General features: G+C 35.1%; 2 protein-coding genes and 1 pseudogene across 2 annotated transcripts; all 3 read right to left on the bottom strand.

The window, feature by feature from the left end:
* Positions 1 to 24,876: 24,876 nt before the first annotated feature.
* LOC117333534 (sodium/glucose cotransporter 4-like) lies at positions 24,877 to 52,006 on the bottom strand. The gene is made up of 14 exons (XM_033892868.1): positions 51,631 to 52,006; positions 37,822 to 37,890; positions 36,199 to 36,303; positions 34,762 to 34,821; positions 34,396 to 34,500; positions 33,716 to 33,824; positions 32,659 to 32,739; positions 32,273 to 32,508; positions 31,948 to 32,083; positions 30,599 to 30,857; positions 29,144 to 29,306; positions 28,652 to 28,873; positions 28,153 to 28,270; positions 24,877 to 27,048 (listed from the first exon to the last, which is right to left on the bottom strand). The coding sequence occupies exons 1-14, from the start codon at positions 51,715 to 51,717 to the stop codon at positions 26,831 to 26,833; spliced, it is 1,968 nt and encodes a 655-aa protein (XP_033748759.1). The 5' UTR covers positions 51,718 to 52,006; the 3' UTR covers positions 24,877 to 26,830.
* Positions 52,007 to 53,965: 1,959 nt separating this feature from the next.
* On the bottom strand, positions 53,966 to 57,896 carry LOC117333535. Its single transcript, XM_033892870.1, has 4 exons — positions 57,603 to 57,896; positions 56,537 to 57,160; positions 56,060 to 56,119; positions 53,966 to 55,658 (listed from the first exon to the last, which is right to left on the bottom strand). Exons 1-4 carry the CDS (start codon positions 57,664 to 57,666, stop codon positions 55,282 to 55,284), a joined length of 1,125 nt encoding a protein of 374 aa, XP_033748761.1. The 5' UTR covers positions 57,667 to 57,896; the 3' UTR covers positions 53,966 to 55,281.
* Positions 57,897 to 62,368: 4,472 nt separating this feature from the next.
* LOC117332330 overlaps positions 62,369 to 72,089 on the bottom strand; it is a 12,553-nt pseudogene continuing 2,832 nt past the window's right edge.

Here is a 72,089-nt window from a genome sequence, read left to right on the forward strand (position 1 = left end):
CTAGACAGCATGGTTTCTCCTGTTACCCGATGATCTCTGTGAGAAAAGCTAACGTCAAGTAAGTTTTTGTCAAACACTAGAATGAATACTGCGGAAATACACGAGTACAGCTCCTAGAACATTCGATCAAGTCACTACTAAATCTGTACCAAAGCATGCTGTGCTTGACAGCCATAGTTAATCCAAGACGGAAATTATGGATTGTGAATATATCAATTGAAAAAACAAGAATAAGATATTGACTTGTTTCATTTAATTTTGTAAGCTTTACTTGTTCATTGTTGTAGATTCGCTGGAACTATGTTATCTTAGCAACCTCAGCTGCCGTAGTTACCAACGTCGCAGCACGCCTTGACATTTTTTTGTTTTATGCAAATATATTTTGACTGCGTGTACAGTAGTATGGCGGCAGTTGGCAACGAACATATTTGTAACGCATTAACGCACTAACGACAGGTAATGTTCCTTGCCAACTGCGCCATACTACTGTCTAAATTAGGTACAGTACTGAATTATTTGCAGTTATTTCATTTTGACATACAATTTATGATAAAAAGGAAAATTGCGATTTGCTGCATCCGTTTACCTTATTAAAAGTCTTTTATTTATTATACTCTTGTTATACATTGATTCCCAGATAGTATCCATCCATTCAATATATCCATTTGCTCCGATTGCACAAGATCACATACAAACATCGAGCATGAAACCGTCATGCTCTATGTCTGAATCTGATCGTTTGTAATATACTTGACTCTTCGATTCGACGTCAATTTGCTTGTCTGTACAGTCGTTATTAAATGCATGACGAATTGTATAATATATGTATCAACTATGATAGCCGTGTTGTCATATTTACATATAAAGTAGATACCCAAAGCCATGTAGTTTAAAATATCAAAACATATTGAAATCTTCGTGGTAGATTAACAGTCGACGCAAAGTGTTTCTACTTACTGTATGAATTGAACAATGCAGTGTCGGCATAGCCGGTATGTTTGTTTACTTTTCCCGACAACGTTTTGTTTTTCTGTGTCATGTGTCTGTAATGGAATGACGACTTCAAGGCGTACAATGGGTTCCGTATCAAAATCACCGCTTTAGAGAAGAATTTCATTTCAGCAATAGCAGAATGGTGACTTTTGTATACAATACAGGCTTTTGTATGAAAACTATTGACGGCGATAAATTCTCGCTGAACCACTGTCTTTTCAAGCCCACAGGTAAGTAATCCTGCAAAAGATATTGTCTGTTAGAATTACGTATTAGAAAAAAATACATTAAAAAGAAATAGGGTAGCTGATATTGACAATTAAAGATGTAGTAAATCACCCGAAAGCTGCTGTATAAGATGTCTTGTCCACGTGTTCCCTGATGCTGGAAAACTCACCAGTCCGGTATTTTGGCCCGATGTATAGTTGATCAGAGTCAATGTTCTAATCGGGCAAGACTCATTCTTGTATTTTGCTTGTAAACGTTCCACGTCGAATGTGTTTGCCAGCTGTGGTTTTTGGTGTTTCAGCCGTATGGTATGGAGATATCCGTATTGAGTTGACATTTCATTTACATATCGGGGAGGTTTGAAATTGTTTGTCATAACATACAAATATATGTAGGTTAGCACACAACATAAACAAGCTGTAGCTCCGATAACGTAAATTAGCTTTGGGTAAAATCGCATTGGAAATAACCAGTTACAAAAGCACGCAATGTTCAATACATGTTTTTGAGCCATTGTTTCTTCAAATATGTAAGTATGCACCAGTTTGAATGCAAGTATGTGACTGCTCTCTGTACAAGTTAGCCATAACGTCACATACAAATACTAGCTGGCTCCGTCTCGCACCTTGTCTTCACCGTATACCTACGGGATGTCCTATGTGAGTGACGTAAGTGTTTGTAGTTGATCGTTTATATCAATTGTTATGCCATTAGTGTACCTTACTCTCGTTCTCAGTGGTACGAGTTTGCCTTGAGGAGGCAAACTCAACAGATACTTTCCACAGGGCTTATTTGTTTTAACTTTTTTTATCGAATAGTCAGCGGTTATCTTACAGTATGGACTTTGAGGATATATAACTGTTGATCAAATTGACCATCCAGAACACAGGCGCTAACACAATGGCCAGCAATGTCTCGAGCGTTTTACATGTTCTGTCCATGATTTCATATGGATGTTCCGCAAATAAATTAAACATATTTCCCCCTACCAAATTATTTCAAAAGAGTTCAACGATCTATTTCGGATTCCTAAATTAATCAATGGGATGTCAAATTCATTCATTTGGATTAGAAGCATACGGAACGTACACGGATATCAGCAACGTCGTCAATAAGAGGAGGGGGGTGTCTACCTGGTGGCTACCTCACTGAGCAAAATATTTGAGTCCAGTTTCATTCTGTACAGAAAGATAACTTGTCTTGCAAATGGACAAAACAAAAACAACGCAGCCGAGCCTTTTCTTAGCTTCCCGAGAAACACGAAGCGCATATGTTATATATTTTTTTTAAATGATATCGTTTCGTGTCATTCGTATTTTTCGTAGCTGAGTAGCCAATCATGGATGATACACGTTAATACACTCTCGTGATAGTAATTTATAATTCAACAAGTTAAAACTATACATTTTATAGATATGATGAAAACATTTAACTTACAAAAAGATCTGCTTCGGCCAATGTTCCTTGTTCACTCGTCTATAGACATCTTGTACAATGCACGTGTCTAAAGTTTCGTGTATGCATGAGTGAATGTAGCTATGTATATACCGGGGTACACATTTCTGATTTCAATTCTAATACTTGTACTATCAAAAGTTCTTAACATTTGTATTTTATGTAAAGGTCTTCTGGAGAAAAAACAGAAAGCTGCAATTGATTTTGACAACCAGGAAATTCTCTTACTGTTACGAGCCTATCAGGTTCACCTCTGTTCCTGGGTCGAAATTGCTAGCGAGATACATTAAACTGATAACCGACTACCACAACATATCGGGGAAATTTTCGAGAGTTGCCGAAAAGTTTCCCGAGATATTGCGATTGTCGCCCCGATATGACGGAAAGGGCCGATTGTATTTTCCGATTGGATCTGTGATAGTTCAATACTTCTCGTGCTCCGAACAATCTTTGATATGAAATTGAAACATAAATACATTTTGGAGATATTGTTTGAAAAATAAATTGGTGGAAAAACAATGCCTTACATTGTAACCAATATCGAGATAATTTAATCATGAGCTGATGTTTCTGTCGCGGTAACAAATGACAATGTAATAGTATGTGTTTCCTGTTTCTGTAACAGTAGTTTTTTCAGGGCTCTGATTGGTACAAAGGTTCGATGTCACTCCATAAAGGAAAGTTTGAAATACACACAACAGGGAAATACATAATGACGACGCCTCCATTAGCTTTTTTATCATTATGGAGAAAGTAAAAATAAAACCGATATATAAAGCTGACTGCCTGGAATTAGCTCGTCAAAATACTTCTGATTATCAAAATCTATAGTCTTACTATCAAGTTCACAACTTGTTCCTAATACTTCTAATGTTTAAGTGAAGTGCGTTTAGATGAAAACTATTGGGACCAGAATTCTAATTACTCGGCTTCCTCACTATGGATGTACAGACAAACAGTTACTTGATTTCCCTCTAAAACAAGTGGTAGATATGACCTAACAGTCTTAATAGAGTGTGGAGGCTGGACATCCAATAGGTCGTTCTTGAAAATAAGGCCTTTACATTGTCTACAATATTTTATTACATACTTTGTTTGCTTCCATTAGGCTTTTTGAAAGTAGCAGTTTCATTGTGACTGAACATGTAACGTAGAATAACTTTCTTAACTCATGCTTTCCTGAAAAAGTGATTAAAAGAGGTTTATTTACACGATATGCACTGTTTCACAGGGCAGAGCACAATTTAATTTAATATGAATCCATTCAATGTCTTCAAACGTCGTCAAACGCATATATATGCGACAAGGAAAGCAACATCAATTAAATTAAAATGCGTTAAAATGAGCTACGGAACCGGGTGCTTATGTATTTATAGTAATCTTAGAGTCAACCTATGAAGTATATATACGTAACAAAATTAAAAGAGCACAGGACCCTTTACTACGGTCTTCTTAGTGGGGATTCCCGCGGCTCGCAATATATTCTGAGTTTGAGCACTGATGGGTCAACCGTGTGTGTCTATGGTATGCGGTCAGTCTCTGCAGCAGATTTGGATATCTCGCGTTGGTGTTACAATCGAATTATCCTGTCCAGTCTTGCAGTTTGACTGTAACTATTAACATAGCAATTGATCTACCAACTTTTAAGTGCATTAAGTGTGGTTTCTTAGTCAACAGCGAAATAAGAATGTCCAGATGGGAAATCGATCTAGCGAAACCAAACGTATCCATCGAAATGATTGGTAGAAAATAATATGTCCGAATTTGATCAGGTCACGTGATTAAATCTAAAAAAGCTTACAAAGCCAGACAGTAACGTCGTCACGCTTGGCTGATTTTAGAGTAGTAGGCTGTTGGGAAAGGAGATCATCCATGCTCTGTTACTTGAGCTTATATTTCATTTTCATCACTGGCTAAAGTGTTCTGCAGGGGTAAGCTTTATTCGCTTCTTTGTTGATGTCCATTACGGCCCCATGTGCTTCTTGTAACATGCAGCTATAAAACATAGATACGTTGCAGGATTGTATACCTTAGGCAACAACACAAAGTCATACAAGGTAAATAAAATCAGGGAAGACATACACAAGCCTATATTTTCTGTACCAACTTCACCAATCATCTACATACAAACATTCTTCACAAGAGTAGTGATACGTTCTGAAGTCATTGATCCATTTTAAATACAGGGACGTAAACACAAACCGATGTTCTGACACAACATTAGAGAGAGAGAGATTATACATGTTATACTGACAATGTCTTTTCCACCTTCACTCAAATATGAATATGTGAATTAATCTCGCATAATAAGATACAGTAAAGAACGCAAGGAAGAAATTTCTTATATGATTAATCTTATCACCAGAAACGTGATATTGATCCTTTAAAAGAATACCCTTAGAATAGTATCTTAATAAGCAATGGTGTTACGAATAGATTTGTATTGGGGATGCATACATACCTAGCGATGTCGAATTTTATATCATGATTCGGATTAGTCAAGATTTTGTTACGAAACCCGTTAAATCTGATACAAACATAAAACATGATGAAGACTACATTGTAATAATTTAGTTTGATGATAATTCCTAAATTCTCCAAAGTTAAATGTTTCGAGATATAGACTATATTCAATGAGGAAAAGGAGCCCTATAATAGGCGAGTCAAATCGTTATAATACAGCATAGCCAGAAACTCCTTTATCTACGAGTGTTAATATGTTCTCTTACTATACATGGAGTGTTAGATAAGGCTATCCCTTGAAGCTATCGTCAACGCTGACTGGCTAGAAAAGCACGGATTCACGTGAACATAGAGAAATAACACTTATAACCGGTCATGTGTAACAAAAGATTTATTAGATACCAGTGTTAAAAGCATTTGTTTTTTTAAATGGTGTGGTTTCATGCATGGCCTAGTTTATATATGGCCAACCCAAAACAGAAATGTTTACTGTGCTTATGCTTATGCATTCTTATTATAACTGGCAAAAACTGAAGCGACTTTTAAAGCTGTGCAAACGATAGTTCATGATCGTTTGAAATGTTTATATATATCGATATATTTACATTTTTGTGACAAAGCCACGATATAAACTAAAGTAAAAAGATTTGCAGTCTATGTGACCATAATTGACACCCAAAACGTGACATCAATTTATGCCGCGCATGAATATATTCACCCTCCGGAACTACTTTTAACTAACGTAAATAGTTTTTTATGTTAATAAAAAGTATCAAAAAGACATTTTATACAATATTGTTACACAAATAATAATAAAAAAATTGAACAGACTGTGTTTTATTCGTATTATTTCAATGCACCTTTTTGTTTGCCAATCTCCACGTGACAAATGAATTTGGAAAAAATAGGCTGTTCTATTTGTCGAACCCCATTGACGAAATCGCTGAATATTGGCATTCTCTATACTAACTCAATTTTAATTTTCAAATATTATACAAAACGAATATGTCGAGAATGTAAATATAAGCATTACATTGTCTTTTTTGGTGTCTTTGGCCGATACAGATGCCAGAGCTTTGCAAACAAACATGGCATATTGTGCTCGCACAATATGACGTTTGTTTGCAAAGCTCTGGCATCTATATCGATTATAGACACCAAAAAGACAGTTTAATCCTTAAGTAATCGGACAACTCCTTACTACATTATCAAAGAAAAGTCTCTGTGATGTCTCTTATATTGTCAGTAGTCCCTTTTAGTGGCATAAAAATGACGCTTGAATAACTGGTGTGGGTACCTTCTTCACTTCTTTTGTCAGTGCCACAATCATCTGGCAGCAGTTGGAGAGTTTAAGACGTCTTCTGTTACACCTATCGAACTCATCTCAACGCTGTTCAGTTGAAGACATGTCGAGTCGTCATTATAGATACTTGAGTTGTTTGCTTTGACTATGCCAACATACTAAAAACACATTGCTTTACGGGAAAGTGAGGCCGTGGCGCTAAACAATCTTCTGTCTTTAAATCTAACGGCATTGATGTTTTGTTTCAGTATCACAAAGGGTAACATTTTACGCCACTAGAGATGCCTCCTAAAGTCACAAGCAGAGTCCTATTTTCTCCAATATACCCCCTTTGTTCCCGTCTGAGCGATATCTAGAAATCTGGACCGGTTAACATCAAATGCCTCCAAACATATTCGATGCGTATCTGCGAATCCAATCAAGACGCACTTGCAGCCTACGTTGTAAAACGGCTCACAATGAATGCGATGCAGGAGCTGACCTAGAAACACGAAACAATTAATTGGACACTGGACAACAGTACAAATATCTTCACACTCATATCTGTTTCATAAGTATTGCTTTTGTGTAATCGGATGCTCTACAATGATTAAAAGAGCAAGTGATGATGTTCCTGCACCGGTTTTGGAACCCTCATTGTTTTAGTATCAAACTTGGCATATATAAATGAACAAAGGTTGATATCATAGATTCAATTGGTCATTTACAGATGATTTCCAAAGACATTAGTTATCGTTTAGAGGTTTTCGGTTGTTCATGCAAGTTTGTAGATTCAACAATGTTTAAACCGCCGTCCTTGTCGTTGTCATGACATCCAATCCAAGCAGCGATCACAAATACCCAAACAAAGTGGAAGTTGAAACTTTTAGGCCCAACATGCCGTTTTTTCGTATTACTACATTCATGCCTTGTTTTGACTGAGGTCCGTAATTCTTGTAATTTGCTTCTTCTGGTGTAATTAATAAATAAACTAATAGTCCGTATAATTTGGTGAGGTAGACTCCTGAATAAATGGTTGAACAAGAAGAGTTATTTATGTATGATCAATTAGAAGAGCTGTCGGGAAGCTTTTACATCCCGTCTACAAAACCAAACATCCATCTAGTATCTTGTATCCATCTGGAATCCCTCCATGCGATTAACACCCTACTGGTTTTTCTCATGACATTTACAGTTATATTAGGAGTTTAGAGACAATTGGAGAAACGTGAGTAATTACTCTTGTCCTTACATTGTTCGGTCAAGTTTTCTTTATGAGACAAGATTAATTCCATTTGAAGCAGCAATTGATTTTGCATTGATTTACTAGTCCTTTAAACAGCTATGGTCATTAAAAGAGTTATGCAGCAAAGAAGAAAACGTATGAGAAATATTTTGTGCAAATTGTTTACCTGAGCTATATATCAAGGTAGGACGACTCGAGTATGATGCAACGAATTAAAGAAGAAGAATGTACTTTGGGTTTAGATAAGCTGGGCAGGAGCATGCTTATCTGTTTTCTTGTAAAAACGCGTCGTTGCAACTTTGCGAAGAAAGTATATTCCAAAATATTACCTCTCAAATCCAAATGAAAATTAAAGGAAAGGTCTATTGTTAATATACAATAGACAAGTCCTTAATAGACTTTCATTTTTCTTTAAAAAACTTTCTTTTATTTTGATACTATATGAAACGCAATATCAGGAAATAGTGTGCTGCTGTACTTAAACTGATTATACAATTATCAATACATTAATGTACTATAGTTATAATTTGACAACATTATTGTATTGCTATTTGTAATGTACCTGACTTATTGTTTATTTTCATTTAATTTAGAATACCATAGACGTACTGGTTTGTTTTCTGTCCTTCATGTATTGCTGTAATATGAATCGTTATATTCCTCATTGTAATGTATCTGATTGTTCAAATAAAATCTAGCCCGCTGTAACGATATGCGAATTTTCGGAATCTAATACAAACGCAACGCTTTTTGGTTTCAATGTTGCATAATATGTATTCGTCAGTACACTGTTGATTTACTTCACAATAATACCAATAGTTTTATATACTGCTATATCACAGAAATATGGCCTTCTCAATCAAAGTGATTTATAAGTTAGTATAAGTGGCTGAAACTTATTGGAGACATAGATTGCCGCCAGATGACTATCTGGGATTTGACGTTGTTTTTTATTTTATCATTTTGTGCGAGAAGTACTCGAATGATATTTCATTTCTCATTACCTAATTGGTTTTTCCTACAACCTTAGTTATGTCTGTTTAATTTTGAAACGGAAAAGATAAATAATTTAACCAACATACTACTGACTTGAATTTTAACAGTTTAATATTAATCATTCCTCATCTATATTGTAGTAGGAGGGAGAAATATTGTCAAAGTAGCGAATTAGACTTACTTGAATACAATTTCGAACCGTATTTCTTAGTTTAACAAGAGGGTGATCTGAATCCTAACGATAAACATTCATTGATGGAACTCGGGCTACGGTACGCTTTATACCGGTATGGAATATGATATATCTATACATATATTGTATTTGTATACCAGGATTTGTTTTGATATATTGAATTTGAAGTATATGTAATTAACTCCTTTTTTCATTTACGTTGTTCATTTCAGGTATTTATCAAATCATATCTTGTTACGAATTTTCTCATCTATACTATTTTCAGGGTTTTATTTGATCTTTTTTATTGTGATGTGATGAGGACCATAGACTAAAACAGGAAATTTATATTTGGTATGATGTTTGACTTGTTACGTTAATGTATGGTTGTCAACCATCCCCATGACGTTAGTTGGTATGTTGTTTGACATGTCTGGGTGTCAACCATCCCCATGACGTTAGTTGGTATGATGTTTGACATGTCTGGGTGTCAACCATCCCCATGACGTTAGTTGGTATGTTGTTTGACATGTCTGGGTGTCAACCATCCCCATGACCTTAGTTGGTATGTTGTTTGACATGTTACATTAATATGTCTTGCCGTCCACCATCCTTGTGACGTTAAATTGGTATGTTATTCGGTATACCTGGCTGTCCACCATCACCGTGACGTTAGATGGTATGTTGTTTGACATGTTACGTTAATATGTCTATTTGTTCACTCTCTTCGTGACAATATTTTGATTTGATTTAGATATACTGTGCCTGTGCGGGACTTTGGGTCGAAAAAAACATGAAATACCCGTCTCTGCCATTTGTACGTTGGTTTATTGTTAGTAAAGAACTGTAACAGACAAATACAAGTTTGATTTACAATCTTGCATAATACATTATATATTTACTATGTATCCATCAGGTAAATACAAATACAATTGTCTAGAAATGATAGCAGACTAGATTCAGTTAACCAATTACATTGTGCTATAATGGACATACCTTTTTCAGATCTAACAACTACATAATAAATATACTGTAAAGCTACAGCCTAACACAAATGCATACTTCTTGTGATGTACTCTGATGAATGAAGGGTTTACATTAAATACAGATGATTCTTATACCTGATAATGGATAATTATGCATAATAGATAACCAACCAGATATATGAACATCACGACCCGGTGTCTCAAAAATCCTGAAAGGTAGAAAATAGCTCGAGTTAACAATGAAACATCTCCACAAAACAGATATTCCTCTTCAAAAATACCCCACTTCTCCAAAGATCTAGTTACTTCCTCTTCTTGAAAGGGAAATTCCTCTTCAAAATACTCCGCCCCAAAATCTATAAAAAAAAATACATATAAATTTAACAAGACATTCAATAGACAACATCACAGAAATAAACAAAACACAAACTAAGTCCGACAGTACACAGATACGTGACCTCTGAACCTATACCTAGTACAGAGGGGCCCTCAAGGGGAGCCGTATCATATTGGAGGAACATTCCTCACAATATTTTACAAGTAATAGCAATAAACAAAGCTAAAATAATAAGTGTAATTGTGTATATACAATATAACCAAATATATACATTGATATATTTCTTTAAACGAAAGCATACATGTAATTAGGTCGATAAATGAAACACGTGTTCTGGTCCGTGGTTGAACAGACGAAACCACTACGGTACAGTAAAGGTAACGAAGTTTAACTTCTTGTTTAAAAAAAAATATATGGCATATTTATCGCAATAACAAATAAAAAACAAAATAAAACAGTAATACATACCTATTCTAGCCTCCGCCATACGGTTGAGTCCCGCATCCTCCAGAAACACACATGTGCATGGCCACGATCACGCTGAGCAGTCGGAACACCTCGGATGTCATTCTATGACAACACATTCAAGGAGTTCCGAGCGCACGCCGAGGTAGTGACTAATAATCTACGCAATCCCTTTCTTTACGGAAATAAATAAATCCGAATTATTATTGTTATCTATATAAATTTCTATATCATTAATTTTATAAAAAAAAAAAATTATAAATAAATAAAATGAAAATATCCATAAAACGATGAGAAAGAAGGTATGAATGACTAGCGAAATATTGGAAAAAATCATGAGAAAAAGTAAAAATATGCTGATTGTAAGGATGACGAGTGAAAGATTGAACAAACTAAGTAGAAAAATATGAATGAATGAGTGAAAGCCCTCCTGCGAGAGGACACCTATTGTATTGTATATATTATGTGTAATATGAATAAAATGTGTTTTTATCAAAAAAAACCCGAAAAAAAACAATGAAACATCTCAATGCAGGGGGTCCGATAACCACTGACAGCCACAAAGGCTGGAAGGAAACTCAACAGTGAGAAATCACTATAACGATACAGCTCGAAGTTTGAAACAACAGACCATGACTGTACATATGGTCAATACACATGATAATCTCATAAAGTAAATATGACGTACATAAGGCACCTCGACCTCAAAATAACGACCTAAACAGCATAAAGAATAGTGGACGAGATGACTAAACTACGAGTATACAGTTTATAACTCAACATAATGCAAATATCCACTATATGATGCATGCGGTCTGCAACGTTATATGTACGAATGAAGTATAAATTTACCGAGAAACACAAAAGAGTTCCAAGAGGAACGATAACCCCTGTATAAAGTTAGAAATACGCCAATAAGAAATTAACCGGTATATGGTTCCGGGACATATACATTTCGAAGATCGTTGTTTCAATCTATCATTTATGTATATTTTGTTTACGATTTATATTGATATATATATAATATGCCTCATCGATATGCCTTTGTTTTAATGTATTTACAATTCAATACATCATCAAATATTCTGTAAGAAAAAACTGTTATATACTGCCGATCTAAAATTTGATAACGACTTAGGTCAGTAAATAACTGCGAAATAGGAAAGCTGATGAAATGACTTTATAAACACTTGGTGCCGGGCGTTTCTGAAATGCTCGCGATATATTGAGAAATGTCTAACTCAATATCCAAATTCCTGGCAACGTTCATAACGTCACAGACAGCTTTGAGCGCCCTTTTCTTTTGTCTTGCGGTGAACAAATTTGATAAACTAGTCTCCGATTTGTTCCGTGAGATGCGATGGCAGTCTCCTTCTTTGTTCACTAAGGTGCACCAGAAGTCCTTCGGACTAAATTGTATCTCCAGAAATCGAGCGATTCTTAACAGTTCTGATGCAACGTTTTCCTTCAAATGTTCGTAAACAACGATCAAACAATTATGTTTGAACGTTTCCATCCAGGCTATATATCTGTCTCTCCACACCTGAAGTCTCGCTACGTGTTCGGTCCATTCTAAAAACAAGAAACATAAAAATAACTAATTCTTTTCGTTACACCATAATATACAGTTATCGTATTGCCTCGGAAAATAGTTCATGTCTTAGGGGACAATAAAAGTGTTATTTCCAGAGATTCCCATACAATAACTGTTTTATTATACCAGCATTTAAACCATTTCCTTTTTCTCTCGAACCAGTATTAATATCCTCAACTATTCCAAATTCTTTTGTTTTACTTCAGCATGCTAACTAGCGTGTTTATTACTTGTGTGTTAGCGCTTTTTTTTTTTTAGAAAAAAAAACCCCTCTCCAGCACTTCTTCATCAATATTATCGAAACTTCCGGGTAAATAGCACTTTTGACTATCAACCTGGTTTATAGCATTTTTAGAAGATGTGGTTCAAATAGCATTTCTATTGTCTTCTTTCAGATAGTGTTAAATAAGGAAAGGTATAATAATCATGTATATTTTGCAAATATAAAATATTTTGTCTGATCATTCTACTATTTGTAGGTCTATTAAATCTATCACAACATTCTTTTCTAAACATCAAATATCTTCTAAATTCTTTCCTAATGGTAGAATAGTCCTAATCTAAGTAGCGTATGATGCATTTTCTAGTACCTATCTATGTGTTCAAGCGTTCCAAACACATTATGGAGGCATCAACGTATGGAGAGGCAACAGCAGCAGCAGCAGCAGCAGCAGCACCCCACCCACCCCACCCCCACCGCTTATTATAAGGTAGACACAGACGCTTGGGTTTAAAATTAGCTTAGCTTATTATGAATAATTCTGTTTGCAAATAATTAGGCTAAGCATATACCCACAATTCTTGACATCTGCCTAATTATTTGCAAACAGATGAGACAACAACATCAATAACATTAACATATTATTCACCTGAACATATTTACAAAATCATAGGAAACAATATTTACACCATACAAAACATCCTTTTACACTCCCACTCATTCTTTACAATTAATTAATAATGTGCAACACAAAACAAAACCCGTCTCTGAAACCCATTGTCTCTCCGGACCCCAAATATATATAGTTCATCACTGTGGTCGGTTCCCAAAGTTCTCTTCACTCCGATGTTGTTTAACTACTTCATAATAGGTATATTTATGTATACCCTCCTTAGGCACTGTACTAGTCCGCACAAATATCTCCCTTCTGGTTTCACATAAGTAAACAGGGATTCTGCGGCTCCCACTATTGTCTGGCACATAGACCTTTCTATGGCTAATGGCTCCCTGTCCCAAGGTCACCTACAAGGTTACAGAGTCAATGTTCTAAGTTCATGGGTTTATAGCACTTGCACATTTGTATTATACTTGTATTTTACTTACAATGACATTTATTAATTATCTTTCTCACTATCTCCTATAATTTTCTCTATATTTCCTATTTCTTTACATTACATTATATTAGGAAATTATTCTACAACAATGACCTATAATATTACACCCTATATTTTGCATGAAAGTTATTTATGTTCTGTACAGATACAACGTACATAACACTTAATTGTCATAACTCTATGTAAACTCAGTCACACTCTCTAGATCTATGTCAACTGTAGATAACAAAAAACAAAACAAAACAAAACAAAAATAACATTGCAATGATCGGTATACAGAGTAGTCATTCCCTCTCATATTGATTCAAACAAATTTTGTAGACAAAGACGTCAAAAGGAATGGCTAGAAGTATCCCGCCTAACATTACAGTACACCGATGATTACATTTGATGACATGATTTTAAAATTACTCTCTGTGAAGAAAGAGAAGGAAGGTGACAGAAGAGGAGAACACTAAGAAGGGAAGAGATAAAAGGAGGAATTCTGGTTGCCTAGATTGCTCAATAAGAAGTTTCAAACCTTTTCCTTGTTTTGATGCAAGTGAGTGCGACCATGGTTTTTCCACATAAGTATATTGTAGAAGGTCAGGGTTTCCCCACTGAAGTGTATTGTAAAAGGTCTAGATCTCCTCACTGAAGTGTATTAATTGTGAAAGGTCAAGGTCTCCATACGGAAGTATATTGACGTAAGGACCTGGTTGGATACTAATATCCTCCAGATCATTAAATAGTGCTAATCGTGGATAAACAAATGACAAATAAAAAAAAAAAAAAAAAAAGAATAATGATGTGCATCTTCATCCCCGTGATCAAAATGACAAATAGGTGACAGAAATACACCTACACGAAGTGGATTATTTAAAGACCGCCCTTGTGTCAAATCCGTGCTTAAAGAGCGCTTTCCGGCATTCAGGTATCTACGCAAAACGGGGGATGTAGGCGATATTTTCATACGAAATGCTGATGATGAAGTAGTATTTTAAAAGAATCAACTAGATTATTCCACAAACTCATTGTAGGAGGGATACATGATTTTTGTTGCTATATATGTTGGTAGTTCTATCACTTGTGTAAGTCACGATGAAGAAAACCTTTATTTAAGGGAAGCAAGCGATGAAGAAACTCTGGTTCATGTCTGTTGTAAATCCTAAAGACATTAGAGCGTTTAGATTTTAATGGCAGCCAGACAATTTTAATGTTAAGTGTCTCACAGGAGGCTTCAGATGAGAGACAAGACACAAATCTTGCAGTTCCTTATCAAACTCTATCTAAGGAATTTGACAGTTCGTCAGAATGACCATCTCAGCCTGGAGAGGTGACCTAATAAAAGACATATAAACGGTATTGAGGGTATCTTTATTGACGCTGCATTTCTGTTGTTTTAGCCGATTATTTTTCCGTAAGGCTATTTTGATGATATTTTGAATACGGTCATACCATTTACAGTTGCTGCTTAGAAAGACACCGAGATGACAATGAAAGTAAGGGAAGGTAAGTGTTCGTTATCGCATCGAGAAAAGAACAGATTTCTTCATGTAGGATCAAAGTCTATTAGCCACTGATCAACCCAATATTATAAATGTTGAATATGTCATGATTTATATTTTGGCCCGTAACGTTCAAATCTGCCGAAGACTCTTGAAAAGAAGAGTCGTCGATAAAAGAGTCTAATAACAGTTTCAATTGGATCTAAAAAGAGCACTGATAAAGAATAAGAAAGAATCGAGGATCATAATTCAATAGACAATGTAGACAAAATGGTGTCTTGCGTATCAACATTGTTAATTAGATAATTAAAATGAACAAAACCAGCTCGTCCATAATTCCCATCATGGCTTTTGTATGCACACTCACAATAATAAGACATTGACATATAGTTGCCTTATGGTCGCTTAAAGAGGAATCCAACCGAAATACAACAGTATCAAGACATTTGATATCATTACAATTGAAAATGGGATCAAATAGTGTGGCTGAGGAAGGTGTAATAAGGGTAGGTCCTGAAATAATTTAACGGAAGTTATAATGTAGAGCTTAGGCTTCAACATGTCAGTTCGAACGATCGAGGTGAAAATTGAAATTTTCAAGATCAACTATCTCAGAACTATAATCACTAGGCATACGCAAGTTCTTAATGAGTTAGGCGGTCGATAAGCCCATCTGGGTCCATCTGGACAGCTGACCTATATACCAAATGTCATTGCAATAACGAGGTAGGCCAGCCTCTTATATATGTACGTCATAGGTTCACTGCTGCTGAGACGCCATTTAAACTGAAGTATAACTAACGAACACCAAAATGTGGCACATTAAATCATTTTGTCACATTAAATCACTATTTACACACTATCTACCATTGCAACGGTTTTGTGACGTGGAAATACATTAATATATTGCGTTACAACAGTGAATAAGATTAGTGTTTGTCTTTGGTAGTGGCTACATCTACTCCAGTGATGATATCTTTATTCATTAAACAACTGTATTCAATTCAACTTTCTTCCAAAAGTTTTTACAGTTTATTGGATAACATAGTATATAACAATAATTGACAAAGGCATACACTCTTACATGCTTTATGATTCATTCTTACTGTTGTCACATATATTTACATTTAACAAAACATTTATTACTACTTAACTTCTTGATCTTAAAGAACAATAAAAGTTCATATGTTATTAATTTAATAAGCTAATTTGATCAGATTTGTTACAAAGGAAACAGAGATATAATAATTAAAAATGAATATATTCTAATTAAAATCTGATACAATTTTTTGCCTTCGTTTATTAGCAAGTGATAAATATTTTCCTAAGTTGTTAATTTTGTAAGTTGAAACACTTTCCGTTACTTCCACCTCCACTTAGCTATTAACATTTGAACTAATGACACATAATCAGATATAATGAAGAACGCGAAGAAAAAAAATCTTATAGAAAGATAACATTCAGAAAGTGTGATAGTGATTAATTTTATCAACAGAAACGTGATATTGATCCTTTAGAAAATATCCTCAGAATATTATCAAAGAAGTTATGTTTTTACGAACAGATATTTTTTATTGTGGATGCATACATACCTAGCGAAGTCGAATTTTATATCATGATTCGGATTAGTCAAGATCTTGATACAGAACCCTTTAAATCTGATACAAACATAAAACATGATAAAGACTATATTGTAATAATTTTGTTTTTTATGGTCATTCCTAAATTCTCCAAAGGTAAATGTTTCGAGATATAGACTCGATGAGGAAAGGAGCAAAATAACAGACGAGTCAAACATTTATAAAACGTATAGCCAGAAACTCTTCGAGTATTCATATGTTATTTATTAGGTGTTTAGATTGACGTCAAAAACCTTGATAAACCAAATTAACAGGGAAGGGTCTTCTCTCTTCTCCCTTCATCTTCGCTAGGATAGGCGTAGCTGCTACTAAACAGTGCTAGGTTGGGACCCATTCGAATCTGGGGTTCGCTTTCAAAAAATATAATCACACTATCAATCAGACAGGCGACTCTCTTCCACCCCACTTTTCTCTTTCATTCCATACTGTTCCCATTCTACTCAATTTCCTATCTGTTGTCGTCCGCTGAACGGCCGCAAGACCATAATAGCGGACTTCAAACACGTTCAATAGATAAATAAATATATTCTGAACGAATATTGCGATATTTTTTATAAGTTCAATTTTTTTTCAAAGAGAAACCCATACAAGAATGCCCCCATACATGAGGGTTAGCATTCGCCATTTCTTCCTATTGCGATCAATTTATTCCTGTGTGTTGTTTTAACACCGATGAGAATAGGACACTTAGGCCTTTGTAGTGTCTAATATTTTTTATTTATTTTCTTTTTCAATGTTTTCATTGTTCGTTTCGTTTGATTACGTTTCGTTTGATTTCGTTTCGTTTCGTTTGATTTCATTTCGTTTCGTTTTGCTTTCGTTTCGCACTGATTAAACGCTGAGTTATAATTGTTTTATTTGTTTTTCCGTACTAATACGACATTTTCATTTCAACTACTACGAATTCGTCGGATTGGGAACACCCGATGCAATATTTATGCAGGGAGGAAGATGTAAACTACGTTCACAATATTCAGACATTCCACTTTTTGCATCTACATTTATTGATTCAATTTTCTATTACTGGAACTTTCGTGATGATAGTCATCATTTTCGTCATATATTCACAGCCGAATCAATGTGCTTGAAATCATTCTTGGGAGAAAATTTGTCGTACAACAGAACCAAGAACTCATTAACTTTCCATTTATGTCGTTACCTGCAGAGCAGAACTTTTCGACTAATTTCAAGTGGGATGTTTCCTGTTTCGGCCCGTGCAAAGAACTGTTTAAAACTTTACAAAGACCGTTTGCGATTTCTAAATTCTTACTAAGTGACTCTTCACCGTGATTAATAAAGTCTTGAAATTCAAACTTAAAAAATATTATATTTACATTTAATTTAATATTGCATATTTCTTTATCGTATAGATTTCTGAATTGCCATACTTAAACGATCAATGTAATTTTATCCTTACATTTATGTACATTATATATATCTATATCCATGTATATGTATTTTTTAATCATGATGTGTATTTGTAATAACCGTGACACTAGTTTATAGTGATACACTATAGTACTACTGTGAACTTTTTGGTTATCGTGATGTTTTACTACAATGATAATTCTTTTAATGATAATTTTAAAATATCAAAGTAGGGTTAAATTCTACAAATACTTTTTTATATTTATTGCATAGAAACGTTCATGCACTATGTAGTTTTGATTTAACCTGTTAAATTTACCTATTAAAAATAAGTGTCAATTTCAACTACATGTATATTTTAATGTACATTGAAACGAAATGTACTGTAATTTGTTCGGTAGTAGTTTGTATACATGTACTTATACATAGAACCTGTAAATCATCATATCTACATGTACAAATGTTAGCTAATTTGCCAGTAATCTATCTGTCCGGCCGATGTATATTATGATTAACATAAAAGAGTAGCATTTTGTTCATATGAACGTCACTCCTCCCGTATTCATACGGATATATTTACATTCTGTGTTGCATTTGCCTATATGTCGTTAGTAAACCAAATTGTATTCATGAGAATGTATACATGTACTACAATTTACAGTGATTCGGTCAGAGTAGGAATACAGCCCCAGGTGTTGCTGGTCAAAACAATGGCCGCCAGTTACTTTCATCCTGGAGAGATTTCGAATGCTAGCATTTATAATCTACAACACAAAAAATAAAGCAATTTCACAAGTTATGAGAGTAATATGTTATAATTAAACAAAATGTAGTCAACACAAACTACTGAAACTATAAGCGCCGTTCTTGATCTAGGAATTATCAAATTGTCAATGTCGTCACACTCACAGGGGCTCGCTTCCGAGTTTTCAGAAATGTAGGACACGACAACATTAAAAGCTCAGTATTTATATATATAAAAAAAATCTAACCTAACCTAACCTAACGGGCGACATTCTATTTATCTGTCACCCAAATTGTATTCATATCGACTGTATACTACCATTTGGTAACAGTTCAATGCTTAAACAACCTCTACCTACATCAATAAACTGAGGAACCAACAATCAACGACTTCATCACTATTCTATTACTTCATGTCTGGTAAATGTTTCGTAGTCTGACTATCCATAAACATGTCTACTACTATATCATAAGTGGACCAATATATTTATCCATGTTTGAAATAAACTAAGTTTCGGTACATTTCGTCCCTCTGTAAAGATTGATGGCAGATTAGAAATAATCTGGCTACATTGTCAATAGGGGTACATTACTGTCCCTCTGTAATTAAAATAGTTAGCAGTATTTGAAACTGATTAAAAAGTTATAAAACTTAAATAATTGTAATGCATTGTTAACAAGACAAAAATGATATCATTTTACAATATACTAAAGGATAGCAAAATTCACATCGCTATGTAAATTAAGCTTTGAATGATATTGGTTTATAAAATGATAATTGAAAACGCTTATGCTTTACAAATACATTTGCTTTATTAGTAATGCAATCTAAGTGTGTTTGTAATAAAATAATGTCAAGATAAGACTTAATAAATGTTAAATGTACATTGTAAATGGTAACATATTAAAAGCAATAATAGAATAGCAAAACAATTTTTTAAAAGTTCATAAATAATTTCTGTAAAATGTCAAAATTTCTTTTAGTTGATTTTCAAACTCTTTGGTAATGTTCTGATAGTCTAGCTAGCACAAGTATTTTGCTGACAACAAGGCGCGGAATATCATTGATGATATGATTAAATATTATTTATGGTGTTTTTAAATAGGGAAACTAATTCATTTTAATTTTCATATTAACTAGACTGTATACATTGTAGCACTGCATGTTGCTATTTGGTGATAATGAAAACATATATAGTTTGAGGGCGTACTATCGCCTACTTAGTCAAGCTGAATATACCTCGCTCTTCAATTAGGCTGAGGCTAAAAAATGAATGTAATGAATTACCAGAACAAAATAAGATAGCAGCAAGTAACGCTAAAATTTTATGAAATTACCTTGATTTATTGAATAATAACTTTTATGAAATACATTATTTGCTAACTGTTTCAAAAATGAAGATAAGAATACAAAAAAAAAATGCTTATTGTGCCGTCTACTGTACACAAAATCAAGCTGTGATATGTCGCACTCCAATCAGGCTGACACTAAAATAAATTAGATGAAATGAAATTTACCAGAAAAAAATTCTTATGTATTTGTGTAATATGTGTATATTCAGATACTCTCGAAACATATAATTTTCGGCATAAATTTAAGAGGTAATCCAAAATCCGTAGTAATACATTTATAAATGATGTTCTGGTTGGAATACATTGAAACCGAGTGTTTCTGATCCTTTCCGGTCCAAGAACGATAACTCATGCTGATTTTCGCTGACTTTTTGCATGTAACATGTGTTCTTAGTTTGAAAAAGAAAATATTTTAAGAAAATGATTTGTTACTTTCTTAAAGAGAAAAAAAAAAGAAGAAAAGAAAAAAGAGAAAAGAGAAAAAAAAGAAGAAAGAAGAAGAAAAAGGAAAAAGAGGGAAAAAGGGGGGAAACGAAGAAAAAGATTTAACTTTAGTAGCCACTTATCAGCCCAATGTTATAATTGTTAAATGTCATTACTTATCGTTGGCCTATAACGTTCAAATCTGCCGAAGAAACTTGAAATGAACAGTCGTCTACAACGAGTCTAATAACAGTTTCCAATGGGTCTACAAGATCATTGATATAGAATAAGAAAGAATCGATGAGTGTAATTACTTGATCTATCAACGTTTGACTCAAGATTACTATAAAAAAGTATATCTGCTTACTTTTTCATGTTATTCACTTAATTATGGATTTCTGATAATTTGTCCAAATACTTTTTTACTTCTTGAAAGTCATAGTTTGTCTTTAGCGAACTTTACAGTATTTACATCAATTCAAATTAAACCATGGTTTGTTCGACGGACGATCATTTCTTGTTAATTTAGGAATCAGAAAGCAGTTAAGTCTAGAAATATTCTTGTAAAGTTGCCATTGGCAAAGTCAATAGACAATGTAGACAAAGTGATGTCATGCCAATTAACATTACTAATTAGATCAATAAAATGAAAAAAAAAAGATAGCTCGTCTGTAATTCCAAACATATTTTGGTATGCACACTGCCACTAATACGATCATAGACATAAAGTTGCCTTTTGATCTCTAATAGCGCAATCGAACAAAAATACATCATTATCAAGACATTTGATATCATTACAAATGGAAACGGGACCCAGTAGTGTCACTTAGGTAGGGGTAATACGGATTGGTTCTAAAATAATGATACGAAAGTTTTAATTTAGAACTTAAGTTTTAAAATGTGAGTTACGACGATTGAGGTCAAAATAAAAATCACCGAGATCAACTAGCTCAGAACAAAAGTTACTAGGGATTCCAAAGTCCATTCTAAATAACAATAAAAGCCGAGCATAATTTCTGTATTATAACACTGAACTTCCGCCCAGATAAATTCAGTTGATTCAAATATTTAAGTGGAGTGCGTTTAATCAAAACCAGGGTTCGTTTCACTATCATCACTAAGCAGGATAAATTATTCAGCTTCCTCATTATAGATGTCAGACAAACAGTTACAGTTTACTTGATTTCCCTCTAAAAAAAGTTGTAGATATGACCTAACAGTCTAAATAGTGTGTGGAGGCTGGACATCCAATGTGTCGTTCTTGAAAATAAGGCCTTTACACTGTCTACAGTGGTTTTTTACCTACTTTGTTTGCTTCCATCAAGCTTTCTAGTGAGTAGCAGTTTTATTGTGATTTTACTTGTTTTGTAACGTCTAGTTTTCTTAAACTCAGCCTTGATTAAATTACTGATTAAAATGGAAGTTTATTTGCACGATATGCACTCTTTGATAGGGAAATGTACAATTATATCTTACTATGAACCCATTCAATGTCTTCAGTATCGTCAAACGGATGCATGTAACAAGGAGAGAATCATAATTCAAATTAGTTTTGTGTGTATGTTTTAAAACGACGGAACCAGGTGCTACAATGTTTCATGGAAACCTTAGAGACAACCCATGAGGTTTGTATACATAAAAAGAAATCGAACGATCTCAGGGCCTTTTGCTACGGCCTGCTTAGTGATGATTCCCGAGGCTCGCAATATATCCCTAGTAGTTTGAGCACTGATGGGTCTACTGTGAGTGTCTAAGATATGCGATCGATCTCTGCAGCAGTGTTGGATATATCTAATGGGCGCAGCAATCGTCTTGTCATTCGATCGTTCTACGTGGACGACCGCACTAGGGACCGTCATGAACTGACCTGAATGAGCTGACCCACAGGTGTGTTGACGTGTATAGCGACTATTTATGATAAACTGGGAAACACAATGCTACCGTGCGACATCAGTTTGACTATGATCATTAACATAGCTCTACCAATTTTAGTGCATAAGAGAATGCATCCGTCAAAATTATTAGTAGAAAAAAATCTGGCCTAGTTTAATCTGGTCATGTGATTTAATCTAAAGAAGATCACCTCACAAAGCCATACAGTGACTTTGGCTCGGTTGGCAGATTTTAGAGTAGGTTGTTGAGAAAGGAGAACATCCATATATCCATATTTTCATCACAGGCTAAAGTTGTCTGCAGGGATAATCTTTACTTGCCCTTTATATCGTGAATATAGATATATATACCTCACCAGCGTGTATACAAAATTGGCAGTACCCAAAGCCATAGTGATATTTCGACATAATATTTAAAATGCAATGACTCGAATCACATTTTAGGCACAGACATCATATCGCCGCCCCGTAAATTCTTTACATTTTTATTCGAGACTGAGGTCTATTCCCATACTAATAAAATCATCACAATATCTACATGTGAAATACTTTGATTCTGTTCTGTTTACGAGAGGTTAAGCTATTATAATATAGATTGACTACAAAAAATAGCAGTCTCAGACAAACTATTTCGATGATGGAGGCTGTAATATAAGCCCTTGTCCTTACATGTCTACGTCCACCATCATACTCGAGTCGTCTTGCCTAAATTTATAACTGCGGTAAAAAGTTTGCACAAAATATTTTTCATGCGTTTTCCTTTTTGCCTTAGAACGTCTTTTAACGGCCATAGCTGTTAAAAAAAGAAGTAAAACAATGCTAACTCAACTCAATTCTTATATTGTATGCTATACCATATTGACGTGAAATACCTGTGATTTGTTTTTGGAAGATAAACTCCAAGTGATTCTTGTCCAATAGACCATTTTTTTCAACATGCATTTCCATATCATTTTTTACAATTAAACGTTTCATCCTTACAAAACTCTTCGTCTTTAGGTGGAGCAGATTCGATACCTTGAGAACGGAATTGTTTATGAAAATTAAGGAAAAGTTCAACCAGAAACAATTCAACAAATAAAGTGTTATATAATTGACTATATACATGTAATTGTCTCAGAAGACCCAACTGTGCAGTTTAAAGTCAGTGTATGATTCTATAAATGAGAACTTGGGTCCTAAAAGAATAAATAGAGTAACTAAACACTTTAGAGTGTCACTGACCTAGCCTGAACAACTAGAAAGACGCATAATCTCATTTAAGTACTTTTGTATATTGTAAGTGATAATGTGGTATATTAAAAAACTGTATATTGTTAATGATAATGTGATAATGTGTACATTTTTAGTACATTTGTATATTGTTAGCGATAATGTAGTACATTTGTATGGTCAGTAATAATGTGGTTCATTTGTATATTTTTAGTGTGGTACATTTGTATAAAGTTAGAGATAATGTTGTACATTTGAATATATATTCAGTAATAATGTGGTATATTTATGTGGTACATTTGTATATAGCAAATGATAGTATGGTACATTGGTATATTGTCAGTGATAATGCGGTACACTCGTATATTTTCAGTGATAATGTGGTACATTTGAATATTTTCAGTATGATGCATTTGTATGATGTTAGTGATAATGTGGTACACTTGCATATCGTTAGTGATAATGTGTTTCATTTTGTATATTGTCTTAAAAAATAAGTTACGAGTGTGAAATAAATTTTACCACAATGATATCGGCTTGAATCCAAAGAGAACGTGGCCAAATCTAATTTCGCGTATGCAAATAAGGTGTACAAATGACGGCCGGGACCCGGTGATGTGACGTCTTTCGATTATTGATGACGGTAATGCGAATTGCAGTTCGGGTCAAATGTCACCGTGTCAATCAATCAAAACGCGTTTAGGGTTAATTCCACTTGTTTTATAAACTGAATATTACTCAACAGTTTTAATGGTTATTGCCTGCCTTGGGAGTTGAATAACACCAACCTATTGTGGTAGAAATGTATATTGTCAGTGATAATGTGGTATATTTGTATATTGGTAGTGATAATGTGGTATATTTGTATATTGTCAGTGATAATGTGGTACATTTGTATATTGTTAGTAATGATGTGCTATATTTGTATATTGTTAGTAATAATGTGGTATATTTGTATATTGTTAGTGATAATGTGGTATATTTGTATATTGTTAGTAATAATGTGGTATATTTGTATATTGTTAGTGATAATGTGGTATATTTGTATATTGTTAGTGATAATGTGGTATATGTGTATATCCCTGGTATCATTTAGGTGTGTTTGTGGCAGACACGTTTATCATTACCTACGGGTAGGACTTTCAAAACATTAATAATTGTTAATGTCAATTAGTATTTTGGTGAAAAAAAAAAAAAGAAAAAAATGTATATAAATTTCCTTTATTTGTACAATTTATATATAAAATATAAACTAACCCTTAAACAATGATATCGATTTACAGACGGCTTGTAAACATGTTTTAAGTACACGTTTGTGGATATATTTGTGATTCTGTCTATATAATGTTCTTGGTTGATTACATACATAAACAAATATATAGAAAATAGGAATAACGTATAAAATAAGTTTGAATACACATGCATCAAAGATTCTGTATTAACACCGAATGCGATAATATTAAACGTAACAAGGATTTTTTTTCCTACAAACAGGGATTTCTTTTCAAAAAGAAAAATACTTCCTTACATAGTATTAGAGTATCATACCTCACTATTTGTATAATAAGGGGGAAAAAATCTGCTAAACTATGTTGCAGCTAAAACAAGGATAAAATTAGCACCATTATAATCAGTGAATGAAGTTTAATATGAGAAATCGATGTTCCCATTGTCTCCGACACCAACTGAAAACATACGGGAAGTCATATAATACACATGTATGTACATAAATCTAACGCCAAATCATGTTCTTTTCTCCTGATTATTTCTGTGTACTGTTCTTAATTACAGCGCTATACGCAGGACATTTTATTCACATTGGTATCAAATGGATAAAAAACAAAAGGCATTGTAGACTTTTGGTCAATGTCTGGTAATAACTTGGTGATATGGTAGCTTTATCAAATGTTATGAAATACAATAAAAGCTGTAAAGTGTAAAATATGTCATGCATGAAATAAAACTAAATTTACACTCAAGATATAAAGCTAAAAATTGGTAACCTCCCCTAGTTTTTGCGCTTATACTTTTTTATTTCAAAATAGCTACTACTGAAACCAAATACTCAAATTTAAGTATTTATGAATAAAAATTAAACTCATTTAAAAAGCTTTTTGCGTTTCTTGGCAGAAATATCTGTATTTACAAATGACAGAAATGAAACTGCCGCTCATGGCCATGTATTGATAGACTGTCCATATATTGGTAGATTGGGCAGTATTGTACGGGCGCCTAGTTGTCAAAAAACATAAAAAAATTTAGTAAGGGATGCGAAATAACCTCTACTTCATTAAAAAATGAACAGCTCGGAAAATCATTTACGATCTTTTTAAAATGATAATATACAAATACCCAATAAAACTACATTTGCTTTCCGTGTGCTGTCTAATTGAGATTTAATATTTAATTCAAAGACACGTAACATACCATAAATATGGACTGTATGTTACTGGAATGTTCTTAGCTAAAGTTACATTAAACAAAACTAATGCATAGATATCAACGATGTAGTCTTTCACTTCCACAATATTTTTGTCGTTATGGTGGAGTGATATTTTTGTACATTTTGTCTTGTCAGATTTTCAGTGAATATACATGTTAATTAACCTGTATTTGAAAGACGGATGATTCCCTTAAAAACAGTGGTATGGATACAAAAAGAAAAAAATCATTCTAGGAAATCAACACCAGGTGTGTTTGTGCGAGGTCCTTTTATTTGAATTAATCTAAGAATACATATATCCAGATAGATGCTTCGAGTAAATATATATGTATTGTTCATGTTTATTATTCATTATCTAATCGCTTAGTCAATTAACTTGTCCGTATTGCTACTATCCTTATTTGCAATGCTTTGGCTCAGATATTAGGTTGAAATGCGATCATACACAAAATAGCTACAGATATGACATATTTATTAACATAATGTCAAGTCAACGCTTATACAAAATCATACTCCTTCATACATTATGACTCGATCTTAGCGTTTATTTAAAACTAAATATTATGCATGGAATATTTGCTTACAACCTTCATATAAATTTGTGATATAATGAAATCAATACAAATACAGGAATACAACACGCATATTAACATATTATTAGCATATACAAAGCTAATCAGGATATTATGCAGAGTGAAGATTGTCTGTCCTGCGGATTATGCATAGAATCCCCAAATGAAGACCGCAATGGTCATCAGAAGAACGGCATTTATATTGAGAACAGTTTTCCATGTGCCTTTTTCTACAATTGATTCGTGTTTCTTTTCTATAGCTTGTCGTTCTTCGTCCGTCATTTGCGGTTGGTTGACCATCTTCTCAATACCACAAATCCACTGGAATGCTTTCTTGTACCATGGTATATCCATTTCAGGTTCTATATAAAAACACATAAATATTGTTACGTTTTCGTTTTAAGGAAATAGACTTAAAATAAACGTGTCTGATATATTTTCAACTTATCTTGATATCGTTCAGAAGGTATTCCACATAAAAATCAAGGCACTTTTCAATCAACATGTTCATGTGATTTCTCTGTCATCCCCTAGAGAGTAATTTGTCTGGTAACCCCTAGGGTGTGATTTCTTTGTCAATCCCTAGAGTGAGAGTTCACTGTCATCCCCTAGGGTGTATTTTCTCTGTCATCTCCTAGGGTGTGATTTCTCTGTCACACCCTAGGGTGTGATTTCTCTGTCATTCCCTAGAGTGTGAGTTCACTGTCATCCCCTAGGGTGTGATTTCACTGTCATCCCCTAGGGTGTAATTGGTCTGGTAACCTCTAGGGAGCGATTTCTCTGTCATCCCCTAGGGTGTGATTTCTCTGTCATCCCCTAGGTTGTGAATTCTCTCTCATCCCCTAGGGTGTGATTTCTCTGTCATCCCCTAGGGTGTGATTTCTCTGTCATCCACTAGGGTGTGATTTCTCTGTCAACCCCTAGGGTGTGATTTCTCTGTCAGCCCCTAGGGTGTAATTTCTCTGTCATCCCCTAGGGTGTGATTTCTCTGTCGTCCCCTAGGGTGTGAATTCTCTATCATCCCCTATGGTGTGATTTCTCTGTCAACCCCTAGGGTGTGATTTCTCTGTCATCCCCTAGGGTGTGATTTCTCTGTCATCCCCTAGGGAGCGATTTCTCTGTCATCCCCTAAGGAACGATTTCTCTATCATCTCCTAGGGTGTCATTTTGCTGGTAACTCTTAAGGTATGATAGATAGCACGTGGTGACATCAATACAATGATGTCATGTCGATAATTCAATCACACCACAACAACATTGTGTTGTATTGTAATTTCTTTTGAAATATCTTAACAACACTTGACCTGGCGTAAACAAAATAGTATGATGGGAGAAACTTTCAGAGCTGGGATATGACAACCTATAATATCACCCTGTCACATCCTCAGAGTAGGGAAGATAAATGTTCTATTAGTCATTCTCAGTATTAAATTGATGCCGAAATATCAGTGGAAGTGAATACGTACGGACATCCTCTAATTTAAGCGTGTTTGCGTTTTCGCCTTGCTCTGCCCTTGTCTCCTCTTCATCTATGTCTACTCGTTCAGCTGTGCTGAACCTGTTCCAGAACGTTAGTCGATGTAACTACGGAACAAACAACAGTATGATTGTTAATTACGTTTTGTTGTCTACTGTTAGGACTAAGAATTGGATAAAGTGATCATTTATGTTCATGTCAGTATGATGTACCATTATGTCTATATTTTGAACCAAATGACGAATACGGCGAATTTATAAACCGAAACATACACGATGATGTAGGCTATCGCAAAACAAATGTATAAGTTTGCGTAATAAAATAAAATACATATTGTTGTTTATGATGAATTATATGAACAGTATTAAAAAATGTGGAGGCTGCCTAGAGGTAAAGTAATCGTAATAGTATCACATGTCTTCTTCTATTCCGATGGCGTCCTATAGAGGGAAAGCCTGTTATACAAGTCAAAATACAAATAGACTTACATGTTTATCATCTATAGGTTTTGTCAGAATACTGATGATAATGGTGGAGATGAAGACGATTCCGAATAGGATAATTCCAAAGTGGAGGTAGTGGACTTTGGCAATGATAGCAGGTCGAGTGTCGTTTTCTTCCTCGCCACACGGAGGAACGGAATAAACGTATTCCCAGATGAAGCGTATCATTCCAGTCACTAGACCAATCATCAGACCATAAAATGCTCCCTAAGATAAAGACATTAACCAGATATTAAAACTAACTCGTGTAACTACGAAATTGACTAGTAAATGCGAACACTATGTTTTATACCAGATTTCCTACAACACAAACAACAAAATATGTTCACATGTACAGTTATTCATGTGCTGATAATTTCTACAGGCTAGTGATTCAAACGTTACGTTAGGGATAATTTTACATTCCAAACATTTCATTAGTGATCATTTCCCTACAAAAGAAATGATAAGATATATATTTGTGTTACATGAACTCACCTTTTCATTAGTTCGCTTCCAGAACACGGCGAGGATATATATGGCACATACGGGAGGTGCTAGGAAGCTTGTGATCGCCTGGATGTAATGAAACAGCTCGGAGACATTCTGAACGATAGGGATCCAAACTACAGATATCACCACCAATATCAAAACACACATTCTACAAGGCAACAACAAGACGGGATAAGCATTGGTCTTTGTAACATATTCAGGAAAAGAAAGAACGTGATAATTTAGTGTGGTTGTTGGATGATCAGTAGCTATAATCTAGTTTTACAAGTCGAACACTCTCGAAGGATAAACAGTCACGCTGGATTAGGTTGGTAAGCCATTTAAACACAGTGTCAAATTGGGGACAAGGTCAATTAATGTTGAAGAAGTTATGAAATGTTTAAGGGGATAAATGCCTTAAAACTAGTTACAAACATGGATCAGAGCACATATTTAAAAAAAAAAAAATACAATTCACCTGAAGAGAACGGGAAAATAAGTTTAAAATGATAGCCACATCAAGAACATAAAATAAAAAACAGCAGAAAAATGTATTGGTAGGTTACGAAACATTGTAATCCAAAGTATACATCATATCTATGTACATACAATGTACCTAACTCCTGTGTGTACCACGTGACATACCGTCGAACAATCTTAATGCCTACATTCAATTCATACTATGTCACTTACCATCCGACAATCATAAGACCTACATTCAATGCATACTATACCACTTACCGTCCGACAATCATAAGACCTACATTCAATGCATACTATACCACTTACCGTCCGACAATCATAAGACCTACATTCAATGCATACTATACCACTTACCGTCCGACAATCATAAGACCTACATTCAATTCATACTATGTCACTTACCATCCGACAATCATAAGACCTACATTCAATTCATACTATACCACTTACCGTCCGACAATCATAAGACCTACATTCAATGCATACTATACCACTTACCGTCCGACAATCATAAGACCTACATTCAATGCATACTATACCACTTACCGTCCGACAATCATAAGACCTACATTCAATGCATACTATACCACTTACCGTCCGACAATCATAAGACCTACATTCAATGCATACTATACCACTTACCATCCGACAATCATAAGACCTACATTCAATGCATACTATACCACTTACCATCCGACAATCATAAGACCTACATTCAATGCATACTATACCACTTACCGTCCGACAATCATAAGACCTACATTCAATGTATCCTATGTCACTTACCATCCGACAATCATAAGACCTACATTCAATTCATACTATGTCACTTACCGTCCGACAATCATAAGACCTACATTCAATGCATACTATACCACTTACCGTCCGACAATCATAAGACCTACATTCAATGCATACTATACCACTTACCATCCGACAATCATAAGACCTACATTCAATGTATCCTATGTCACTTACCGTCCGACAATCATGAGCTCTACGTCACCAGCATTCTTCCTTATCCGTCGCCAGATGTCCATTGTGAAGATGGTACTGCTACTGTTAAAGATGGAGGTCAATGACGAAATGAGGGCGGACATCATCACAGCCAGCATCAGTCCTCTGAGACCAACGGGCATGATCTTTAGGACGAGTTTGGGAAACGCGATATTCGTACAGCCAGCACGGCTTCCGCACACTTTAAAGCAAACATCAGGATCAGCACAGCCCACCTCGTCTGTAATACAAGAAGACAATTTATGATGAATGTGTTCATTATGGTACGGAAGAAATGTAATACAAAATCTATACAGCCGTTGAAAAGCAACCCTATCACGATAAGGAATGATTGAGAACAAAGAAACAGCTAACCTATTATAATGTATGCTATGTAAAGAAACAGGTAACCGATTATAATGTATGATATGACAAAGAAACAGCTAACCTATTATAATGTATGATATGACAAAGAAACAGGTAACTTATTATAATGTATGATATAACAAAGAAACAGGTAACATATTATAATGTATGATATGACAAAGAAACAGGTAACCTATTATAATGTATGATATGACAAAGGAATAGGTAACCTATTATAATGTATGATATTACAAAGGAATAGGTAACCTATTATAATGTATAACAAAGAAATAGGTAACCGATTATAATGTATGATAAAAAAACAAAACAAAAAACAGGTTACCTATTATAATGTATGATATAACAAAGAAATAGGTAATCTATTATAATGTATGATATGACAAAGGAATAGGTAACCTGTTATAATGTATGATATGACAAAGGAATAGGTAACCTGTTATAATGTGTGATATGACAAAGGAATAGGTAACCTGTTATAATGTATGATATAACAAAGAAGCAGATAACCTATTATAATGTATAACAAAGAAACAGGTAACCTATTATAATGTATGATAAAAAAAAAACAAAAAACAGGTTACCTATTATAATGTATGATATTACAAAGAAGGTAAAAGACTAATAGGTATCAAAGTATAAAGGTCAATTTAATAGCGGTTTGATATGTCTGACAACCTAAACCCAATCAAATGAAGCCTATCTTTGAGCGAGGATATATAGAAAATGGTAATAGATTATGCGTCAGGAGCGCCTTGTCGACCCAATGGCGAGTACACATGCAAGAGTTACTGACAATCACATACACAAAAAGACCTGTGGTTTCCCATGTCTAAAAATAGCCAAAATCATAACAATGGAATTTTAAGTTATCTACATTTATCTTAAATAGATACGGATACTTAGAAAGTAAAAGATACACGAGCAGTATTGTGATGGCGACTTACTAGGGAACAAAATTCTGGCAACCATTCCTGGAAAGACAAGAAGCCAGAGAGGTAGAAATTTCAAGTATCCTGCAAGAAGTGTCCCGGCCTTAGCATGCGATAGGTTCTTGGCAGCTAGTGCTCTCTGTACAATGACCTGTAAAACAATCACATCATACAGTTGGATAATTAGTAAACATCAATCGTCTTCTCACAAGCTAACATGGTCCACCTGTACAATAATTTGTAAAACAATTAGATCAAACTGCTGGACAATTGGTTAGACATCCAACCTCACACCATTTATGAGAAACTGTATTCAATAATGAAAACTGGAGATATTTACCTGATCAGAGCACCAATACCAGATAGATGAGATGGTGAGGCCAAAAATAATGCCGGGCCATGGGAGACTGCCGTCGTCAGCTGATCTCATCAAGTGCATGGCATTGCCAGGAGGGATACCACATTTAGCGTAGCTATAGTTGTTGTAAATGTTAGCGTAGTTTAAACGAGTCGTATTGGGCCACGCATCAAAATACTTTTTAATCAATTGTTCATACCCACCAACTTCAATAAAACCTGTTGATAAACAAAACAATAATATAAGAGTTAAATATGTTATATTTTATGGGTCTTTGTTTAATCATTGGTGACGTAAACATGAATATAATACCCGATAAGTATTAATTAAGAGTCCTTCAGATACAGCTTTTATAGAATCAAACTTACTCATAATCATTAGAATAAATGCTCCGATCACCATGATGACCACCTGGGCGAAATCTGTCCAAATTACAGCGGTTAAACCTCCTACAACAGAAAAACATAACATTGAGTTCACCAATTCGTTATCAATCCTCCGTGTAACTCGTCAGTGTAATCAGTCAGAGTAACCGTATAGCCATTTTATGAAATATGATTAAGGGTCAATCTCCAGTAATAATATGTTACATTAGCAAGTTATGTTCTGGGTCGTTGTACGAAACAATCTAACACAGTTATTTCCAATTTCCAATGTTTATTTAAGTCCGTTGAGACCCATCTTAACAGACGAAGAGTGGCCAACTCCAAGGGAGGCAACCCGTACGTCATAACTTGCGTAAAGGATAATAAGCAAACGATAAAATGTGTGCTGACAATTTCATATTGCACTATACATGTACATGTCGACCGTGTCAACGTTCAGTACAGGAATGACACTATCCTAAAAAGCGCGGGTGCGATTTGACTTCATGGTCATTAAAATCTGAAAATAGCCTGACTTCTGAACCATCGGAAATAGGTTAACAAAGGTAAAAGGAACATGCAGCCCCATATATACAGTTATAAATGTTTATACTATAAAGGACATACCCGTGATAGTAAAGAGAGCGGCTATCTCTAGTAATATAATGTTACAGTACATACCTGTGATAGTGAAGAGGGCGGCTATCTCTAGTAATATGATGTTACAGTACATACCCGTGATAGTGAAGAGGGCGGCTATCTCTAGTAATATAATGTTACAGTACATACCCGTGATAGTAAAGAGAGCGGCTATCTCTAGTAATACAATGTTACAGTACATACCCGTGATAGTGTAGAGAGCGGCTATCTCTAGTAATAATGTTACAGGAGGACATACCCGTGATAGTAAAGAGAGCGGCTATCTCTAGTAATATAATGTTACAGTACATACCTGTGATAGTAAAGAGAGCGGCTATCGCTAGTAATATAATGTTACAGTACATACCAGTGATAGTGAAGAGGGCGGCTATCTCTAGTAATATAATGTTACAGTACATACCCGTGATAGTGAAGAGAGCGGCTATCGCTAGTAATATGATGACGGCGAGGTAAAGGTTGAATCCCTTGAACGTCTGAGTGATGAAGAGAGCTCCCGAGAACAAGTCCGCCTGTAAATACATGGAGGTATGACATAACTTTATATTTATATTTGTGTGGTATTGTCACACGGAATTAATAAGATAGCATACCTCTAAACATTTTACATGAAGTATCATTATGCTTATTATTATTATTTTATATGTATATTGAATGTTGACTGAAACACTTTCATATTTTAACAATACAATGACGTCGCATCGACAGTTAAACCACCTTATGTTCACAACAATATATTCAACATTTAGACAACTCGAATATATGTATAATGGGAGAAAATAGCCTTGCCCTTCCTTGAGAACTTGACAGAGAGCAATCCCCAGTCCCCGGTCTGATATTCCAGACCCTTACTGAAGTCTCGGATTAGAGAACCCAGAGGATTGGCGATTATCAGAAAGTAATTAACACCAAATCACTTATTACGAGACCAATCAATCAATACCTTCTCCTGAATGGGATTGACCATTGTCACCATTTAGAAGAGTGAATTCACAATCCACAAAATTTTCATATGTCCCGTCGTGTCCCTTAGATATCACCAAGAACAAGAGCCCTGACGTGATGACAACATTTTAAACTTACGGATATTTTCGTGAATACGTAGAGGATAAGAGCGAGAACAGAGAGATAAATTCTGATCCTTTGGCCCCCGAATCGTTTCTGTAGATACTCTGGCATAGTGAAAACCTACACAAAATATAGAAAAAAGATCAAACAAATAAATGACATAAAGAAAAAACAACAACTCTCAAACTTTTCATACAAAACATCAAGATCTGTTTTTCATCGAAACATATTGGCCGATACACAACGTTGTCGTCAGTATGTTTAACAGGTTTGTGTGTAATAGCGCGATGTTATAATGTGACAAATGATACCAAAGAATAGTGCAATATATCTTAGATAAATATTTGTATAAGAGAATCATTGTACTTGATTTGTACTTACACCAGATGCCACGTATACGGGGACGAACAGCCATCCCAGCATCATCAGGATAAAGATAGCCTATAAAAATACAATTAATGTGTTTAATTGACGTAAGTATGCATATTCATTAACACAAACACGCAAATGTTAGCCGAAGTTAAGGCTCGGAAGATATCCACATTTAACGACGCCAAGTATTTAGGTTAGAAAATATCTATTCAAATATTGATTTCCAGATGTATAACATAGATGATTCAGAAAAAAGAGCACAATTATTTTGTTATCTCTGTCAAGTTTACGAGTTAAGAGATAGCACCCAGTTTTCTGTTGAAATATTGAAGGATTACAGTGGAGACTGAAGTATGCGTTGTTAATTCATGAATGACTTATAAATTATCAATTTTTAAGAAATTCAGGCCGATTACTAAGTTAAAGAGGCTTGCCCGCAGAGAGATCAGAAGAATTGGCTAATAGAAAAAGATTTTTTTACACATGACAGATTGTTGGAATTGTTGAGTTTTTCATTTTATTTGCCATATAAAACGCTGAAAAGTGATATTAAAAACCTCATTTTTTAAATATTATTTATTTAATTGCAACCCGCAATAAGTCCCCGCTATAAAGTGAAGTCTAATTTGATTGACACATCAAACAAACAAGCACGTGCACAGTGCCGCACAGTGATAACTTCAAAGGCAGCGGCGATTTACAAAGAAGATTTGCCGTTATAGTCCATACATGTCCCTCTCAGGTTGAGTTTTAAAACGTCTTTTAAATACATATTCTGTAATTGTTTTCAGGAAATAAAGTCGGAAAGCCTCTAATTTTGTCACATAGAAACGTGTACTGAAGTTTATTTAGTGATCGGAGATGTGCCGTTTACCGGTCCGTCTGCGGGTAAGCCTCTTTAAATATATACTCCAAAATAATAAGAGTGGAGAAGTTAACATCTATAGGCAACAGCAAAGATAGAGTTAGATATTGCAGCAGGATATAAATAAACATCTACTACATAACTCGCATGAAACGTAATTAACCAAAGTGTATCATGTTGAGATACTAAACGGGTTTCTCACTTCGTTTTAGCAGATTTACAGTGAACCAAAATGTAGCTTTGTATTGCAAGTCATTTTCGTGTTTTTTTTTTTTTTATTTCTGGACAAGAGCAAGGTGTAGGTACAGTTTCTGTTCATTTTCTTAAATGTTCCACACACCATTTTTATGGTAGATGTTAAAAAAAAAAAGAAATATCTCATTGAAATTGAATGACTAATAAAGCCAGTTTAAAATTAACCCGATAAAGATGATATTTAATATGCATAGATTTTCTATAATTTAAACATAATAAAAAGAGACAAATCTTGTAATATTATCTCGTGGATTTTATAAACAAAAATATACTTGTAATTTGAAAAACCGTGTGTTTACATATTAATCACATAATACGGCACATACATTGAGTTCAAACACGGCTATACCAATACCGCCAGCAGCTCCGGATCCGGCCAGGCCGACAAAGTGACCACTTCCTATGTTACTGGCAAAAAGGGAGGCTCCAACCTGAAAAAAGAAGAAGATAATTGACGCATGTGTATAGATAATGGTCGAGGGATGTAAACATACCAATCATGTTCTGCTTTTTGAGGCATATATATGATAATGATAAGCTTTTCTCAACACGGATAAACTTTTTTATCTCGATAGAACAACTTAGAATATGCCATATATGGGCATCAAGTCTAATAGAAAATACTTTACCGGGATCAAGTCCAATAGAAAATACTTTACCGGGATCAAGTCCAATAAAAAATACTTTACCGGGATCAAGTCCAATATAAAATACTTTACCGGGATCAAGTCCAATAGAAAATACTTTACCGGGATCAAGTCCTATATAAAATACTTTACCGGGATCAAGTCAAATAGAAAATACTTTACCGGGATCAAGTCCTATATAAAATACTTTACCGGGATCAAGTCCAATAGAAAATACTTTACCGGGATCAAGTCCTATATAAAATACTTTACCGGGATCAAGTCCAATAGAAAATACTTTACCGGGATCAAGTCCTATATAAAATACTTTACCGGGATCAAGTCCAATAGAAAATACTTTACCGGGATCAAGTCCAATATAAAATACTTTACCGGGATCAAGTCCTATATAAAATACTTTACCGGGATCAAGTCCAATAGAAAATACTTTACCGGGATCAAGTCCAATATAAAATACTTTACCGGGATCAAGTCCAATATAAAATACTTTACCGGGATCAAGTCCAATAGTAAATACTTTACCGGGATCAAGTCCTATATAAAATACTTTACCGGGATCAAGTCCTATATAAAATACTTTACCGGGATCAAGTCCTATATAAAATACTTTACCGGGATCAAGTCCAATATAAAATACTTTACCGGGATCAAGTCCAATATAAAATACTTTACCGGGATCAAGTCCAATATAAAATACTTTACCGGGATCAAGTCCTATATAAAATACTTTACCGGGATCAAGTCCAATAGTAAATACTTTACCGGGATCAAGTCCTATAGAAAATACTTTACCGGGATCAAGTCCAATATAAAATACTTTACCGGGATCAAGTCCTATATAAAATACTTTACCGGGATCAAGTCCAATAGAAAATACTTTACCGGGATCAAGTCCAATATAAAATACTTTACCGGGATCAAGTCCAATATAAAATACTTTACCGGGATCAAGTCCAATATAAAATACTTTACCGGGATCAAGTCCAATAGTAAATACTTTACCGGGATCAAGTCCAATAGAAAATACTTTACCGGGATCAAGTCCTATATAAAATACTTTACCGGGATCAAGTCCAATAGAAAATACTTTACCGGGATCAAGTCCAATAGAAAATACTTTACCGGGATCAAGTCCAATAGAAAATACTTTACCGGGATCAAGTCCTATATAAAATACTTTACCGGGATCAAGTCCAATAGAAAATACTTTACCGGGATCAAGTCCAATAGAAAATACTTTACCGGGATCAAGTCCAATATAAAATACTTTACCGGGATCAAGTCCAATAGAAAATACTTTACCGGGATCCAATTCATAGTTCTCCCAGCCAGGAAGTAACCGCTTACACTCCCTCTGTTTCGACATGATGACTGCAAACAACAACAACAACAATATTATCTGAATAACAGTTATATAAGTCGTTATGACATCCAAGAACACGTCTGAAAGGCTAAAGTTAAATTGACATGGAGATCATAAGGTGTATATATATATATATACACAGTTATAATTAGGTAATCCACCTTTCAACCGTTAGTGTAAATGTGATGTATCCTTTCTATTGATGTACACACATGTGGTGGAACACATATAGGTAAGGTGTATGATAGTATAGGTAAAGTGTATCACAGTAAATTGTAATTGTAAGGTATATCATAGTAATTGTAAGGTGTATGGTAGTATATGTAAGGTGTATCATAGTATTATGTAATGTTTATCATAGCCTATGAAACGTATATCATGATAAATGTAATTTCTACCACAATACCCTGTGTTATTCAACTCTCAGACCATCAGTTAATCATTACAGCTGTTGATTAACAATCTGTTTATACCACACGTGGTATAAACTCTGTACGCATTTTGATTGGCTAACACGGTGAACTTTGACCCAAGCTGCAATTGTTATTGACGTCATCAATAATGTAATGACGTCACATCACCGGGTCCCGGACGTCACCGGTACACTTTATTTGCATACGCGAAATTATACTTGGCCACGTTTCCCTTTGATTCAAGCCGATATTATTGTGGTAGAAACAGGTCACACGAGTCGAAATTGTTGGATATGGAATTTATTTCACACTCGTAAGTTATTTTCTAAAAGATGCAAAAGACACTCGCTAAAGCTCGTGTCTTTTGTAACTTTTAAAAAATAACTTACGAGTGTGAAATAAATTCCATATCCAACAACCACTCGTTGTGTAACCTCTATGTATATCATAGCATATGTAATGTATATCATAGTATATGTAATGTGTATCATAGTATATGCAATGTAAATCATAGTATATGCAATGTGTATCATAGTATATGTAATGTGTATAAAGAATTAGTTAGTTTTTATGTAAAAGAAATGAATATTGTATGTATAAACATTATGTAGTCTATTGCCTAAATGTAATGTAGTCTTCACCTTATATTTATAAGGCCAGTATGTTGATGCTAAAAGTTTGTTTTTATTCACTTGAATACTTTGACCAAACTATTCCAGAGAACATGCATTTAACTACATGTACATGATGACCCAGGTTATATACATGTTTGTAACCTTACTATACTGGATTGAGAGATGCGACTATGAAATGTACATATTCTTACATACTAATACCAATGCTACAGTATGACCCGCTCTGATATGTCTCTCATCTATTCTTCTTGATCACATACGAACTGTTTAGGGTATCATCTTCACCCGCCAGTTTTGTAACTACTCTTCTTTTACAGTGATATCAGTACATCAGTACAATCCCCCACCATCACACTAAATATGACCGATTTGTAGGAAGTTTAAATAACGACTCCGAGGCGTACCGGGCCGAGACTTGCCCAGGTATATTACCAGGGGTGCCGAAAGGGAGGTCTAGCTACGTCTGTGAAGCTCATTTCTGAACATTTGCTGAGAAAATGATTTAATTGGTAAAAATCGATCAATAGTAATACTAATAACAATAATCAGTAAGTATGTTAAAAGGTTGAGGTTCTTTCACTACCCGGGGGAGATGCTGTCTCCTCCCCAAACAGTTTGTACTTTCAGGCTGAGATGACATATCGACATGGTCTATAGCGGTTTTGTTTTTAAGCAAGACGCGATTAGGTCCATATAGCATTTGACAGACTTTAAATTTTGATTAACTGTTACGGTGACTCAAAAAGGCTGTTCACGATGCTACTATAATAAAACAAGCAGACAAACAAAAGGTGTATCTGTGTGAGTACTCTCATCGACACAGGTGAGAGGATGGTACTACATTGTATATCTTATGTCGACACCCCTAATTGGGCCTCCCTTGGTACCAGTATATCTTGTATGTCGACACCCCTAATTGAGCCTCCCTGGGTACCAATCTGTCATACATAATGTAAGTAACCAGAGACGTGTCTTGTTGTCACCTGGATCGCTTCAGTACATCTAGTCTCAACCTACTCTTGAGGGCCGTGAACAAACTATCTCCTTCATTTATATGTAAACATCTATGTACATGTGGGGTCTATATTGATTATCAAGGTCAACTGAAGCACCCTGCTAGTATGAGTATTCTATAAGTGTATATACTTTGTCTATGGGGCACACCGCTAGTATGATTATCTTATAAGTGTATATACTGTGTCTATTGGGCACCCCGCTAGTATGATTATCTTATAAGTGTATCTACTTTGTCTATGGGGAGACTCGCTGCAGCATAACTTGCTATCCTCTCTATATTTTGACATTTCGTTAAACCTACTTCGAGTTTTTTTTATTCCTAAGCCTATGAATATGACGCGTATTACAACACATACTTCCGTTACCCTTAGACTGTTACAATTGTGTACCATCAATACAATGGAATACTATCTACAGTAATTGAATATAAAGTACCTGTTTAATTGTCCATCCCGTGCATTTACAAAGACACCTTCAAGGTTGACGCAAACATGTTTTGTACATGGTTTACAAACTGTGTATATACAGATACCATATTCAAGGTCAATATGACCTTCTCTCAAGCTATACACGACAAAGGCATTCGGATAGTTATATCCCAATGTCTGTTATAAATGAGCCTACCAGTTTTGATAGTTAAAGATAGCATCGGTATAACATTACAAATCTCTACTTCCCTATTAACATATTAACACAGAATTAATCAGTGAGCTCTTTCTATGTCCTAAGACAAAACGGAATCTTAAAAATTGAAAGGCCTAGCTCCGGCTGACAATAGGGTACATATTTCACGAAATACATGTTTGATATATTGAGTGTTGAGATAGTTGCAATAAAAAGAAATCCAGGTATACCGCAAATAGTATAGAAAATTTAATGTCTTAGTAAGTATACAAAAAATGTGTAATTATAGGGCGGATTTCCGATCAAAAGTTCAACTGTTGTGTTTCGTGCGGAAATGTCTTTCATTCCAAACAGCTGTTAATAGACTAAGCCATGGGAATGGCCATGGCGTTGGTACTATCTCTTTCTATTGCCTATAAAACTTAATGGAGTTCGACCGAGTATTGTGTTTTGATTATATGTACTCCTGGTAGTCTCGGATCGCGTACCCGTGTGCCAAGTCAAGGTTTAATTTTCTTTCGCCGATGGGGATGCTTTTCTGAGCCGACCTCTGAGCCGTGTCTTATTCAAGCTCATTGGATCTTAATTGTTTGTTCAAAACACACGAAAGTAGTTCAGTTGCACTGGTTACAAACGAACTAAGACATCGCTTCATTAACAAAACTTAAAAAAGATATGTATATATATATATCGTATACACGTTTAATCGCTTTTGAGAGCCTGATGGTCTCTCTGGAACGGCGAGATCATGTAACATTACGTCATTACGGTTATATTACGTATTAATGTTTATATATCGGTAAATGATCGAGTTCTTGTATAGCAGGTGACGTTTTGTCGTTATGTGAATTGCAAGCTACGTCTGAATATTATATTTTTGCTTACTAAGTGAGTAAAAGGGGCGTTACTGGTGCCATATCATCTACAGAATGTCTCAGTTAAGGTGACTTCATGTGTTAGTATTACGACAATACGACCTTGGTTTAGCTAGGACACTCTTAGCCCGGAGATTTAGTTACACAGTATACCACGTCTAAATTCAACCTTTGGTTTAGCTAGGACACTCTTAGCCCGGAGATTTAGTTACACAGTATACCACGTCTAAATTCAACCTTTGGTTTAGCTAGGACACTCTTAGCCCGGAGATTTAGTTACACAGTATACCACGTCTAAATTCAACCTTTGGTTTAGCTAGGACACTCTTAGCTCGGATATTTAGTTACACAGTATACCACGTCTAAATTCAACCTTTGGTTTAGCTAGGACACTCTATTTGTCTGGTCATTGCATCTTTTCCCTCTTTACATGTATTTCAGAATTTATTCGTTCTCTTATGATTTCTCTGGTTTCCTCCTCTCTACCTGTAGATGACAACTCATTCGATCCTACTATCCCTTTCCAGACAGTTGAAGTTGCTGTGCATTTCAGTTCATATTACACAATCGTTGTAATCGTTCAATACAAATTCAAATAAGAATATAATGTATATTGAATATATATCGTATATGATCTAAATGGGAATCTCGTTGACTACCATGTGTCTCGGTTCAATAATGTGGATTCATTTTAGTTCACACTGGATGTTGGCGATGACACGTGATGCTCTTTATGGTCTGCATTACATGGGCCATATTAGGTTTAGGTAGGAGACATGCCGAAGACATTCTATCTATAGTTCGGAGCCTTGTACACCAGCTTGTTCAGCAAGGAAATAGCAATCATTAAGATGATAATAAAGAGTTCACATGCCATCAGTTATAGTAATTGGTAAAAGTCCTCATACGAATTACCTCCATCATACTACCACAATGGCCATTTACTGTCAACACCTTCTGTTTATTATACCTGTCTTACACGTAATAGCGGGCGCCATGACCTCTCCTGATACCGCCATGAACAACAATACACAGTCATGACTTCTATCGATACAGAAATATCGTAGCTCCTGAAATAACTTACGTACATTTAGGACCATTGAACTAAGAATTAAATTGTTATCGGAAGCAATATTTATGCTCCATACATGCATCATGGAGATAGTCAGCGCTAGTACGTGTGTACAATACATAAAAGAAGGGACTAAATTAAAGGCATGATTCTGTAAAATATCGGTCACCTTAGCTATACAGATACCCGACCTGACTGTTTCTTACCCAACTTAGCAATCAAGTTAATCAATTGTAACTATAAACCAATAGGAATATTTTCAACTGTTTAGCAGTGATGTTAATTATTTGTCTCGAGTCCATCTTAATTCACCAACCCATGACATATTTGGAACTTTAAAATGATATTTGCATGTAACTAAATAAGACACACTGACAGTGCCTCCAAGGCTTTAAAATCTACCAAATATCATATTACATATGTTTTGTCGTGAATGTAGCAGGTTTTCTGAATAAACATTATCGACATTTTGTGAGGTACGGTAGATCATTGAAATATCGGCAATGGGAGAAGACTTTTATTAAATGTCCTACATTGTGTCGTTCTATCAAATGAAGCACGATTGCTGTGTTTCTATGAAACATACAAAAATGTACCCATCAGCATTACACTATATAGATAATATATTGTCATTCACCACTCATAGATATAATTCAAATACAGGCTTTGTCCACCGTTTGTTTTAGTATTTCATGAAATGATGCTGTTCAATTGTTGCTTTTAATCTAACACGATATGGTGCTGTTTCGTTGTTGTTTTTATTATTACATTTTGTATTCTATTAAATAATGATATTCAGTTGTTGTTTTAAATATTTCATTAATTGGTGCTGTTAAGTTGTTGTTTTAATATTATATTAAATGGTGCTGTTTAGTCACTTTTAGCAATATATTAAATGGTGCTGTTTAGTCACTTTTAGCAATATATTAAATGGTGTTGTTTAATCATTTTTAGCAATATATATTAAATGGTGTTGTTTAATCATTTTTAGCAATATAATTTATTAAATGATGTTGTTTAATCATTTTTAGCAATATAATAAATGATGTTGTTTAATCATTACCAATATCGTATTAAAATGTGTTGTTTAATCATTTCCAATATTGTTGTTTTATTATCATATTAAATGGTGTTGTTTAATAATTACCAAAATTATTTTAAATCGTGTTGTTGAATCATTTTTAGTATCATATAAAATGCCCAGACACTGTATTAAAGCATAATTTTGCCATATTATTCTGACATTTTTTCCATTAAAAATAACTAGGAAGATGCATTTGCGTTTTGCTTTAAATCCATTTGAGCATTTGTTTCCCCAAATACATATACACAGTATGTTTGTAAATACATATTTGTATATAAGGAAATCCATACAATGTATGTTGAATAGATCAAAGATCAACAGTTGATTAACAGAAAATCAAAAAAGGTCCTCGGTAATGGATTTGAATGTATCACTGTAAATTTATCACTATAATCTATCACTATATGCCGGGAATTAGACCTAGTCCGTACCACTAACCATGGCGTTAATGATTGTTATATAAAACGCTCAACTTTGGACCGCCGTTTAGATGACATACCTAACACCATATGACCATGTACATTCTCTCTGACCTACATATGTACCAGTTATAATAATGTTAATGTATAAATTATCTTTTTTCTTGTTATACACACTTAACACACAAATAAATGACTGTCCCATATTTATCTAAAAACATTAATTACAAAAATCTCCGACAAATGTTTAACACAACTATTATTCTACTCATCTGATGCATTGTAGGCTAGCCGATATCAGTTGTGTGTAGACTGGCCGCCGATATCAGTTGTGTGTAGAATACTTATAATATGACATAAGTGTGTAGACTGGCCGATATCACATAAGGGTGTAGGCTGGCCGATATCAGTTGTGTATAGGATACTTATAATATCACATAAGGGTGAAGGCTGGCCGATATTAGTTGTGTGTAGACTGGCCGATATCAGTTGTGTGTAGAATACTTATAATATCACATAAGTGTGTAGACTGGCCGATATTAGTTGTGTATAGGATACTTATAATATCACATAAGGGTGAAGGCTGGCCGATATCAGTTGTGTATAGGATACTTATAATATCACATAAGGATGTTGGCTGGCCGATATTAGTTGTGTATAGGATACGTATAATATCACATAAGGGTGTAGGCTGGCCGATATCAGTTGTGTGTAGGGTACTTATAATATCACATAAGGGTGAAGGCTGGCCGATATCAGTTGTGTGTAGACTGGCCGATATCAGTTGTGTGTAGAATACTTATAATATCACATAAGTGTGTAGACTGGCCGATATTGTGTGTAGAATACTTATAATATCACATAAGGGTGTAGGCTGGCCGATATCAGTTGTGTATAGGATACTTATAATATCACATAAGGGTGTAGGCTGGCCGATATCAGTTGTGTATAGGATACTTATAATATCACATAAGGATGTTGGCTGGCCGATATTAGTTGTGTATAGGATACTTATAATATCACATAAGGGTGTAGGCTGGCCGATATCAGTTGTGTTTAGGATACTTATAATATCACATAAGGGTGTAGGCTGGCCGATATCAGTTGTGTATAGGATACTTATAATATCACATACGGGTGTAGGCTGGCCGATATCAGTTGTGTGTAGGATACTAATAAATATCACATATGCAAAGATTTCCCGCTGTTCTGAACACGTCGTTTTGACCTCATCAAAGTTAATAATTGAGGAATATTATTTCAAATCAGTCATTATTCTACCGGTATTTTTTTTCATTCTAAGTAACCGTAAAATGAAATGTCGCATCAATAGTATCGTTAGCGTAATTATGTAGCATTTTTTTCTGTAATAATATAAAAAAAATATCACCAGAATCCAGGGTTGATCATATAGTTGATCTTTCTAATCAGGTGTTAATAAAAATGATGGCAACACATAAGGTTAAATTGTTTAGGTTGAAATAAATAGCAATCTCAAAACACAGGGACAATATTAAAACGCGTGGCCAGCATTGATAACATTAAAATAAATCAAAAACACATCCAACTCTTAAAATACACAAAAGATAAGATTCATCTACTAGCAGGATGTGCTGGAAATATGGAGGATCACCTTTATGTTAAAGGCTTTGATTTGTATCAAACCTGAAAAACCTGTTCTAGTCGTCTCGAATTGACTGTCATCTAGATCAGGTTCTTTGCAACTTTGCACTTCGTGCTCATTTTACGTGAAAACCTGCTATTCCACTCATCGTTATATCATGTAAACATCTACATTCCAGCTTAACATCAAATGCTTAACAAAACTAACATAACTAATTAACATAACTAATTAACATACATTTCTGATGCGTAATCGTTTCTGTTGTATTGCCATTTTATCGTAAAGAAGAAGTTGTTGGTAAATACGTATCGGTTTTCAAATCCTTCCCGATAAAGATTTCTTTATGTGGGAGCTCTGACCTGGAACGCTGGGTAGACAGGATGGTAATAGACTACCCAATGTGAAGGTCACGTATGCATGTATTGGGTGCCTGATTTTCACTAAATATACCCACTGCCTAAGTAAATGTGTTCATTATTCAATATTCATGTAGCCGATGAATGAATCTAGATTTTTTATATGTTTTAAAATATACATTATATCTCGTTAATGTACGGAAAGGAAAGCGTCGCAAAGTTACATAAAATGTTATCAGTTTTAGTATTTTTGAGGCAATGTACATGTATACGTTTAATGATATATTTTTTGTGGGTTTTTTGTTTATTTTTTGCTTACTCTTTCTGTTTTAATTTCAGAGAGTTATTTGTGCATACTTTTGCATGGAATGGAAAGTAAATATGATCTTAATGCTTAAGTGTCTCTGTGAAGTCTGATATCAATGGTGACGTATGGTAAACACAGTGAGAGGTATGGTAGATAGATCAGAAGGTTTCAGGTACAAAGTCCTACAATGTAACTAGGATTACGCTATGGATCTCGACCATTACAAAGCTGGAGTTTTAGTCAACTGACAGCTCGTGGCAGGGTTCCTTTTGTTTATATGCTTTAGTTAAGAAACCAAGGTTTTTGTATTATGGGAGTATTGATATATAAAAGGTAATAAATATAGCATTACTCCACATGCTATAACATCCTCTGGAACTTAAACATACAATCCATATCACCTGATGTTAATAGTCCATGTCTTACAGTATGTATTTGCGTGATGTAATAATGTGTTCAACAACATCCATAGTTGTTTTATTATTTCATTCATTTATTGCTTTAACTTGAATTTTTCTGATAACATATGTTAAATGATCTCTAGAGAGTAAGTATATGTACATCGATAGGCCTTCATGATGGCGTTTAGACGCAACTTTCTTAGACGTGGGAGTGACTTGTCGCCTACAGAATGGCACAGCAGCCTACAATTCGGCCCTTTACCTTTTAAAGACGGAAACGTCTGTTTTGATATACCTGTCATATTGTTAAAGCATTGTCATTTGTTTGTACCAGAAGTAGTACATTGTAAAGAAGACTTTGAACATCGACTTTATAAGGCCAAGTCTGGGTAATATCACAGGCGCTTGCATAGAAAATGAGAATTAAAAAAAACCGATATCAGTGGTATGTGTACTGTGTAATAGGGACTTACAGAGTACACATACCACTGTCATACAAAAAAAAAAAAAAATAATGAAAATCACATTTTCTAATCTATGCAAGCGCCTGTGGGTAATATGTGTTGTCCTAGTTTACATGTTCAGAATGATTCTCGGAAATCTATGTGGATGTTTATCTTACAAAACGTGTAATAATCCGAAAGGGGCTCAACTTAAATCTGAACCTTAAACGTAATAAATTTCAGAGCCGTTCCAAATTCATTTGCATGGACTATCAAATGCTTGTGATTTTTTTTTATCTTTGGTGAATGATTCCATGCTAGGGGATTAACCAGTTGGTGATTCATGAACACCCATTAATAATAAAACACAATGTTAATCATGGCTTTGTTGTCATTCGACGAAATCTGGCGTGCCGTATATTATCTCATTTACCACAAAATCTCTGGCAAGGTGTGGCATATCTTACCTATATACCCCAACGTCATCATGTCATCTCCGTGTAAATAGAGCAGAAAAGAACTACATGTATTGTACACGTTAACAAGAATCGTCTTTTGACAATGGATCATATTTCGTTCATAAAATGGATAACCCTGTTAATAGATTTAAATATTCTACATAAATGTAATTAATGACGTCATCAACAGACCAACACAAAAGGAAAACACGATTTCCGTAATAAAGATAGCAAACAAGTAAAATACAATATACCTATGTACAGTTACCGGTATGTACATGTAACATTTCTATTTCCTTTAAATATCAGTAGAAACTACTTTATTTCCAAACTCATCTTTCAGCGGAGTATTATGTCATTATCATAATTTAAACACTTTAGAAAATGAAATTGTTAATATGTTAATTACAGATTTCATGCACGTGTTTGAATTTAATGCAATTATGATGGGCGTGTAAATATGTGTATTACCGACCTTGTACTGGTGAATAAACAGACGATGACGACATGCTACAGGTATTTTATGTACATTTCTGAGTCGTAACAAATCTAAAGCTCTGATATCGTAAGAAGTGTTAATTTATTTTATATTCGAAATATTGTGTCACTATACATACATGTGAGTCTTAAAACAATGATACCTTCGTAGATAGAAAATCGAGAAAAAAAAGGACATGGCATTGCAAATCGTAGCTTCAGGTAAGAATACGTTTTCCCTACCCGAAATGTAGAGCCATTTACTGTTGAAGTTTATAAATAAAGGTGACTTGATGTATGGAGTTTATCTTGGTTACGTAACACATTATAAATGGTAACGCCCGATAATCGTTGTCTTGATTTGTACAGTGCGATAACATTATCGACCATAGTATTTTGTAGCAACAGACAAGTTCAATCTTCCTATAGTCACTTCAGACTTTAGTCTGTTAGTTGGAAATATCATGTTCGTATATCAGAGTGTCGTAATGACATTGCAGAGAAAAGTGCGAATCTGCACAACAAGCATGCCGAAATAAAAGGGAAAGAAACATTCGTCTGGAGATCTTAAACTCAAAGTGAGCTGTGCGTGTACATATTACAAAATATTAGGTACTCTAGCGTCTACTGCAGATGAGGTTCTCCTCTACTACAAGTATATTCAACTTACCAATAAGGACGTTTATCAGGAGAGACATACGTTATTTTGATTGTGGTCGTTGGTTTGGCGTTACTCTTAAACTCTTGACATTTAAAGAATTATCTAACACTTTTACTTCGGCATATGCTTTTAAAAAGACCCAATAACCTCATTACAGTGACGAAAGCTCAACTCAGAGGACAACAACGAGACAGTCTATGACCTCACCACACCAACGAAAACTCAGGTCAAAGGTCAACAACGAGACAGTCTATGACCTCACCACAGCAACGAAAACTCAGGTCGAAGGTCAACAACGACACAGTCTATGACCTCACCACAGCAACGAAAACTCAGGTCGAAGGTCAACAACGAGACAGTCTATGACCTCACCACAGCAACGAAAACTCAGGTCGAAGGTCAACAACGAGACAGTCTATGACCTCACCACAGCAACGAAAACTCAGGTCGAAGGTCAACAACGAGACAGTCCATGACCTCACCACACCAACGAAAACTCGGGTCAAAGGTCAACAACGAGACAGTCTATGACCTCACCACAGTGACGAAAACTCAGGTCAAAGGTCAACCTTGACAGTCCAAACCATTATCAGAGTGACGAAAGCTCAACTCAAAGGCCATCAACGAGACAGTCCATAACCTCACCACAGTGTCGAAAGTTCAACTCAAAGGTCAATAACGAGATAGTCCATAACCTCACCACAGTGACGAAAGTTTAACTCAAAGGTCAACAACGAGACAGTCCATAACCTCACCACAGTGACGAAAGCTCAACTCAAAGGTCAACAACGAGACAGTCCATAACCTCACCACAGTGACGAAAGCTCAACTCAAAGGTCAACAACGAGACAGTCCATAACCTCACCACAGTGACGAAAGCTCAAGTACCTATAAGAACTCACACAACTCATTAGTTTACTGTATAGTTTCCCTCAATTGGTTATTTGAAGTTTTGATTGATGTGAAATTGATATAAAATCAAAGATTGAAGTTTTCTCTACCTCAGAAATGATGTTATTTCGTAGGTTTAATAGCATATAAGGCATAGAGATACTCAAAAGTAACCCCGAATTTCACAGTGGAAGGGGGAACCCCCACTTGGGGATTCCCGTCTTTTTAAACATGTAGTCTTACGTCATTCTGTTTTAAGTAGAATTGTATAATTTTTATTTTCCAAATCCCAAGACGTTACTTTTTATTCTCGTATTTAGAAAGTATTTCTTTAATATGCTAATTACTCAAGAAATAGCTACGAATCTTTAAAACAAAATTTCGTTATGAACTTCATTCGGGCCAAACATCAGGTGATTGGCTCATTAGTTTAGCGAGTCCGATAAGTACGTCATTTCCGGAACATGTACACTAGGTACATGATACCAGGAAATAGGTGATTGGTCAGGTGAGTACGCCAGTCCTTCGTGTGTTTACCTCCCTGTTTACCGCTTGCACAGCTAGGTAGATATGACACTCCTAGTTTCTCGTCCCAATTACAATCACAAATGCAGCGTTGATATAAACAGAAAATTCTCTATTGAAGTTTAATGGAAAAGACGCTGGTTGAAACAATGTCCAATCGGTTTAAACATGTTGGTGACACGAAACCAAATTTATATTTCGTTATCAATTTCCACTTACATTTGCATATATATGTAGCGGACGAACGTGACATGAACGTGGTCGGGTAATGTGAAGATTCGTTCTAGTAGAAATAGCTGAATTTGGGTGCGTTGATCAGACATAGTGTCTGATGTACTCTCAAAGTGCACACTGTGACTGTTGTTGGGCTTGTCACGTCATGAGCAGCCAGAGTTTCACTGAAACTGGATTGAAAAATTATCCTAGAGTAGCTGTTGGCTAAACAACATTCGCGATGTCCGTGATTTGCTATCCATTGTCATAGGTACAAAGTGACAAAGACACAATCAATCGAGACATCACTATTAACCCGAACATCCAAGTACGCATGCACTTTACATCATCACCTGAAGTTTGATATCAATCAAACACTCTACCGACTGTGTCATTGCCCCCTATTAAATAATGCAGATTTCTACCTAAGTGTGTCTGTCTGATTCGCATTTTGATAAAGACAAATATTTTGTTCGTAAACATATGATTTGTTTATAGCTTTTAGGTCCTAGAAATTTACAGCGAAAAAAAAAAAAGTTAAAAGAATGTACGTTGTACTGCAGGGATACTCACTTGGAGCCCTCGCTTTTCTTAATCGTCATTTTTGACTGGTTGAATGGGACCTTGTTTACTTGTTTCGTTTTATTGCATTCCCCCACATACTCGTCCCACTTTTATTCTGTACAGCGACGGTGTGTATGTTCTATCAATGTTTAATCAGAATCAGGTGAGCGTCGCCCAACGCAAGGCAGATGTGAAGTGCGAAGTCGTTCCGGTCTGATGATTCTGCATTTGTACGTGACAAACGTATACTACACACATGTACCTACATATAAACACCATAATTAATGTATAAATATTGGCTAAACTCATAGTAGTAAAATACTGACAGGATTCACCTGTGTATTGATACAAGTTGGTCAATGATCTAGCTGTACATGTTCATGTGATGAGAGGAAATGGGTTTGATTTTTAAGAATGTCCATACATAATTTACTGTGCGTTACATTTGATTTATTCTGATACTCGTCATCTGTATATGAGATATATAGGTGTCCAACACCACGACATCTAAGGAATACCTGTACATGTCGATACAACATAGCCACAACACCACCAGTAAAGGCTCATACTATTGCTGCAAATGCTGTATGAAAAGTTCTTAAGTTAGTATCAAGTATTTCATTCTTTGCAGTACTATCAACTACTTAATGGCAATATGTTTAAATGGTATGTAGGTATGGATAACTTACCGCTATCCCAACACCAATGACAGCCACAAAATATCCCACGACGACTAAAATGTCTCCCCACTCGAGAGCGGTTGTATCTTCCTCCATTTTAGCACCCGTACACACCTGAACACTAGCCCGTTATAGGGGGTAATGACGCGAGGGTTCCCTGCTACAGGTGAGCTTTAAATTCATACAATAGAGGTAGGAGGCTCCGAATGAGCTCATAAAATATGTGTGGTTTGAGGCTTCTGAAAAAGGGGGGAAGTGCCGAACATAATGTTTACCTGTCTGAAATCACTCGACTAAGTCTCTATCGAAACCTTGGATATGTTGTACGGTGTAGCTCAATAAAAACATTTAAAAGCATGTTTGACCATATACAGTTTTTTATGAACTAGGTAGACAACTATAAATACTTTGAAGAATATTTTGACGGATACTTTTCAAACATTGAGATATAACAATGTAGGTGTGAGGGGCGGGGAGTATATGTGTGAGGGGCGGGGAGCATATGACTAGTGATTAACAATGATATGGAAGTGAGGGGCGGGGATTATATGTGTGAGGGGCGGGGAGTATATGTGTGAGGGCGGGGAGTATATGACTAGAGTTTAACAATAATGCAGAAGTGAGGGGCGGGGACTATATGTGTGAGGGGCGGGGAGTATATGACTAGTGGTTAGCAATGATGTAGGTGTGAGAGGCGGGGAGTATATGTGTGAGGGGCGGGGAGTATATGACTAGTGGTTAGCAATACGATGTAGGTGTGAGGGGCGGGGAGTATATGACAAGTGGTTAACAATAATGTAGAAGTGAGGGGTGGGAAGTATATGACTAGTGGTTAACGATAATGTAGGTGTGAGGGGCGGGGAGTATATGACTAGAGTTTAACAATTATGTAGGTGTGAGGGGCGAGGAGTATATGACTAGTGGTTAGCAATAGTGTAGTAGTGAGGGGCGGGGAGCATATGAGTAGTGGTTAACAATAATGTAGAAGTGAGGGGCGAGGATTATATGTGTGAGGGGTGGGGAGCATATTAATGACTAGTGGTTAGCAATAAAGTAGTATTGAGGGGCGGGGAGTATATGTGTGAGGGGTGGGGAGCATATTAATGACTAGTGGTTAGCAATAATGTAGTAGTGAGGGGCGGGGAGTATATGTGTGAGGGGTGGGGAGCATATTAATGACTAGTGGTTAGCAATAATGTAGTAGTGAGGGGCGGGGAGTATATGTGTGAGGGGTGGGGAGCATATTAATGACTAGTGGTTAGCAATAATGTAGTAGTGAGGGGCGGGGAGTATATGTGTGAGGGGTGGGGAGCATATTAATGACTAGTGGTTAGCAATAATGTAGTAGTGAGGGGCGGGGAGTATATGACTAGTAGTTAGCAATAATGTAGTAGTGAGGGCCGGGGTATGAGTAGTGGTTAGCAATAATGTAGGGATGAGGGCCGGGGTATGACGTGTGGTTAACAATAATGTAGGGATGAGGGAAAATCATGTTAACCACTATACATACACACTGTATGGAATAAACTAATACAATCAGTAGTATATTCGATACAACGTGTATATATACACACTTTATGTCGATAAACGAGATGTCCCATCGGCACACTGTATCGAATAGCCTACTGATCAGGTGGGGGATATATATCATTACACCCGATTAGTAGTCTATTTGAAACACTCTTTGTCGATAGATGAAATGTCCCATCGACAAGCGATAATACCCACATAGTTATCATTTGGTCACGTAGACACGCAATCAATCAGAGCTTGACTTACACTTGTGTAGTAGGAGCGGAAAAATGCACGAGCAGACCGAGGTTCGAACCCTGGACCTCCAATCACTAGCCGGGTGATCTACTAATTTAGTTACCTGGTCGCCGATGATTGACCCGGTCCAGGTCCGCTACACTCTTCCCTCCCTTTAAAGTCTTCGACCCCGAATACCTAACAACTAATAACCCAGGCTCGGGTATCCCCTTGTCAAGTATTCACCTCTTTTCAAACAAGGTTTGGTCACAGGCACCAAATGTAGTAGGAGCGGGAAAATGTACGGCCAGACCGAGGCTCGAAACGGGCCCTCCGAACACTAGCCGGGTGCTCTACCAATTAAGCTACATGTTCGTCGATGATCCGATGACCCGGTCCAGTTCCGCTACACTTGTGCGTATACTGTTTTTGTAAAGATATATCTTGTATATTTATACATATATCCAAACTGATGGATCTTATCAAAGATACATGTCTAAAGCTCCAGAAGCCAGACTATATTAATTGTTTATCCTCTTTTAGATCACGGATTACATTAAATCTTCATTTTATCACACAAGACATAAAGTTTAGGTAGATATACAACAAGTACTTTATTTAAGTAATCGGATTACGTATGTTTATATGCATTTGAGATGATTAATGTAGAAACTACATTGTATATATATTACGTTATATTTAAATGGTTCATTGTATGTGTATGATTTTGTATTTATGAAATCTTAGAATTGCTTCTAAGGCTGACTAAATGCGGCAGTAAATATGTATAAGGAGGAAGGTCAGCCACTGTTATATGAGGAAAGCATAAACAAATGTAAGTTTAGCAGGTAAACGAGCAGTGAGCCTTCACCGGGGATCGAACCCCACCCCTCTGATTGCCGGTCTGTTACTCTACTGACGGAGCTAAACGTGATTCTCTCATGCTCGAATTTCCCACAGCTCCTCGCTTCGTTTGTCAATACATCCAATGTATATCAAGTTTGGTCTAGAAACTAATAGCGTATTACTAGAAATACATCAATGTCCATGTAGTAATAACGACAGTACAGACCAGTAAGTTGTCAATTTTTAAGGCAATTTACCCCTTCACCAAAACACAAGTAACTTACAAACGATCACATATAGACATGGAATACAAAACAGATAAGTTACGTAGATAACCAACTGTCAATATCGTTATGTTTGTGTTAATGATCCCACCGGTCCAGGATTCATTCCCCGAAGGCCTATTGTGATTAATTAGAAAATATCATACAGGTATACAGGGTATACATAAACAGCCTAAACAATCACATTAATTATGTATTTTGAGTGTATTAACAGACGAGTACCTGTGGCTTCCCACACAGCACAGTAGGTAGTATACTCTGATACAGGTGTTTAACACTGGGCAATCAGTAGTTAAATATACGGTAGTGTTATTATCAATCTCAATTCTAGGTTGGCGTTAGTCTGACCACCCACGCAGATTGTTTTAAGTAAATGACAAGCCCGTGGATGTTCAGTTTGTGTGTGCGGACTTGCCAATAACCCGGAAGCGCCGCGCTGTTTACTATATAGGGTGAGGTTGTTAGAAAGGGTACGATTACTTAAGGTGAGGCGAGGATTTGATTTATTTTCGCGAAACTGGACTATAAAAGCTATCTTTGTATTCAATATATTCCTTACTTCCTAGTTTGAGACTACACTTTTTAGTTACACATAACTAAATACGTTCATGTAACTACTAAGTGCAGTAATTGTCGCAGGTAGTTTGATTCTGTCGAATTCTTGATACGTATTACAGCATAAGTGACGTAGGGATGGTGATATCGCGGTAAGCACACTCGGATTAATTAAATGGAAATTAAATAAGCATAACACACACGCATCAATTTCAATAAATAAAATCTAATATTGGCATGTTGTTTCTCTCGGAAGTAAGCATCGTTTTTTGTTCTGATCAAAAATTAGTCCAAATGGGCAGCTCTGCACGTACGGCATACCCTCATAACAGTTCAGGAATCGGCGACATTCCCCGGGGTACGGGAAGAGACCCGTAGGTTGAGGACAAATCAGCTGAGAATAACATGTAACTGAGTTTCTATGGTTACATGTCTGCGTCGATCCGTCAAATACGTCACCAGCATAGCAACGCAACCTTTCCGGAACAATCCCATTGCAACGAAAAAAATAGGCACAATTGTCCGCATCCGGTTTCAATTCGTTGATGTATATCTCGTCACAAGTGATGTTCTGTTGGGTTTTCGTTGGCTCATAGAATATTGCTAGAATATAAGAAAGTGAATTCATGATTTTTATAATGATCATGGTATTTATTTTTATGAAAAACCGAGAGAAGAAAACACAAAATATGGTTGACACCACAGGCATTATAGACATCAGAGACGAAACAGTCATTCTAACTTAAATCGATCAAACTAGGACATCATATCAAAAGCTAATATAGGTTTGCATTGAGGCCTTTGACATACATGTATGTAATATATCTGTCTAACCCATTTCCCTGAGAAATGCGTGCTATTTTGGAGGAAACAGCGTTAAGGATGATATACTAATAATATAAAGACCGAAGTTTAAAAAAAAATAAAAAAAAAACAACCCAACAAACCAACAGCAAGAAAAAACAGCTATCTTATAATTGTTTGGATTCCTAAGAAATACCTACCTGATCTGCAGTTACCCATCATGTCCGGTGCCGTATAATTGGCCATCTCGTTGTCCGTAACTGAAATTAGTTATGAAAGTCAAATTAGAACTGTTATACAAGACTTTCCAGGATAGTAAATCACACTACCAGTCTACACTGTGTGATGTGTTGAAGAACATGTGTGTCACTGCTGTTTTAGTTATTCAGAACGAGCTGTTAGTAAAAAAAAACATTCATTTTTGCAAAGGTCATAATAGCCATGACGTGTAAGTCTGTTATTAATAGCTAAGTATGAATGATAAAGGACAACCGTAAGGGAAAACGAGCACTAATCAGGTAAAGAGTTGAAGTAAATGGCTACGGACATAAAGAAACGTCATTTAAATACACACACAGAAAAAAAAAAAAAAAAAAAAAAACAACTTCGTCTCTGTCACGGTATGCATCATTTAAATTTTATATATTGTACATTTTAACACGTCAAAAACAACTTACCTCCACAAATGCTATTACCCAAATAAGGCAATACGCGGTCTAGGTCTGCCCCAAGGTTGTCGACGTTGTATATCTTACAAATATCCGTCCCCACGGTTAGTGCGAATTCAGCAGCGGATGTCCCCTCGATAACAACATAAACAGTTATTCCTTTTTGCTGCATTTCCGCTGCCATGTTTATGGCATCCGTATCATTTATCAAAGTTTCGTTCCTTAAAATCAAGACACCAATCTTTTTGACGTTGTGCAATGGGTCAAAGTTTGGCCTCTGTAGTTTCTTAGTAAACATTTCCGTCATGGTGTCTAGAGCATTTGTAACGTTGACATCACCGGTAAGTTCTTTTTTGAATCGTCCTGTATTTGCCATTAAGGAAACTGCCGTGTTCAACAACTTCCGGTTCCGGTACGGCCGAAGATGTGTCATCACCACACTCATTCTTCCGTACATCACAAGACCGACATTGTAAGCAGACTCTCGGATATCTAAATAATTGATTGCTTTGGTGACAAACTCTTCTAGGGGCGAGAACTCTTCGAAATCTTCTGCTGTACCATTGTTAGCAGTTCTTGGAATCAGAAAAATGACGTCAACCTTCTCACTGCAGCGATCCTTTAAACGTATTACTGACAAAAAGAAAAGAAAAGAAGCCTGTACATTTAACTATTGAAGATGTAGATTTGATTCATTTAAATAAGCACCAGCATCAAGGAATTTATAACTCAGTTGACAACTCTTTGTATGTTGTATATTAAAACGCTTCCAAGAAAAAAATATGAAAAAAATGTTAACAGTATTTTTCTCTGTTATGTTAGAATTTGTTGTTACATGAAAAACTAAAGTATTAAACTAATCTGATATGAATTAATCAAAAGAAAGTATTGTTTATTAAATTCAGTCATAAAACATATCAATATAGTTAACGATATGCCGATAAGGAACAATGATTAACAGAGAAATTTGACAATAAATTAGGCTGTATAAAAAATCACTCCAAAAAGAGAAGAATAGATTAAAAGACTGGCAATAGCTGACTGTAAACACGTGTATCAAACTAGAGTTACTCACCTCGTCCTGTTGTACAGCCGAAGATGGCTAATACCAGCAATATACAAAACATTCCACTTCCCATATCAAGCAAACGTCTGTTCGTATAGAAGTAAATTACAATGTTTAAACGTTGGTGACCTTACCATACAAGTGCACCATCGCAAACTAAAGTCTTTGCTTCCGAATGCAGTCATGTGTTTGGTCCGTTTAATTTCCCTTTCGACTACGTAAATCGGTAGGCCTATACACAATAGTAAATATGTCTTCATTATTTCACTGGTCATTATGTCCCTATGAGACAAGTTAGAAATATACCGGCGCGTGATTCTATTCCATTGCACTTATTCACATAAATGACTAATAAGTACAAGGATTTATAACCAGTTTATGCACTTTACGTCAAAAACCGTGACCAAGTTTGTCGTAAATGTGCCAATGTGGCTAATCTTGACCATCGCTTTCGTCAACAGCTAATACACAGTTGCGACCATGACGTGCAATGAGAAGTGTATACATCATACACAAAAGGTGAGCGTAATTGACCATTGGTCATCCCGAACACTGATTTATTAATATGTGTGCGGTGAAGTGATATTGCGTGTGACACTTGGCAATAGCGTGTGTTGAATCCAGAAGGGCAACTGAGAACCACGTCTGGATTATACACGAAATGTGTTAAAACTGGCCATTACAGTACTAGATTATGTGTCCAGCTTGGTATATATTGGTCAGAAAAGAAATCCATTCCTGATATCATCATTATGTAGATACACTGTACATGTCTATACCCGACTAAATATGTGCGTTTGATGCGTGCGCTCGTGCGTGCGCGTGGGTGGTTGTGTGGGTGTGTTTTAGATTTCGTTCAGTTTCTATTTGTTTCTCTAGCTTATCTTAGACATCTATATCATTTTGTTCATTTCTTTTTAATATACAAATAATAGTATATAAATAATTAATATTGTAATTTCTTAGAAACATAAACATATAAATGCAGTTTAATCACTTTATCTCGGAACAATATACCAGGTGTCGTGGGACCAGTTTGAATATAATGTATTTTATTACTGTTTAATCTATAGACTATCTATTAAATAAAAATAACGTATCATGGCTTCTTGCCTTTTCGTGATTGTTTTCTTTGCAGACTTTCCTGGTGTCAGGGGTCTAGATGTAGTGGACCTTTACGAAATATCACAGCTTTACGTGCATACCTTACGTCAAGAAAACAATCTTGTCCTTTCGAAACATCCGACCTTTTGATTGTCAGCTATCTCTGTGCATAATTTGTGTTATTCGCGTTACTTTGTATATATGAGTGATGGAAGTGCAACTGGACTAGCAGTTTGTGCACTATTTGATGAATACTATACAACTATCGACATGTGTATAGTTGACTGCGATCATTCCGAGGCCCAAACCTCCATAATGTCGTAGATACAACAATATCAATGTTACGTTCTCTTTGTCTTTCACATTTAATGCTTAGATTTGACTTTTTTCAGACCTGCATACATATGAAATGATTTGCAGACAAACATGTACATTGGTAGATAATTTTTATCCTTTTTGTGTAATTGAGTAATAAATTGTCTGATAAAAATACCGTTTTTAAACAAAACGTACTTAGTTATAATTCATTTAATTTGTTATTTCTTATTCGTTATTTGTTATTTCTTATTTGTTAATTCTTATTTCTTACTTGTTATTTCTTATTTGTAATTTCTTATTTCTTTTTTCTTATTTCTTACTTGTTATTTCTTATTTGTGACTTTTTATTGATAAGAAATAAGAATTAACAAATAAGAAATAACAAATAACAAAAAAGAAATAACAAATTAAATGAATTATAACTAAGTACGTTCTTTTTAAAAAACGGGATTTTTATCAGACAATTTATGACTATGCTTTACTATATTACTATTTATATAAAACATTATTTATCTTGACGATATGATAAAGTAACGTACTGTTATACAATAATTTAGTAATTAATAACTAATAAGTAATAACAAATAAGTAATAACTAATAAGTAATAACAAATAAGTAATAACAAATAAGTAATAACAAATAAGTAATAACAAATAAGTAATAACTAATAAGTTATAAGTAATAAGAAGTAACTCAAAATGTCCCTCCAGGGCTTCCGTAAATTCCCCATGCATTGCCGACCTGTTCGTGCTATTTATACTCAAATCACGCAACGTGTTACTTTGGACAACAGCCAATCAGAATGCTGGAAACAAACGATTGTTCGGCATCACTTTGTTTACAATATTGCAGACGAGATACCCCAATAACGTGTTGCTACAATACACCAAGAGAAATTACAAGATATTTGGGAGAATAAAGACTTGTTGAACACCCGGAAAAATACTTCAGGTGCAACAAGACCCATCCGGCCATATTTAAGTTCCAAAGGTCAGTCTACATGTCGACTTTGCAAACTTTAGTCAACACGATTTGGACTGGATCGAACCTTGGGATTGTTATAATCAATTATTTTAGTTGACCATATATTATTTCTTATTTGTTAATTCTTATTTCTTATCAATAAAAAGTCACAAATAAGAAATAACAAGTAAGAAATAAGAAAAAAGAAATAAGAAATAAGAAATAACAAGTAAGATATAAGAATTAACAAATAACAAATAAGAAATAAGAAATAACAAATTAAATGAATTATAACTAAGAACGTTTTGTTTAAAAACGGGATTTTTATCAGACAATTTATTACTCAATTACACAAAAAGGATCGATATGAACAAAATCCTTTATATAAAACATCATTTATCTTGACGATATGATAAAGTAACGTACTGTTATACAATAATTTATAGTAATTAATAACTAATAAGTAATAACAAATAAGTAATAACTAATAAGTTATAAGTAATAAGTAGTAACTCAAAATGTCCCTCCAGGGCTTCCGTACAAAACAGTTATTGCATTTTGTGTTCGGTGTAAACGAGACTATACGGACCTGCTCAAGAGTGTGTTCACCTTGGGACCAGGTCCGTAGTCTCGTGTACACCTCCACAAAATGCAATAATTGTATATTGTCACTCATCTTTCAATTTGATATCAACAAAAATTACAAATATTCAATTATCCATTCCATAATTCATCGTTTACTAGTTCAATTAATTGTGTTGGTTTCCAATCTTCGATCGACATCTCTGTGCCGTACTGATCAATCAAGTTGTATTTGTCTTAGAGGAATGTTTTCATCATGTTAGGTTTTTGTTTAATTTGATAGGATTTATTTTTTTCCATGTCGACCATTTTTATCGTTAGTATAATAAAATGGTTGTTTCTTGTTGTATTTTATTCTGGAGAGTCACTCCTAAGATGGCGTGCTTTCCTTCCAGATGATAGAAGTTTTAGAAGGCTTCTTATGGTGTCATTATTTTTTCTCCATAAAAGTCCGACTATTTTGATATGAATAAAAAAGATGTGTTAAAGTTCCCTCGTGTGTTTACAAAAGGTACATAGACCATTTGATGTATTTATCAATTTTGATTTAAGTTCTGCACTTATTATTCTTAGAATACATATCAATTGAAAATCCTTACATTTCCTATCCTCCATTAAGAGTTCAGTGGTTTTCAAAATAGGGTATGCTAATTGTTGACATCATTGTTAAAATAGTCTTCAATGTTTTGTTAAATTTTCTGAGGATTTTCATACAAAATCTGTTTTAATATTTTTTGAGATCTGCTTATTTCTACAGGTCAGTTTCTTTTAGGAATAGTGATTTGTGTTTAAACGTCATTTCCATATTTCATTATAAATTTTATTCTAAGATACCTTGTTTCATCGAGTTGGAACATTTTTGAATAATGAACTGCCGGTGTATTAAACCTTGTCTGTAATGTCTGGTATCTTGCCGAGATCTCGCTCTTTGGTTTTGCTACATTATGTTTTTGAATCTGTAGCCAATACTTCCAGACGATATCCCATGCCCTTGTGTAACTGTGAAATAATTATTTGTATATCATTTTTTTCTTTGAGTTGATAAAGTATATCTATAGCCAACATATCCAAGCCACCATGTCACCTTATTGGTAACAGGTGACTTTTGACATTTTATCAATTTTACTATTACATAGAAAATCGTAGAACAAAGTATATATTCAATTAAGTAATCTGTAGGAATGGTCTTTGAGATAATTCATATACAACTTGGGCTCATCCCTTCAAGTGTGAAATTTCGTTTTTTTTTCCATTTTTTTTTAAATATATCATGTTTTTGTTAATTTGGATTCCCGTAACTGAACTTCATCAATATTGTATCAGTGGTATACGAGGGCTTTCATAATGTCTTTTACTCAAGATATATTTCTAAACTTTCTTCCCATATACCAATGCATAAGCTCTTTGTTTTTTCCCAAATCCCTCTAGGATCTTGATTGGCTCTAAGAAAAGACTGAACTTTTCACTTCTTTTTCCTTTTCCTTTTCATCCTTTGATGGCAAGGCAAGGATTACCTACAAATAAAATATCGTAGAAACGTTTCTGAGAAACATCAATAACAACCTTCTAAGGCCAAAGTCAAAGTTTGCCGCCTGTCTAGTTACTTCCTGAGCACCCCCCCCCCCCCCCCCCCCCCACCGTCCCACCGACACTCCCTCCCACCCCCACAATCTAATGGAATAGTCTGATGCCTGTACTTGAAAGGAAAATCCGGATATAGTGATAGACCGTTTAAATCATGAAGATCAAGTCCCTCGTTGTTAGGTTTTTAGGGTCAATATTGCGATCGCCATTTTCACATTTCTATTCAATCTTTCATCGTTTTTCTAGTTTTATGTAGATTCCAGTTCGAGGCCGAGTTAAAAATTCCTTTTGCATGGTTTGGTTCAGGCAGTATCCGGAACCTGGAACGAAATTAATAGATAATCACAATAGAAAACGATAACAGGTAATAGATAAGGACAATAGATAATGATAATAGATAATGATAATAGATAATGATAATAAATAATGATAATGATAATAGATAATGATAATAGGTAATGATAATAGGTAATGATAATAGATAATGATAATAGATAATGATAATAAATAATGATAATGATAATAGATAAATGATAATAGGTAATGATACTTATCATATATCGTACTAAATCCCAGGCCTCTAGGCCACTGTCTTTAGTTTGCTCCTAGTTTATCTCCTGCTTCTCTATGCACCTCCTTCATCAGTCCGTACTGCTCACCTTCCTCGTTTTCCTGCTATACGTCCTGCTAAGTATAGCATGATCCATGAATCTCGGTTCTGTCTAGGTCATTCTCTCATATACTCCTATATCATTACTTTCTGTATTTCTTCCGTTACTATCTTATCTTCGCATCCTATGATATGCAATACTCTGATATAATCCTTATCTATCTCATAGCATATATCTCTTTGCTCATAGTTTCTGTCGTATTCTCGCACTGATCATCGCTCATGTCTGTCCTGATATACGGTACTGCTACTGACTCATGACTATCGCTCTGCTTTTATTCTTCGATATATCCTCATTCTCTCATCTTCATGTTGTCGTACCTGTCCTAGCTCCTTCATAGTTAATGTCTTCACTGCTACTCTCTTCTATTCTGCTACTCTATCCTGTCCTCGGTATGCATAATGTTTCTGATCATGTCTGGCCTGTCCATGGTCATGCTCCTCAGCTCCTCTCCTGTCCTCGCTCCTGCATATACTCTAAGCTCCTGCTCCTCGGTTGTATACTCATCTCTAGCTCCTGCTCCTCGGTTCTGTCAATCGGTCCTGATCATCGCTCATGTTTTCGATCATGCTATCGCTAATGTCCTCGCTCATGCCCCGTCCTAGTTCTCAGCATCCTGCTATTGCATCTCTCTCTTATATCCTGATCCTCGCTCCTGCTCATCTCCTGCTTCTCGCTAATGTTATTATTGATCCTCGGTTGATCTAGCTCTGTATCGTCATGTCTGCTACTGCTCCTCGATACTGCCCCTCGGATCTGCTCCTCGTCTGCTACTCGCTCTATCTCGGTCCTCCTACCTCGGTCATTCTCTCGGTCCTGCCCCTCGGTCCTGCCTCCTCCTGCTCCTAGATCATGCTCCTCGGATCTGTATCGCTCATGCTATCGGTCATGCTTCCTGTCTTATCTTATCCTGCATCGCTACTGCTCATCGCTCCTGCTCCTCGATCCTGCTACTCCTCTGATCTCTGATTATGTATCGATCATGCTTCGTTGCTACATCCCTGATCCTCTATCTGATCCTGAAAATCTACCTCTTGTCATTGTTGCTAAAGTCATGTGCTATACTATCTGTCACCTCGGTATGAATTATGACCTCGTAAATTGTCCTCTTTTATCAGCATCTATGTAATTCAGTTTTAAAAATTTGTAGTGCTTAATGTAGAGATCAATTATTAATAATATAATATTCGCTACTGCTCCTAATGTCCTGCTCCTCTACCTTCATCGTCGTTTCATCTTCTACTATCCGATATACTATTTCATGATATCTTCCTGATTCATCGCTATCTCTCCTATTATGCTATTCATATGCTCTTATGTCCATATATCTAGCTTCGTCTATACTTCTTCTCATCTCTTTTCCCGTCGCTCATGTCTCTTAGTCTGTATCTCATAATCTCCTATCATAAGCTTTTTCTCATGCTCTACCCTTGGTTTTTCATCTCTGCCCTTGCTCTTCATCGCTCTATGCTCCTGTTGAAAATTTGCTCTTGATATCATGTCTCGCTCCTGTTCGGTTCTGCTCCTCAGGATCTGATACTCGCTCCTGCTCCTCGGTTTGCTCCTGGTCAATGCTACTCGTCCTGCACTGCTTACTCGCTAATGCTAATGCTCCTGCTCCTGGTCCTGATCCTCGGTCTGCTTCCGCTCATAGGTTTCGCTCCTGGTACTCTCAAATATAATAATAAATTGCTATGCTCCTGCATCGCTCCTGCTTATCGCTCTGCTTTCGCTACGCTCATGAGTCCTGCTATCGCTCTGCTCTCGCTCCTGCTGCTCGCTATGCTCCTCGGATCTGCATAGGTCCTGCTCTGATATGATGCTGCTCCTCATGTCGGTCTACTCGGTCCTGCCCCTCGGTCATGCCCTCGGTCCTGCTCCTCGGTTCTAATCGCTCCTGCTCCTCGGTCATGTCAGGTCATCCTCCTCTATCTCGTCATGCTATCGACCTTCCGGTCTCCTGCTCCCCCTTCTTCTCCTCTCATCTGCTCCTGGCTACCCCTCCTGTCTCTCCTCTTCCATGCTTTCCTTGCTCCTTCTACCTCTCCTAGCTCTGCATATTTCCTTTGACTAACTTTCCCCTTTATGCTTATCTGATGCTCATGATCATTCTACTGATACTGCTCCTGCTCCTCGCTCATGCTCTCGGTCCTGCTCCTGCTCCTGCTCCTGTCCTCCTCGCTCTTGACTCTCGTCCAATCGGCTGATAATTGATGATAATAGATAATGATAATAGATAATGACAATAGGTAATGATCACAGATAATGATTATAAATAATATGTTATGATACATGTACTAGATGATGATAATAGATAATGATAACAGATGATGATAACATATAACGATAACAGATAATAGATACTGATTATAGATAATGATAAAAGGTAATGATAATATATAATGATAATAGGTAATGATAATAGATAATGATAATTGATAATGATAATAGATAATGCTAATAGGTAATGATAATAGATAATGATATGATTAGAGATAATGATATGATTATAGATAATGATAATAGATAATGATAATAGATAATGATAATAGATAATGATAATAGGTAATGATAATAGGTAATGATAATAGATAATGATATGATTAGAGATAATTATATGATTATAGATAATGATTATAGATAATGATAATAGATACTGATTATAGATAATGATAAAAGGTAATGATACTATATAATGATAATAGGTAATGATAATAGATAATGATAATATATAATGATAATATATAATGATAATAGGTAATGATAATATATAATGATAATAGGTAATGATAATAGATAATGATAATAGGCAATGATAACAAATGATGATAACATATAACGATAACAAATAATAGATAATGATTATAGATAATGATAATAGGTATTAATAATTATAATGATAATAGGTAATAATTGATAATGATAATAGATAATAATGATAATAGATAATGATAATAGGTATTAATAATTATAATGATAATAGGTAATAATTGATAATGATAATAGATAATGATAATAGATAATGATAATAGGTAATGATAATAGATAATGATTATAGATAATGATAATAGGTAATGATAATAGATAATGATAATAGGTAATGATAATAGATAATGATAATAGGTAATGATAATAGATAATGATAATAGGTAATGATAATAGATAATGATAATAGGTAATGATAATAGATAATGATAATGATAATAGGTAATGATAATAGATAATGATTATAGATAATGATAATGATAATAGATAATGATAATAGATAATGATAATAGGTAATGATAATAGATAATGATAATAGATAATGATAATAGATAATGATTATAGATAATGATTGATAACAGGTAATGATAATTGATGGTGATAATAGGTAATGAACACAGATAATGATTATAGATAGTATGTTATGATACATGTAATAGATAATGATAATAGCTAAGGGCAAATTAAAATTAGTGTTTTTATCCCAAGTTACTTTCGTCGTTTTTGGTCCAATTAACGTTGCAACCCATATACTTGGGATCTTTAAACATTTACCAAACTTTATTTCATTTTTTTTCTACAAATGTTAGACAGAACGTGAGCCATTCCCTCTGATGTTGCCTAGAAATATTGTCTAAAGAGGTAATAGCTAAAGTAAAACAGCAAAAATTAAAAATCGTATACTTTGCTTGCTGATGGCAACATGCGAAATTGAATAGTCGTAATATATATATATCATCATTATCTAAAACACATCTAATAACATCCTCATATAGATTGTATTATTTTTCTGCAAGATTGAAAAAAACCCCTTACCGTTGAACTAATCTTGCAAGCATGACTTTCACCTCACTCAAAGCAAAATGCTGCCTAATACAGTTTCTGTGAATACATATGTAAGTAGTTACAGTAGTTATAACAACTTTATAACAAAGAGCAGATATACATTGTGATATGAAAAAGAATCTTATTAAATTTGTGCCGTATTAACCCCAGAAAAATGGTAAAAAGTAAACAAAAAACAGATATTGGGAGAAAACTACCTAGGAAATCCAAATTGTTGGCAAAGACTTCCAAGGACAACGGTATATTTATTCCAACAAGTGCGTTTATTTCCAATAACTGATACTGAAACCAATTGGTATAATTCGATATTTATCAATTAATAAAGTCATAAAACTATTGTGTTGCTCCCTTTACATTCTGTTTTATTTAAATTTTTGAGTAACTACATTGTAACATGTTTTTATGCCGACGCATATGGTGCGATTAATCATTTCGGTAGATAGGATGTATTCTGTTCTACCAAAACACTTGCAAGTGACATTAATAACGATATTTGTATTAAATCTAAAAATAACAACTATTTAAAATTGGACATCGCCCAAACAAAGCACATTTTTCTGATTAAATTGAACAAAGCGAAAACAAAAAAATTGCTTTTATCTCTGATTAAATTTCGGAGAACGCAGTTTTATGAGAAAAAAGTGAAATCACATCAATGTAGATGGAAGTTCGTAACCGTTCTAAATAATCGAGGGGAAGATAACTTGCAGATGAGACTCCCATATACGGCTTTCCAATCCCATACTGCAGTGCGAAAGCTGATGCGCTTTTGTAAACAAGAAAAGCCGGACGAAAATGTGCTAGAAAGAAAACAGGTAATAGAGTCCGCGACAGAAAGAGAAAACTAATATGATAGACAGAATCCCAAGATATCCTTGGAAGGAAAGATAAATTGAGGGATTCAAACAAGAAACGAATAAATCTGCACCCTACTTGATACCACAGACCCTACAGTACTCCTACCGTACCAGCAAGGTGTAACCGGAAATGGCGGGTGAACTTTGATTCACTTTGAATTTAAGTTCAATCCGATTAAAATATCGAATTCACGTAAATTTAAATAACGTGCCTTGGTAAAGAATCCTAACTAACAATGCATTTTATTCTTTTGTCGTATGACGATGAATTAAAGAAGAGAAAATTGATCAAAAGCGATCGTGATAGCCGACGATGCATCGACTGTGGAACGGAAGTAGTCTGTATGTTTTAGAGTGGTGTGTAGGGAGGGACAGGGCTCTGATTTGTCGAAATACTTACTATGATTTTGTCGACCAATCAAGTCTATTTCCGTTCCACAGTCGATGCATCGTAGATCTTCAATTGTTACACCTTGTTGATAAAGTAGAATTTGCGCTAATATATAAATTTTATTTTACTAATACTAACCAGAAGGACGCTTGTGTTAATATAGTAGAAGTTATTTTTTTTTATTTTAATTTTTTTATTATTATTATTTTACTAATACTTAGCACAATCAGACGCCAGTGTTGATACCTTTCGCATTTGGTACAGGTACAGGTAGGTGAAAGTCTACTGCTTTCTTATACGTGTATTATCAACTAAATGTTGTTTTATCCCAGTAAGGGATTTATGAGATAAAATCAAAAATCAAAACTAAATACATTTTTCGATTTTTGACATAACCATCATGGAAATGAATTGAAAGCTCACAGTCTGGGTACCGGTTTTTTGCCCGGAACAGGCGTATAATTGTCACCCAAACCAAATGTACATTATAGCTTCGCCTTCGATATAATCGCGTCACTCGCTTAAATATAGCCTTTAGACGAGGTTATTTCTGACCGAACACTAGACCGTTCTCAAAAAAAAAAAAAAAAAAAGAGGAAGAAGGAATCTTACTTTGGAGGTCAAATGTTATAATTTGTGGAATCTTTGTAAAAAAAAAAACCGTATATAATTAGCTTTCGTAAAAATAATATTTTGGTAAATCACCATGTACCGTTGAGTATATCAATTTAAACTATTAGGTCGGTTGTGTATAGTTAGATAGATGCCTAACGGAATCTATATCCACTTATATGTATAACAACATGCATTGAATGTTTCGCATCATTAATACATTTTTTTTCACTTTCCTTTTAGATATTCTATATATTTGCTTAGATCTCATAACTCCATACCTTGGCCCCGCAGCAAAAGGAACATAACTATAGGGATCCCGATCTGATTCTTCAGCAAAACGGTCAGGTCGGAACTCCTTGGAAAGACAACATGTTTAAAAACTTATTCATTTATAATTACAGTATGTATTACTCACGCAATCAGTGAAAAAGACAAATAAATAGTTTAATGCCAGACAATGTCGGGGTATTCGTAGCTAAGATAGTCGTATATTACTTAATTCTAACGTATTGTATAACATATAGTCACAAAAGTATAACACATATTTACACAAGTATAACATATTTTCACACATGTATAACACATTGTCAAACGAGTATTACATATTGTCACATAAATATATCGTATTGTCATACAAGAATAACGTATTGTAACACAAGTATATGGTATTGTTACGAAATTATAACGTACTGTCATACACGTATAACGTATCGTCATACAACTATAACATATTATCACACGAGAAAAAAGTATTTTCAGACATGTATAACATATTTTAAGACATGTATAGCGTATTTTCAGACATCTATAACGTATTGTCATACCAGTATATCGTATCGTCATACAACTATAACATATTATCACACGAGAAAAAAGTATTTTCAGACACGTATAACGTATTTTCAGACATGTATAACGTATTTTCACACATGTATAACGTATTTTCAGACATGTATTACGTATTTTCAGACATGTATAACGTATTTTCAGACATGTATAACGTATTTCAGACATGTATAACGTATTTTCAGACATGTATAACGTATTTTCGGACATGTATACCGTATTTCAGACATGTATAACGTATTTTCAGACATGTATAACGTATTTCAGACATGTATAACGTATTTCAGACATGTATAACGTATTTTCAGACATGTATAACGTATTGTCAAACTAGCAAAACGTATTTCCATACAAGTATAACGTATTGTCATACAAGTATATTGTACCAGTAATATAAGTATATATTATATACACAGTAAACAGCTGGACTTACGCACAGGACAGTGGTTACACTATACCCCTCCTTACGAAGTTAGTGTATCAAATACGATTATACTTCAACAGACTTATTAAAGAAGGAGTCTGTTATTATCAGAGAGATGGAATAGAACTGTTAGTTCAAAAGTTAAACATTTAATATATATTCCGAAACTTAAACCAACATTTATGAGTTTCATTTCATGTTCATGCATTTTAATTGTAGGATTTTGCATAGACAACCTGTTTAAAAAACAAAAATTCACGCTTAGCTATTGAATATTTAAGTTCGCCTACCATTGGTTGGTCCCAGACGTCCTCCAGATGATTTATGACGTATATCATGACGTTAATCTCGGTGTTAGTCGGTATTGTCACTCCGTCGATTTCCATTTCATTAGTAGTACACCGTACAATGAAGGGTACTGGCGGAAACATTCTCAATGTTTCTTTAATGAACAGCGGAAGTCGAGTAAACTCTTTGATGTCATTCCTGTTTCGAAATAATCAAATTGAAAACACGATTTGTAGTTAATTCTATAATGTTTGTCTTGATTACCAGTTAAAAACTCTGCAATTAAAACAAGTCTAGTATTGGAAAAAGTTTAGATTCAAGATGTATCACGCTCATGTGATGACGATAGAAAGGTGATATTTATTTGGCTAAAACCCTTTAGAATTCGGTAAACGTTTTGTTAAATCTCTGTAACTTTCCTACCATTCCACGGTCTGTCTGTCTCCCAGGACTCGCTTCACCTCCTCGTACACCTTCTGTTGTTCCTAGGGGTATTCCGCGAGTGCGTATATCGCCCAACGTATAGCAGAATTGGGTGTTTCATGTCCTGTTGATAGAGTGCATCGATAAACATCATAGCTAAATGATGAAGATTCAAACATTGTTATTATAATTTTAAATAGATTAACAGTATTGTTTTTTAACTTGCAGGATCTGCAACTATCATGAAAAGCTAGTTACTTAAATTATTAGAAAGACACGAAGCTGACAGTTTGAAAAAGTACTTATAGAATTTTATATTTCTATACATGTACATACAATTCTAAAAATGCATATACATGTAAGTATATGATAAATAATTAATATCCACTAACAGTAGAAATAAGTTAGAATTTACCTAGACCGATTATTAACGAGTATGTGGTATTGCCTGCTGACCAACCCGATATTAAGTCAATAATTGTATAGTATTAGCATACTCACAAATAGGAAGGTATCAACTTCGTCCCTGATCTCACGATCGGTCAAGCCAGTACCCCTTTCGTCTTTGGCAGCCAGCATAATGTCCAGGAGATCCACGCGGCGCTTTTTCAGACTGGATGGGCTGTCTAGCTAAGTGAAAAAAAAAGAAAAAAAGATTAATTAACGGTATTTTACGAATTGTTTGTTTTTTGTTTGCTTTTGTCCTATTATGTGCTAGGGTCATTTAAGGACGAGCCAGGTTTTGGAAGTGGAGGAAAGCCGGAGTAACCGGCGAAAAACCACCGGCTACGGTCAATATCTGGCAATTCATCCCGTTTATATGACATTAAAATTCATGATAAAATATCTAAAGGCGGGGTATTCAATATTGTTTTGTACAAGTACAACAGATTGATCAATGACCTGAAGCAAAATAAAAATCAGAATACCTTTATTATCATTGTTCAACTCACCAATAGTTTCCTCCTTTTGTTAATGATATTTTCGTCGAATTCATGTACGTACTTGGAGAGCCTTGCGAACTCCCTTCCACTCGGTGATAGATAAAACGGTAATGTAAACCACAACAATGGCGACCTTATTAACAGACGAAAAGGCATCATATCGTTAACTTCATAAAACATTTCATCTATATTTCTCCTACTTAGTTAAGATGTGAGCAACTAGTCTTGATAGTAGGAAATGAATCGTCATGTTTTCCGCTTAATTGTCTTTATGTAGAAAGGTCTCATTTATGATGACGTTGTACAAAGAAAATCATATTGGCAATTATTTTACCTTATCAAACTTACATCAATCTCTCCTGGGATAACAGGGTAAGTCGTTCCACAGCGTTGGCATACGGATGTTTCAAACTGCAATGTGTAAACCAGAAACCCATTAACAGTGATTGAATAGTTACATATGTTTTGGAATATATTAAAACAGACTAACATAAGAGACTAAAAGTATATACCCCTGCTCCTGGATCTGGATAGTATGAAACAGAGCAGCGTAGAATAGAATCGAGAGTTGCTAGTCCTACCAATCCATATATCTCTACACTCCTGCCGCCAGCGGTCGCACGTTCTGCATTTTCCTTTTCAAATAAATATATA

Source organism: Pecten maximus, chromosome 8 (genome assembly GCF_902652985.1).
Source record: "Pecten maximus chromosome 8, xPecMax1.1, whole genome shotgun sequence".
In the NCBI taxonomy this organism is placed as follows: Eukaryota; Metazoa; Mollusca; class Bivalvia; order Pectinida; family Pectinidae; genus Pecten; species Pecten maximus.

What these genes read in the sequence shown, in the direction of transcription:
- LOC117333534 (XM_033892868.1), bottom strand. Translation starts at nt 51,717, where the DNA reads ATGGAGGAAGATACAACCGCTCTCGAGTGGGGAGACATTTTAGTCGTC. An exon ending in ATTTATTCTAATGATTATGA is followed by an intron (nt 32,509 to 32,658) that starts GTAAGTTTGATT and finishes GTTTATCAACAG; the next exon opens with GTTTTATTGAAGTTGGTGGG. An exon ending in AACCTATAGATGATAAACAT is followed by an intron (nt 28,271 to 28,651) that starts GTAAGTCTATTT and finishes TTTGTTCCGTAG; the next exon opens with TTACATCGACTAACGTTCTG.
- LOC117333535 (XM_033892870.1), bottom strand. Translation starts at nt 57,666, where the DNA reads ATGGGAAGTGGAATGTTTTGTATATTGCTGGTATTAGCCATCTTCGGC. An exon ending in CGGCTGTACAACAGGACGAG is followed by an intron (nt 57,161 to 57,602) that starts GTGAGTAACTCT and finishes TCTTTTTGTCAG; the next exon opens with TAATACGTTTAAAGGATCGC. An exon ending in GGGTAATAGCATTTGTGGAG is followed by an intron (nt 56,120 to 56,536) that starts GTAAGTTGTTTT and finishes AACTAATTTCAG; the next exon opens with TTACGGACAACGAGATGGCC.